The sequence below is a fragment of the Rana temporaria genome, chromosome 11, assembly GCF_905171775.1.
Source record: "Rana temporaria chromosome 11, aRanTem1.1, whole genome shotgun sequence".
Taxonomy (NCBI): Eukaryota; Metazoa; Chordata; class Amphibia; order Anura; family Ranidae; genus Rana; species Rana temporaria.
In genome coordinates, this window is record NC_053499.1 from 19,294,028 (window position 1) to 19,366,116 (window position 72,089).

General features: G+C 47.0%; 1 protein-coding gene across 1 annotated transcript; it reads left to right on the forward strand.

The window, feature by feature from the left end:
* The first annotated feature begins 34,900 nt into the window (after positions 1 to 34,900).
* Positions 34,901 to 46,668, forward strand: LMO2 (LIM domain only 2). The gene is made up of 3 exons (XM_040328105.1): positions 34,901 to 35,353; positions 41,873 to 42,088; positions 45,909 to 46,668. Exons 1-3 carry the CDS (start codon positions 35,226 to 35,228, stop codon positions 46,126 to 46,128), a joined length of 564 nt encoding a protein of 187 aa, XP_040184039.1. The 5' UTR covers positions 34,901 to 35,225; the 3' UTR covers positions 46,129 to 46,668.
* Positions 46,669 to 72,089: the final 25,421 nt, after the last annotated feature.

Here is a 72,089-nt window from a genome sequence, read left to right on the forward strand (position 1 = left end):
CCGAGCGGACATGTCCGGTAAGTCGTACAGACGACCGAACATGTCCGACGGACAGGCTTCCAGCGGACATGTTTCTTAGCATGCTAAGAAACATTTGTCTGCTGGAAACCTGTCCGATCCGCCGGACATTTGTCCAGTCGGCCGTACACACGACCGAACATGTCTGCTGAAACTGGTCCGCAGACCAGTTTCAGCAGACATGTTCGGTCGTGTGTACGGGGCCTCAGGGGAAAGATTTTTAAACTCTTTTCACATTGATGAGCTACTGCTGTAGAGTTTCCACTGCGATAACGACGGCATGATGACCTCACAAGGTCCATTCACAGGAGGTTAAAGCATATCTTATTCCATTGTCTATGACTTATACAAGTGGTATGAAAGCCAGAGCCATAGTTTGGCAGCTTCATGAAACGTCCTCTGCCTTTCACTGCTGTCCTTAATGTGTGAGTTTTGTAAAGCTGCCAGAACATTTTTACTAGGATGTTTAAGCCCACAAAGAATTTTCAGTAAAAACAGGAAACAAGGCATCGATTACCCTGGTGTCAACTCCTCAACAAGGCCACATTTCAACATCGCATTTGTAATTTCCTGCCTGTCATTGGCAGGGGGCACTTTAAAAGCTAATGGAGGGGACGGTGTACACGGAATGTTATGTAACTCTTCTCTTCCTGAGTACAGAGACAGACAGAGGTGCTGTGTACTGGAACCAACCAACCATTACCAAACTGTTGTGTCTGTGACAAAGAGATAGACTCGACAAGGTGACATTAATCTTCCATTACGAAGATTGTGCCACTCTTCTTAGAAATAACGGCCTTTGTTTCTTTACACTTGTAGCGCCCACGTACTCTGCAGTACTAGTGCTAGTCAAATTTAAATGTAGATCAGAGTATAGTTAGACTCTGATCCTCATTGTTAGTGGCAAATTGCGGTCTCTGTCTCAGCTTGGCTGTGCTGTGTGCCATTCTGCTGTGCTGGGGTGTTCTTCCAACCCTGGTACTGTAGGTGGCAGCAGTGGAGTTGAGGTTTGGGTGCTCTTCCCAGCAGCCAATGGCGAGGGTTTGTCCTCGTTGTGCATGCTGGGAGGGGGTATTTATGGGACAGACGCCTTTGTACTGGGTCTTCTTCGTCCAGTGTGGCACCCACCTTTAGGGTGGCCACATCACGGCGCCCCGGCGCTATGGCCTACGTGGCTGGGGCATGCGTGCTACGCGGTGTTCTTGGTTCCGGGACCATGTTGCCCCGGAGCATCTGAACCAGCGATAGGGATCCAGTGAGTGGCTGGGTTCCCCTTTTTGAAGATCCCAAGCTGTGTGCTGTTCGGTGGGGGAGTTGGTCTGAGGAGCGCCATTGAGAGGCTGGCGGTCCAATAGGGCTTGGACGAAACCACCAGGTATCACAGGTAACCCGGACACTGCGGGACTGGTCACCTGTCAGTCGGTACCTGGGCGACAAGTTTAAGGCGATCCAGACGTAACTTATCCAAGATGGCACATCTCCAAGAATTCCACCCAGAGAGTGGTCTGTGGCAGAGACTTTCTCCTAAGTTCAAGTTCACCAAGGAGGGTCTGTGGCAGAGACTTATTCCTATAATTTTCTGAGTGATACTCTGGATGCCAGGTCAGTGAGAGAGGCCTGTCCGGGTACACTGAACCCACTCCGGCGGGAGTGGTGAACAAAAGTGTTACGTTTGGGAGCAGGACTGTTTCCTATCATTACGCCTAAATCTGCTATTCTCCATTCTATGCATTAAGATGAAAAACCTGTGCTGCAGCTGCCCCCCAGAGCTCTTGTCACGTACCTGGTTGGCGAGCCCGACGTGCAAGGAGTGGCTGCCCTTGCTCCTCTGACCACGAGACCCCTGATAGAGCAGACAGGGGGCTCGGGGGTACAGAGTTGCACGAGTGCCGGTTGCAGCGCTGGTGCTGAGCTGAGAAGAGCTCCAGAGGTCCCGGACAGCGTAGGGAAGCAGGTGCAGGCTGGCAGACCCAATAGGCAGGTGAAGATGCAGGAAGCAGATGAGGCAGCAACAGCGGGGAAGGTGTATTGTAGTCCAGTGGGGACAAGTCCCAGCAGAGGGATCCGCTGATGGGTATTGGATCCGGTACAGGTGCGGAAGTTCAGCAGAGTCAAGTCCAGGCAGAGTCGGCAACAGGCGGGCAGCAGAAGTACAGTGGGTCAGGCAGGAGAATGGTCAGGCGATCCGTAGTCAGGGCAGGCAGCAGGCAGGGAGAGACAGGTACAAGCCGGGTGATCAGGAATCAGGTATAACAGGAACAAGGGTACAAGGGTCACAGGGGGCGCTGTAGACAGGTCAGCAAGGAGTGCAGGGGTCAGGATCCTTTTGAACCCGAGTTTGGCGCCAAAACGGCGTCCTCACGTGCACGCGCGCTGCCGCCGCTGGTGCGTGCGCCCGTGCGCATTACGGTGCGCGAGTGTGCCGCGATTGCGCCGCGATTGCGAGTGCGCGCGCCCGCGCGCGCCAAAGTGCCGCTGCTGCCATCTAGTGGCCGAGATTGTTCATGACAGCTCTCTTAATTTCCTTAAATGTCCCCATCTGATCCAGCGATGTGCACAAGCACAGCGGCTCTTGCTGCTGTCTCTCTCCTCATTGGACAGATTGATAGCAGTATTAGCAATTGGCTCCCTCTGCTGTCAATTAAGTCTGGTGACACGGGAGCGGGGGCAGGGCCATTGCCACTGTCTGTGCCAATGGAACGTAGCAGCTGGACTTGGGAACGGTGAAGAAGAGGGGCCTGGAGTGTGCCGGCGTGGGACATCGGGGCTGCTCTGTGCAAAACCATTGCACAGAGCAGGTAAGTATTGTATAACATGTTTGTTATATATATATATATATATATATATATATATATATATATATATATATATATATATATAAAGGGCTTTATAACCACTGGAATATAACCCAAATTGTAAAACCATTAAAGAAAATCTGTACAAAAAGAATACTGTATAAAGGAAGACATTGCTGGCCTCTCTAACAATGCCAGTTGCATGGGTGTAATGCCTGTTCAATGCTGTCTGCACCTGTATGAGAAGCTTGAGATGGCCTCTTAAGTAATTCCCATCCAGGCACCGCTGGAAATTGAGACAGGGACTGCTATGACCAGGGCTGTCTTAATGAGAGGGCACACCTAGGCACTGCCCAGGGGCCCCAGCTGCATGGGGGGCCCTTGCACTTTCCCCAAAGCAGCTGGTCCTTGAGCCAATGCTGCCCCAAAATTGGGGGCCCCATGATGGCACTGAGAGTGATAGATACACAGGGGAGGCAGTCTGCCTCCTACCTACTTGATGTCGGTTTACCTGCACTGTCATCGTTGTAGGGGCCCCAGAGCATTACTTTGCCCAGGGGCCCATGATGCTATTAAGATGGCCCTGGCTAAGACAGCTGAAGGGCGCAGGTGTCAGAAAGCTCCCGCTGCTGTCAATTACAGCAAGTGGGGGGGAGGGGATGATGTCCAAGCCCCGCTCTGTGCAAGAAGCTAGCTATGAGGGCACGTGTTGGGGTGGCAGGAGCGCCTATGGGGGACCACAGAAAAGGAGGATCTGGGCTGCTCTGTGCGAAACCATTACACAGAGCAGGTAAGTATAACATGTTTGTTATTTAAATAAAAAAAGATCCTTTACAATCACTTTAACCCTGATATTGGCTATGCACACAGCAATTTGATAGAGCAATCACTATACTGATTACATTCTTTGTTGAAATTTCAAAGCAATCAAAAAACATAAATTTGTTTATTTGATCGACTGTAAGGAGATTGAATTGAAATTGCCCCAGCCAAAAAAAAAAATGAATTTTTGATGAAATTGCTGTTTTTGTTATTTTTGACATCTTTTTCTTCATAAATTGTAATGAAGCTGTCAGCCTATTTCCCAGTTTTGACTTTACAATCAACTGTATTCTGGCAGCCAAATGAATTTGTGGGTGATGAATTGCTTAGTGTCTGGTGATTACTTGTAATCGTATGCGTGGTTCCCAGTGGATGGAAAGAGGTTAAAATTTACTGCAAATTTCCATAGGTATGGGCAGTTTCAAGCCTAAATTAACCTCCCTGTATGATTATTTCAGAAAAAAGGTGCTGAAAGCGGTACCATGATTTGCAAGGAAATTTGGCGTTTTATACTGTAGGCCTGTAATTCTTAGGAATAACTCACTTAAATCTGTCCAAACAAGAGTCTAGTAGGAATCCCGTGTATGACATTTTTTTAAAAACAAAATTATAAATTATAATATAATAAATAATTATAAATAATTATAACAAATAATAATATAATTATAATAACAATTATTCAATAATGTAATCAACTCAAAATCACTGAAATGTGCTCAGTTACAGAATTGTCGCTGTCATTACTTTTATTTTTTTATGACAAATTTCCCCACAAATCGCTATCGCACAATTCTGCAAGTGATTATAATTTATTATCGCTGTTTTCTAGCTACTCTAAAACCATTTTTGACATAAAGGGACACTTTTGGTTGCTATGGACAATCTACAGTTTGCAGGCAGAAAGAACAGTTTTTATTATATAAAAGAACATGCAGAACACTGGGCAGACCACTAGGGACAAAGGGGGGTGTGTATTTTCTACATACAGTACTGTAATCTATAAGATTACAGTATACTGTATGTAATGTGTTTGTTTACTTTTTGAATTTGGCGCCGTTCTCCGCCCCCGTGCGTCGTAACGTCACAGGAAACGGAGATCGGCGGCACACAGAGGCACTGTGTGAATCGAGCGAGGTCCCGCTCGCTCACACAGCACGGTGGCATCGCTGGATCCAGGGACAAGGTAAGTAAACACTGCCTGTGGAGTCAGCGAGGCGAGCCAGAGTCTGACTCGGGGTTACCGATCGCAGCAGAAAAATTTAACCCCGAGTCAGACTCTGGAATACCGCCAGGGGGGGTTAAACCCTCTTCAATACAAACTCTTAAGCCCTGTACACGCGATCGGTTTGTCTGATGAAAATGGACCGATGGACCGTTTTCATCGGACGAACCGATCGTGTGTGGGCCCCATCGTTTTTTTTTTATCGGTGGAAAAAAATAGAACCTGTTTTAAATTTTTCCTATGGTTAAAAAAACGATAGAAAAAAAACGATCGTCTGTGTGGAAGTCCATCGGCGCAAACAAACTGAAAAAAAAAAAACATCAATTGCAGCTACTGTGCCCATCAATTGCCACAACTGTGCCCATCAAACTAAGTCACTGTGCCCATCAATTGTCGCCACTGTGCCACCAAACGCAGCCACTGTGCCCATCAATTGCCGCCTGTTTGCCCCATCAATTGCCGCCAGTTTGCCCCATCAAATGATGCCAGTTTGCCCCATCAAATGCCACCAGTTTGCCCCAAATGATGGCAGTTTTCCCCATTAAATGATGCCAGTTTGCCCAATCAAATTCCACCAGTTTGCCCCATCAAATGATGCCAGTTTGCAACATCAAATGATGCAAGTTTGCCCGATCAAATGATGCCAGTTTGCCCCATTAAATGCCACTAGTTTGCCCAATCAAATGCCGCCAGTTTTCCCCATCAAATGATGCCAGTTTGCAACATCAAATGATGCAAGTTTGCCCGATCAAATGATGCCAGTTTGCCCCATTAAATGCCACTAGTTTGCCCAATCAAATGCCGCCAGTTTTCCCCATCAAATGATGCCAGTTTGCAACATCAAATGATGCAAGTTTGCCCCATCAAACGCCGTCAGTTTGCCCCATCAAATGATGGCAGCTTTTTTACAGTGGGAACATGGGGGAACGCAGTTCTGATACCTCTAACACTGCATGTATGTAATGGCAAGGGGTGCTAGGATATGCTGGAGGATCTATTGATGCTAGCTGCTTATTGTCACTGAAAGGGTCTATAGTTGGGAGGGTTGTTGCTGGTGAGGGGTCTACCGTTGCTGGGGGGTCTACTGTTGAGGAAGGTGTCTATTGTTGCTGAATGGGGGTCTACAGTTCAGTGAGAGGGTCTATTGTTGCTGGTTGCTGAAGGGTCTATTCATGCTAGCTGCTTAGGGATCTATTGTCGCTGAAAGGGTCCATTGTTGCTGGTGGGGGTTCTACTGTTGCTTGGGGGTCTACTGTTGAGGAAGGTGCTGGATGGTGATCAACGGTTGAGTGAGAGGGTCTATTGTTGCTGGCTGCTGAAGGGTCTATTGATGTTGGCTGCTAGAAGTTATATTTTTGCTGGAGGAGGTCATTTGCTGCTTAAGTGGATCTATTGTTGGTGTTGGGGTCTGTAATTGCTGGAGATATTTATTTTACTGCTCTTCTTGTTCTAATTAACAAACTCCATAGAAATTACTTACAAAAAAAAATGATACATGTTCTGTATTCTCTAAAAGAGGCAGTACTGCAAGGTGGGTGGCTAGGGGGTGGTACCAGGGAACATCTTCAAAGGTGGGTAGGAAGCGGAAACAAGAGATGACTTGGAAGAGGGGAGTACCTGCACCCTTTCTATGAGAAAAAAGCTCTGAATAGGGTCATATTGTTAGTGTCAGTAGGAGTAATAGTGCCCCATTGTTGGTATCAATGGGAGGAATAGTGCCTCATCATTGGTGTCTGTGGGAGGAATAGTGTCCCATCATTGGTGTCTGTGGTAGGAATAGTGTCCCATTATTGGTGTTTGTGGGAGGAATAGTGCCCCATTGTTGGTATCAATGGGACAAAAAGTGTCCCATCATTGGTGTCTGTGGGAGGATCAGTGTCCCATCATTGGTGTCTGTGGGAGGAATAGTGTCCCATCATTGGTGTCTGTGGGAGTAATAGTGTCCCATCATTGGTGTCTGTGGGAGGAAAAGTGTCCCGTCATTGGTGTCTGTGGGAGGAATAGTGCCCCATCATTGGTGTCTGTGGGAGGAATAATGCCCCATCATTGGTGTCTGTGGGAGGAAAAGTGTCCCGTCATTGGTGTCTGTGGGAGGAATAGTGTCCCATCATTGGTGTCTGTGGGAGGAATAGTGTCCCATCATTTGTGTCAATGAGAGAAATAGTGCCCCACTGTCAGCAACAGTGGGGCATAGTTCCTGCCACTGCCACTGCCACTTTGGGAGTAATGATCCAAGGGCCGGATAAAATCAAACCCCTGGGCTGCAGTTTGGAGACCCCTGACCTAAAAACTGAACTGCATCAGATCATCTCCTTACAATTATTACCCTTTGCATCACTTGTCCTTCCAAATTTGGATTGTAAGCTCTCAGAATCAGGGCCCTGCTAACCCCTCTCCTTTTTAATTCTATTGTAACTGTAATGTCTCTCTTTATATTGTAAGGCACTGCGAAAACAGTTGGCGCCATAAAAAAAAAAAAACTGTATTATAATATTAATAATATAATAAGAAAAGCTTCATGGTAATGCTGCGTCATGCTCGTAGCATTTCAATCCCTAGCACTGTTTGGAAGTTGGATAGCAATGGTGGGTGAAGGGTGTAGTAGTAGGCTTTGTAGGCCTTGCTCCATGTTCGTGTTTCCTCACACAATGGTGGGTGAAGGTTGTAGTAGGCTTTGTAGGCCTTGCTCCATGTTCGTGTTTCCTCACACAATGGTGGGTGAAGGCTGTAGTAGTAGGCTTTGTAGGCCTTGCTCCATGTTCGTGTTTCCTCACACAATGGTGGGTGAAGGCTGTAGTAGGCTTTGTAGGCCTTGCTCCATGTTCGTGTTTCCTCACACAATGGTGGGTGAAGGTTGTAGTAGTAGGCTTTGTAGGCCTTGCTCCATGTTCGTGTTTTCTCACACAATGGTGGGTGAAGGTTGTAGTAGTAGGCTTTGTAGGCCTTGCTCCATGTTCGTGTTTCCTCACACAATGGTGGGTGAAGGTTGTAGTAGTAGGCTTTGTAGGCCTTGCTCCATGTTCGTGTTTCCTCAGACAATGGTGGGTGAAGGTTGTAGTAGGCTTTGTAGGCCTTGCTCCATGTTCGTGTTTCCTCACACAATGGTGGGTGAAGGCTGTAGTAGTAGGCTTTGTAGGCCTTGCTCCATGTTCGTGTTTCCTCACACAATGGTGGGTGAAGGCTGTAGTAGGCTTTGTAGGCCTTGCTCCATGTTCGTGTTTCCTCACACAATGGTGGGTGAAGGTTGTAGTAGTAGGCTTTGTAGGCCTTGCTCCATGTTCGTGTTTTCTCACACAATGGTGGGTGAAGGTTGTAGTAGTAGGCTTTGTAGGCCTTGCTCCATGTTCGTGTTTCCTCACACAATGGTGGGTGAAGGTTGTAGTAGTAGGCTTTGTAGGCCTTGCTCCATGTTCGTGTTTCCTCACACAATGGTGGGTGAAGGTTGTAGTAGTAGGCTTTGTAGGCCTTGCTCCATGTTCGTGTTTCCTCAGACAATGGTGGGTGAAGGTTGTAGTAGGCTTTGTAGGCCTTGCTCCATGTTCGTGTTTCCTCACACAATGGTGGGTGAAGGTTGTAGTAGTAGGCTTTGTAGGCCTTGCTCCATGTTCGTGTTTCCTCACACAATGGTGGGTGAAGGTTGTAGCAGTAGGCTTTGTAGGCCTTGCTCCATGTTCGTGTTTCCTCACACAATGGTGGGTGAAGGTTGTAGCAGTAGGCTTTGTAGGCCTTGCTCCATGTTTGTGTTTCCTCACACAATGGTGGGTGAAGGTTGTAGCAGTAGGCTTTGTAGGCCTTGCTCCATGTTCGTGTTTCCTCACACATAGGGGAAGGGTGGAATCTCTCTGTGGATCTTCACTAATTGCCTTTGCATGGATGACGAAAACAGCTCATTAAAATGTAAACAAAATCTGCTCATCTACTCAGCAGCGATTTGCCAGACCGGCCCGCTGATTAGAATGAACTCTGTGTCCCGGCCTATTATTAGGCCCCAGAGTAAACAAACACCATTAATTGCTAAAGAGAGACAGTAGCAAAGCACACAGCCTTAACCTCTACTGCGCCGCACATTCCTGAAAACACAATGAAGCGCAACATGCCTGCTTTTCAGTGAAGCAGCAAACTGGACAAATCAAATAAATAAGTAAAAAAGAAAAGAGAAAAAAAGGTTACGCTAGCAGAAAATATGTGTGCTGCCATTGCTAAGCTCACTTATGAGGATTCTCGTTGCCTGGCTGTCATGACTTTTACCACTTAACCACTTCAGCCCCAGACCATTTGGCTGGCCAAAGAAGAAAGCACTTTTTGCGATTAGGCACTGCTTTGCTTTAACCGACAATTGCGCGGACGTGCGACGTGGCTCCCAAACAAAATAGACGTTCCCCCCCCCCCCCCCCCCCACAAATAGAGCTTTCTTTTGGTGGTATTTGATCACCTCTGTGTTTTTTTTTTTTTTGCGCTATAAACAAAAATAGAGCGACAATTTTGAAAAAAAGCAATATTTTTTGCTATAATAAATACCCCCCAAAAATATATATATAAAAAAATATTTTCCTCAGTTTAGGCCGATACGTATTCTACGTATTTTTGGTAAAAAAAATTGCAATAAGCGTTTATTGACTGCTTTGAGCAAAAGTTATAGCGTCTACAAAATAGGGGATAGTTTTATGGCATTTTTATTAATAATATTTTTTTTACTAGTAATGGCGGCATTCAGCGATTTTAATCGTGATTGCAACATTATGGCAGACACATCGGACACTTTTGGCACTATTTTGGGACCATTCACATTTATACAGCGAACAGTGCTATAAAAATGCACTGATTACTGTGTAAATGTGACTGGCAGTGAATGGGTTAACCACTAGGGGGCTAGGAAGGTGTTAAGTGTGTCCTAGGAAGTGATTCTAACTGGGGCATGGCTACGAGTGACACGTCACTGATCGCTGCTCCGGATGAGAGGGAGCAGACGATCAGTGTCCTGACACTAGGCAGAACGGGGAGATGCCTGTTTACACAGGCATCCCCCGTTCTGCAGCTCCGTGACACATGATCGCGGGACACCGGCAGACATAGAGTCCGCAGGTCCCGCGGGCACTATCGCGGAGCTCTCGGCAGGGGCACGTGCACGCCGCTGCCGGCGCGCGCACGCCCACACGGCGGCAAATTTAAAGGAACGTACCTGTACGCCCATTTGCCTGTCCAAGCCATTCTGCCGATGAAAAAGTGCGTGCGCTGGTCGGCAAGTGGCCGAGCCTCTTTCTGAGATTTGTTGTTCAGGTTTTTTTGCTAGAAAATTACTTAGAACCCCCAAACATTATACGTTTTTTTTAACACCCTTGAGAATAAAATGGCGGCCGTTTCAATACTTCCTGTCACATCGTATTTGCGCAGCGGTCTTACAAGCACACTTTTCTTTAAAAAAAATAAAATGGTGTCACTTTTATTCCTATTACAAGGAATGTAAACATCCAAGTGTTTCTGAGTGATTCAGAGTATTTCCCAACGGCTCCGAACCATTCCGAGTGTCACCGGCACCCCCACACCTCTGGCCAAATGCGGTACTGCACAACCATAAGCTTGAATTCTGCTAGTTTTGTGAGACAACACTCGCAAACCGAGTCAGGAAAAAAAAAGTGTCTCGTCTTTCAAAACAGTCGTTAACCACGTTACTCATAAACCGAGGTTCCACTGTTTTCGTTTACCTTTTAGGATATGGTGAATATCTCGCGATGAGCCGCAAGACCATATTCATTCTGTACTTCATCTTTCAGCTGCACAAAATTACATCTCCAAAGCAATATTACAAGTTTCGTCTGTGAAGCACAACTTACAAAAAAAAAAAAAAAAATGATGGATCGTTCCCATACCAGGAAACAGGATGCTGATTTGGTGAGCTCTTTCAATGAGATGAAATAAAAATTCCTACAAAGGTCACCGGCCACGGTTAAAAAGCAAAAAAAAAAAAAGTTATTCAATATCTTCCTGTGGAGACGTCCAAGTGCGGCGAGACTGCAGAGCTACAGATAGGACTGAAAAAATAGTTGGGATGTATGAAAAGTTGGCATTTCTGACAGACTTCTAGGATAAAGTGTGATGTGAGGGTGCTAATGGGAACTATCACAGGAAGCCATCTGCTGCGCGCTGTACTATCAACAGGCTATGTGCAGCTGTGGACGGCAGGAAGTTGGCCATACAGGAATCGGAGCTATGCACAACATGGCAGACAGCTGCACTAAGGCACGGTTCAGAAAGCGACAGTAATGAAGCTATAAACTCTTACTGAAGCCTAATCATTCTCCATCTGGCACTTTAACCACTTCAATGCCGGGCACTTTCACCCCCTTCCTGCCCAGGCCAATTTTCAGCATTCACACTTGGAATGACAATTGCACGGTCATGCAACGCTGTACCCAAACAACATTTTTATCATTTTTTTGTTGGTATTTAATCACCACTGGGTTTTTCATTTTTAGCTAAATAAATGAAAAAAATACCCCCCCAAAAAAAAAAAAATTCTTTAATTTTTCTTTGTTGTTTGTATACAATTTTTAGCGGGACTGTGACATTGCGGCGGACAGATCGGACACTTTTTACACATTTTTGAGACTATTGGCATTTATACAGAGATCAGTGCTATAAAAATGCACTGATTACTGTGTAAATGTCACTGGCATAGAGGGGGTTAACACTAGGTGGCGATTAAGGGGTTAAATGTGTGTTCCCCTGATGTGTTCTAACTGTATGGGGATGTGACTGACTGGAGGAGGAGATATATTATTGTTCCTACTTAGTAGGAGCAAACGATATGTCTCCTCTCCCCTGATAGAAGAGTTGAGGCTGCTATAGCTGCAAAGGGTGGGCCAACTCAACATTGAACCCTAAGGACTAAAGCCTCGTACACACGATCGGACTTCCAACAAACTTTTCCGTGGACTTTTGTCCGAAGCGAGTTGGCTGGGCACACCCATAGCATACACACAGCAGGGCTTTTCTGCAAACTTTCCCAACATCATGTGGTTTTTCTGCTCTTTACCGCCACCCTTTGGTCAACTTCTGCTATTGTTGGTTGATTTTAACATTGGTTCTGGGCAATGGGCATGTGTGTTTGTACTTCGGACAAAAGTCCGATGGATTTCTGTACACGCGGTCGGTCTTTGCACCATCGGACTTTTGTTGCCGAAAAGTTTGTCTGTTTGCAGAGCGAACTTTTGTCCGATGAAAACCGAAAATTTTTGTCCGAAGGAGCGTACACACGGTCGGATATTTTGGAAAACTTGCTCATTGTGAAGTTTGTTGGCAAAAAGTCTGATCGTGTGTACGGGCCTTTAGACTGGGATGCCAATAAAGTTCATTAGCCAGATTCAGTAAGATTTACGATGGCGTATCAGTAGATACGCCGTCGTAAGTCCGAATCTGCGCCGTTGTATCTTTAAGCATATTCTCAAACTGAGATACACTTAAATGTTCCTAAGATACGACCGGCGTAAGTCTCCTACGCCGTCGTATGTTAGCTGCATATTTACGCTGGCCGCTAGGGGCGTGTACATAGATTTACGCCTAAAATATGCAAATGAGCAAGATACGCCTATTCACGAACGTACTTGCGCCCGATACGCTGTTTACGTAAGGCGTTTTTCAGGCGTAAAGATAAACCACCAAAAAGATGGCGCAGCCAATGTTAAGTATGGACGTCGGAACAGCCGTCGAATTTCACGTCGTTTACGTCGTTTGCGTAAGTCGTACGTGAATGGGGCTGGGCGTAGGTTACGTTCACGTCGAAAGCATTGACTATTTGCAACGTGATTTTGAGCATGCACACTGGGATACGTCCATGCGCCATTTGTTAGGCGCGTCATTTACATGGGGTCACGATTCATTACCCTACAACACGCCCACTACCAGCCTACTTTGAATTACGTGGGCTTACGCCAGCCCATTTACACTACGCCGCCGTAACTTAGGACGCAAGTTCTTTGTGAATACGGTACCTGCCTCTCTAAGTTACGGCGGCGTAGTGTATCTGAGACCATAGAGTTTTCAATCCAGTATTCAGAATTTAGTTGCAGCAATCCCATTCTAACATCATCTATAATTTACCACAATCAAGTATTACTTATAGATATTTTATAGTAATGTAATCCATATGTAATAACATAGGAGTACATTTGCATCAGAAATGCTTGTTATGGCTCGCCAACATACTGGAAAATCTCATTGAGTGGGAAATGACAAGAGAACAGTATTTTCACATTTCAGTATTATATCGTCTACTGAGTTGTGTAGAAAATCTGCAGAGGGTTTGGTATGACCTATTTTTTTTTTTTTTTGGCAATCAAAACTCCTAAGTGGGTCACACTGCTAGTAATTATTGAGTTGTTCATATCCAACCCAAGTCAATAGGAAAAACAATTACTTTAGGCAATTAAAGTGATTGTTAAAGGGGTTGTAAAGATTTGTTTTTATTTTCTAAATAGGTTCCTATAAGCTAGTGTATTGTTGGGTCACTTACCTTTTCCTTCCATTTCCCTTCTAATTGTTTTTTTTCTTTGTTCTGAATTTCTCACTTCCTGTTTCTCCTCAGTAAGCTTGTCCCCATCATCCGAGCCGTGGTTAGTCAGCCAGAACAACTTACTGAACAGCTTACTGAGGAGTAATAGGAAATGAGAAATTCAGACAAAGAAAACAAAGAAAAAAAAACATTTAGAAGGGAAATCGAATGAAAAGGTAAGTGTAATATATGCACTAGCTTAAAGGAGCCTATTTAGAAAATAAAAAACAAACCTTTACAACCCCTTTAAGGTTCAAATAATAATAATAAAAAAATAAAAAAAATAACAAACATGTCATACTTATCTCTGCTGTGCAGCTCGTTTTGCACAGAGTGGCCCCGAACCTCGTCTTCTTGGGTCCCTCGGCGGCTGTTTCGGCTATTCCCCGCATCAGATAACCCCCTCTGGGAAGCGTTTTCCCAAGGGGGTTACCTTGCAGGCACGCTCCTGAATCCTGCATTTGCGTCCATAGACACAAATGCCGGACTCGGCCCCGCCCCCCTGGCACCCATATCATTGGATTTGATTGACAGCAGCAGGAGCCAATGGCTGCGCTGCTATCAATCTATCCAACGAAGAGCCGAGATCAAGCATGTGCTCGACGCGGGACTTTCGAGGGCTCAGGTAAGTAAACGGAGGGGCTGGAAATTATCGGATGTTTTTTCACCTTAATGCGTAGGATGGATTAAGGTGAAAAAAACGGGAAGGTTTTACAACCCCTTTAAGCTGCTCAGACCCACGCTTATTTCCTGTTATGTTATATGTGACAAAATGTAACGAATGATGAATGGATGACATTATTTATGATTTTGGATCCTGACATGTGGTTAGGAGTGATACATTCTCATGTCAGAGGTTAGCGACCATTAAGGATCACTTTCAATGTAATGTCACAGGTGACTAAACCACAGGACGTCCTTGCAAGGAAAAGGAGCCCACTTCCTGCCTCCTTCCATCAATAGTCTTTATTACATGTATGGCCTACTTCCTGTTTAAGGGCTTTTATTCATACAAGAGACAGCATGCAATTTAATAAGATTAGCCAATTGGTAAAAAAAAAATTCAAATACAGTAAAGTCTAAACCTCAATTTTTCTTTGAAGGCTAAAATAGATAGATAGATAGCTAGATGATGCCAGGGGCTAGGTCCTTGTAAAAGCTACTGTGATAAGAGCTGGACCAAATTAGAAGTCTTGAACTGTAATGAGAACTGATGTACTGTAAGGCTCCATTCACATCTATGCGACAAAACGCCCGACGCCGGACGCTTCTGCCGCTAGAGGGGAGAATTCCCATTGCTGTCTATGGAGATGGTTCACATCTCATAGACGCCGAACGCTTGTCGCCTGAAAAAAAGGCCCGGACCCTTTTTTTCAGGCGACATTGGCATTCGCCCATTGACAGCAATGGGAAGAATCTTAAAAAAAAAAAAAAAAAAGATACACACTCGCGGCAAAATACGCCGCATACGCCGTACGCCGCTGTCGCATAGATGTGAATGCAGCCTTAAAGCGGAGGTGCACCCAAATGTTTTCTTTTAAAAGCCAGCAGCTACTAATAGTGCAGCTGCTGACTTTAAAAAAATGGACACTTACCTGTCCAACGTGCCCACGATGTCGGCAGCAGAGGCCTAGCAATCGCTCGTCCCTCGGATGGTGCCGCCGCCATCCTCAGTGAGGGAATCAGGAAGTGAAGCATTGCGGCTTCACTGCCCGGTTCCCTACTGCGCATTGCGCGGCGCATCATAATTGGTCCCCGCTCTCTCCTGGGAACAGTGTGTTTCCCAGAAGACAGCGTGGGGGGGGGGGGGGGAGGGCGGTTTGAAGTGGCGTGACTCCCATGGGAGTCTATGCCCCAAAGTAGGTGCAAATACTTGTCTTAGACAGGTATCTGCACCCCCCTCCCCCTGAAAGGTGCCAAATGTGACACCGGAGGGGGGGGGGGGGGGCGGTTCCGAAAAGCGGAAGTTCTATTTTTGGGTGGAACTCCGCTTTAAGATGTTCTGGAATATGAGTAAACTTGACTGATCTCCCATTCTTGCTGTGAGGTTATCAATACCATCTGGGGAGTGTGAACTTTACAACCAGTTCTGTTTGGGAATTAGTGGTTGCCTAGTGGAGGAGGGTCTGCCTGCTTAATTGTGGTAGGAAAGGTTCCCTTGAGTGCTCATGCCTGGGAACCTGGGCCGCCATACAGTATCTCATGGGCCTCAGGTGTTCGGTGCGCCCCCCTCTGCAGACTAGGTCTGGAACCATTGATCAGGAAAGGTCTTTCGTAAGTGTGTAAGTGTATGATTTCTGACATAGGGGCCAAACCTGGAAATATAGTGAACCAGGGGGATGGTTACTAGTGTCAGTGGACCCACCATTACCAAAAATGTTGTTTTGTACCTTGGCATGGGAACTGGCTTATCATTCCACAGAAAATTGCCACTACAGTCTTGTTACTGTATATATTTCTGTGGAGGCAGCCATCTTGGTAGAGGCAGGGCTTTGTTTCCTCACATCAAAGCTGCCCGATGACTGTTGATCTGATTACTGGTAGGGGATATTTAAGAAGCAGAAAAGAGGTACAGAAAACGCAGATCAACAGAAAATTTAGAGTAAAAGCAGGGAGATCTTGCACTGGAGCTTATATATACTTCGTCTCCCGCAAGCAACTGTAGTGACAAAGGGAGAACTGACATCACCAAATCTCACTCCTGTAAAGGAAATTTGTAAATTCTGTAAAAAACTGTATTCAATTTTTGTATACCGTATTTATCGGCGTATACCGTGCACTTTTTTGCCCTGAAAATCAGGGCAAAATCGTGGGTGCGCGATATACTCCGATACCCGCTTCCCGCGCTCAGTTTGAAGCCTCCGCCGACATATACCGAGCGCAGTACACTCGGGTACATTCGGCCAGGCTCGGCTTCGCTTGTGGTCACGCTCTGTGATGTTTATGCGTGAGAAGCGTGGCCGAACGTGATCGAGTGTACTGCGCTCGGTATATGTCGGCGGAGGCTTCAAACTGAGCGCGGGAAGAAGCCGGGAGGACACCACCGAGGCCGCGGACGGACGCCGGGCAAGACACCAAAACTGTAAGTAATAAAATGTTTTTTTTTTACAGGTTGTCGGGTCAACATTAGGGGTGCGTGCTATACGCCCGAGCGCGCAATACCCCGATAAATATGGTAGTTTGCCTATGTATTGCACACTGTACTTATTATTCACACGGCACTAGTATTGTTTTCATTACATGTTGCATTCTTTCGAGTCCTGATTAGAATTGGGCCTGCCTATGTCACGCCCCTTGTTGCCATAAAAGTACAATTGTAATATTAATGTGATACCTATGTAATCATGTGTATAATGAACCTCAATTGCGCAGAATAAACAGAACAGTTATTTTGAAAAGACGCTGAGTGTATCTTGTGTGTCTATTCCCTACTGCAGTAGTTATTAATTTGAAACCACTAATCAATATGAGGACAGGAGTTGCTTATCTATTAAATGTCAAGAACAAGGGTGATAGGAGGTATGATTAGTGATCAAAATTTAAAATATTGATCAAAAGAGGGGATATTGCAAAGGAAATGAGAAAATTCTGTATAAAACTGTATTCTGTTTTTGTATGGTTTGCCTATTGTGCACACGGCACTAATAATATTTTCATTATATGTTAAATTCTTTTGAGTCCTGATTAGAAATTGGCCTGCCTATGTTATGCCCCTTGTTACCATAAAAGTACAATTGTAATATTAATGCGATACCTACGTACTCATGTGTATAAAAAAAGAGTTGCGCAGAATAAACAGTTTTTTTGGAAAGACGATGGAATTTATCTTGTGTGTCTGTTCCCTACTGCAGTAAATATTAATTTGGAACCACTAACCAATACGAGGACAGGAGTTGCCTATCTATAAAGTTTCTAGAACACTCCAAATCTGGTGAGACTGGCAGTCAGAGGTACAATGTCTTAGTTGTTTTCACCTCGCAGATATAGGGCCAGATCCACGTAGCAGTTACGCTGGCGTATCTATTGATACGCCACGTAACTGCTAGGTTGCTCCGGCGTATCTTTGTTTTGTATCCACAAAACACGATACGCCTGAAGGCTAGATCCAACTGGCGTACGTCGTAGTACGCCGTCGGATCTAAGGTGCACATTTACGCTGGCCGCTAGGTGGCGATTCCGTCGATTTCTGCGTCGAGTATGCAAATTAGCTAGATACGCAAATCCACAAACGTACGTCCGGCCGGCGTATTTTTTACGTAGTTTCCGTAAGGCTTTTTTCGGCGTAACGTTACCCCTGCTATATGAGGCGTAGCCAATGTTAAGTATGGACGTCGGGCCAGCGTCGATTTTTCCGCTGTTTGCGTAAAACGTTCGCGAATAGGGCTTTGCATAGAATGACGTTCACGTCGAAAGCATTGGCTTGTTGCGGGTTAATTTGGAGCATGCGCACTGGGATACCCCCACGGACGGCGCATGCGCCGTTCAGAAAAAACTTCATTTACGTCAGGTCAAGACGTATTGACATAAAACACGCCCCCATCTCATCCATTTGAATTGCGTGCCCTTACGCCGACACAGTTACACTACGTCGCCGTAACTTACGGCACAAATTCTTTGAGAATACGGGTAATACGCTGTAAGTTACGGCGGCGTAGTGTATCTGAGATACACTACGCCGGACGTAAAGAAGCGCGGCGCTACGTGGATCTGGCCCATAGTATATAAAGCCCAAGACACCGGCATACCTCTGCAGAGGAAATGCACTATTGTTCTTCATGAGGAATTCAGGACAAACTGTACATTTTTCGGGGTGCTGGTTAAAGCGGGGGTTCACCCGTACATGACACTTTTTCCCCTTAGATGGATGCTCGTTTTGTCTAGGGGAATCGGCTAGTTGTTTTAAAATATGAGCTGTACTTACCGTTTACGAGATGCATCTTCTCTGCCGCTTCCGGGTATGGGCGTTCCTATTTTGATTGACAGTCTTCCGAGAGGCTTCCGACGGTCGCATCCATCGCGTCACGATTTTCCGAAAGAAGCCGAATGTCGGTGCGCAGGCGCAGTATAGAGCCGCACCGACGTTCGGCTTCTTTCGGCTACTAGTGACGCGATGGATGCGACCGTCGGAAGCCTCTCGGAAGACTGTCAATCAAGAAGGAACGCCCAGTCCCGCAGCCCATACCCGGAAGCGACGGAGAAGATGCATCTCGAAAACGGTAAGTACGGCTCATATTTTAAAACAACTAGCCGATTCCCCTAGACAAAACGAGCATCCATCTAGCATCCATCTAAGGGGAAAAATTGTTTTATGGGTGAACTCCCTCTTTAAGCAATAATAACATTTCCAGCACAATTAAATTCCATAAAAGAGCAAATGTAAAATTTTTAAGTTCTGGTTTGGTTTAACATAATGATAATATTAGAAGGCAGTCTAAGCTTGGCCACCCTAGACCCGCGCTACCTTTCCACAGGTCTAGGTCTGGGCCTAGACCTGCTTCATTGAAGAAACCACAGCAACTAATATTTTTTAAGCAGGCAGAGTTCTGCATGTGTTTGAAGCTTACAACTCAGTAGCATATCATGATTATGTATTGTGTAAGCAGTTTTTAACTCCTACATTAGGGGTTAGATCTAGAATTAACGCTCCCTGGGAAGTAATAAAGGCTGGGTTCATTAGGGAACTGCTGAGGAAGGAAATATGTATTGATTCTAGGAGTGATCTCTCATGCATATACAAAGAGCTGCACTGGGGACTTATTACTTTAGACAGATGTAATTAAAGTTTACCGGATTCTGTTGGAGCAAACTGCACCTTTAAAGGACCACTAAGATAGGTGATCTGCCACAAAAAGGCACCCTGTCGCAATAAAAACTAGGCTTGTAATGATTCACGCTTCGTGAAATAACTTATTAGCAACTGTGTAAGAAAAACAGCTTGTGTTAAGGCTTGACCTCGTGTTAAATGGTTTTGGTAAATCTAAAGGAAAATTGTACAAGAAAAATGTATAATATATGGTCAGGCTTAACCAAGAACCTCTTCTGATCTTTATGCTTTTGACATAAAAGGGTCAACTCCATTGCCCACTAAGATAGTCCTAATTAATTAGGCTGTCACACTGGGCCATCAAATTAGCGGTGGGACTGCACTGTTTATGATCAACCCATATTAAAGCAGACTTCCGCAAAAAATAAATAAAATAAATGTCAGCAGCTACAAATATTGCAGCTACTGACTTTTAATATGAATGAATGAATGAAAAACTTATATAGCGCGGCACATGCGAACTGAATCGCCTCTGGGCGCTTGATGTTTCGTGTCTCATGACATCAAAAGAGCAGAGTTTTGATCCGTCTTCTGAAAGTCAGGTGGTTTTCCTCCAACCGAATGCTGGTTGGTAAAGCGTTCCATAGTCTCGGACCTTGAAAAGCAAACCTTCTTTCTCCTTTGGACTTGTATTTGGTTTTTGGCACCTTGACCAGATTTTGGTCAGTGGATCGCAGAACGCGATTAGAATTGTGAGGTTCTATCTTGTCGCAAAGATATTGCGGCGCCTTCCCATGGATGCACTTATGTGTCAGGCAGAGTGCTTTAAATACAATTCTGTCTTTTACTGGCAACCAGTGAAGGGTTCTCAGCGAAGGTGAGATTGATTCCCATGTTTTTTTTCCAGTCACCAGTCTGGCGGCCGTATTCTGTACGACTTGCAGACGAGCGATTTGGTACTTTGGGAGCCCGAGGTAAAGGGCATTTGCATAGTCCAGTCTGGAATTCACGATTGTTCCCACCACGACTGCTACGTCTTCTTTGGGGATAAATGGAATAAGTCTGCGTAGTAGGCGCAACAAATGGTGCGATCCGCTGACTACTGATCCTATTTGTGCATCCATTGTCATGAAGGTGTCAAAAATGACTCCTAGACTTTTGACTTTGGAGCTAGGGGTGATGATTTGGCCCAGAATGGGCGGGGGTGTCCAGGTTGTTGCCAGTTGACTCTTTCGGCTGGCGTGAAACATAAGAAGTTCTGTTTTGGAACTGTTGAGTTTAAGATAACTCTTAGTCATCCAGTTTTCTATCGAAGAGAGACATTTCTCTAAACTGAGATGATGATCCTTTTTGTTGCAGATGCGAAAATACAATTGCGTATCGTCTGCATAAGAGTGATAGAGTAGTTCTTGGCTACTGATAATATCAAAGAGAGGGCGAAGATAGATGTTGAACAGTACCGGTGACAGGGGGGATCCTTGGGGGACTCCACATGGCACCGTGCGTTTTTCCGACGTGAAAGATCCCAGTTTCACTGTTTGTGATCGGTTTTCAAGAAAGGAGGAAAACCATGGTAAATCACCTTCTGCGATTCTGGCTACCTCGGCCAGTCGCATCAGTAACATTTTGTGGTCTACTGTGTCAAAGGCTGCGCTTAGGTCCAGCAGAACCAGGAGACAGGATTCTCCCTCGTCTGCGGCCTCGAGGGCATCGTCCCATATTTTGAGTAAGGCCGTTTCTGTCCCGTGTCCGGGACGGAAACCTGATTGAAATGGATCGAGTAGATTGTGGGTATCCAGATGCTGTTGCAGCTGTTGTACCACTATTTTCTCCATTATCTTGGAGAGAATATTTAGGCCTGTTATGGGGCGGCGGTGAGTTGGGTCCTTGGGATCCAAGTTAGGTTTTTTCAAGATGGGCTGGATTGTGCCCTCTTTCAGCAGGGATGGCACTATGCCTTCCTTAAATGACTGATTTATAAGCTGTGTGATGGGAGGCGCCAGAATGTCGGCGCATTCCTTCAGCAGCTTGGTGGGAATGATGTCATTGGGTGCTGTGCTGTTCCGCAACGCACCAATGATATTTTTGGTGGTATCGATGGAGATGGGTTCCAGAGTGAACTTAGTTGATTGTAGAAGGTTTCTGTTGGTGTTTTGTAGTTGATTGAAGAGGGGGCTGAGGGGGGTATTATTTTGCAGAATACTTACCCGGATTCTTTCGATTTTGTCGATGAAGAAATCCGATAGTTCATTACAGAACTCTTGGGTGTCTGAGTTGGGGACTTCAAGACATCCTGGATTCATGGTCTGGGTGACCATCTTGAAGAGTTGGCCACTTACCTGTCCAGGGCGCCCGCGATGTCAGCACCCAAAGCCGATCTGTCCCTCGGCTCTCGGGTGGAGGCGCTGCCATCATCGGTAAGGGAACTGTAAAGTAAAGACATTTGGCTTCACTTCCTGGTTCCCTACTGCGCACACGCGAGTTGCGCTGCGCGATCCCTGCTGTCCTCTAGGACCTGTGTGTCTCCCAGAAGACAGCGGGGGGGACGGAGTAGGCGCTGGAAGTGGCGTAGGTCGCCGCAGTGACCTATGCCCGGAAGTGGGTGCAAATACCTGGATTACACAGGTATCTGCTCCCTCCTCCTCCCTGAAAGGTGGCAAATGTGACACTCTGGGGGGGGGGATTCCGAAAAACGGAAGTTAAATTTTTGGGTGGAACTCTGCTTTAACAATCACTTCTAATCTCTTTGCTCTTACTGCACATGGTTGAAAATTAGTCAAATATCTGCAGACATTGCCCAGTTCTGGTGAAGTCCAAATTGTTTAACTGCTTGCCGACCAGCCGCCGCAGTTTTACGGCGGCAGGTCGGCTCTGCTGGGCGAGAGCACGTAGATCTTCGTCATCTCTTTCAGCAGCCAATAGGGGCGCGCGCGGCCCGCTCGCTCCTGACTCCCGCGCGCGTGCCCGGCGTTCGCGATCACCGCTGTGCACACGCGATCGCTCGTTACAGAGCGAGAACCGGGAGCTGTGTGTGTAAACACACAGCTCCCGGTCCTGTCAGGGGAGAAATGCCTGACCGTCTTTTCATACAATGTATGAACAGAAGATCAGTCATTTCCCCTAGTGAGGCCACCCCCCCTACAGTTAGAACACACCCAGGGAACATACTTAACCCCTTCCCCGCCCCCTAGTGTTAACCCCTTCCCTGCCAGTGTCATTTTTATAGTAATCAATGCATTTTTATAGGACTGATCGCTATAAAAATGCCAATGGTCCCAAAAATGTGTCAAAAGTGTCCGAAGTGTCCGCCATAATGTCGCAGTACCGAAAAAAAAATCGCTGATCGCCGCCATTACTAGTAAAAAAAAAATATTAATAAAAATGCCATAAAACTACCCCCTATTTTGTAAACGCTATAACTTTTGCGCAAACCAATCAATAAACACTTATTGCGATTTTTTTTACGAAACATATGTAGAAGAATACGTATCGGCCTAAACTGAGGAAAAAAATTGTTTTGTTATATATTTTTGGGGGATATTTATTATGGTAAAAAGTAAAAAATATTATTTTTTTTCAAAATTGTCGCTCTATTTTTGTTTCTAGGGCAAAAACTAAAAACCGCAGAGGTGATCAAATACCACCAAAAGAAAGCTCTATTTGTGGGAAAAAAGGACGGCAATTTTGTTTGGGAGCCACGTCGCACGACCGCGCAATTGTCAGTTAAAGCGACGCAGTGCCGAATCGCAAAAAGTGCTCTGGTCTTTGACCAGCAATATGGTCCGGGGGGCTTAAGTGGTTAAACTGTTCGTATTGAGTGATCCTTTCTATGGAAACCTTAAAAAGGACCACATTTTCAAGTGAATGACCCCTGAGAATGTTGAGCTAGGTCCAGCCAAGTGACCTTGACACATTTGCCCTCTGAGACTATAGCCGAGCAGCAGACAGACAGTAGTCAGTGACCAGGCTGGACAGGCAGATAAGTCATTACATCAGGGGGTCGCTGTGTCTGGGCTAGGGGCCTGGTGTCTGTACATTATCTGTGATGCAAAAGATAGAGCAAGATCAGGTAAAGTACTTATCTGTCTTTCATAAACAATGGTCAGCCCATCACAAAGCATAGACATATACAGATAATATTCACTGGTCAGAAGTCTGAGAAAGCCAGATCTGTTTCTAAAATGCAGAGCTATATCTGTGCGATGCAAATCCAGATTGTATAGCTGAATTTGCATCGCATTCGCACCAAAGTGGTAAAGGGACCCTTTTATCAGTCCGCACTGGAATCGGATCGCATGGGTGTTCACACCCATGCAATTCGCTTCCTGCACCATTTGAGTTTCCACTGCGATATGCAAACTGATCTGGTGGTGTCATAAACTTTCTATTGACGCCCGCAGCGGCTTGCAAAGGGCAGAGGGGAATCGTCTGGGGGTTATTAGCGATGCGGGAGCTGGCACTGGAATCACGCTGGTTCCCACATCGTGCCTTAGGCCTCGTACACACGGACGGACTGTCCGATGAAAACGGTCCGCCGGACCGTTTTCATCGGACATGTCCGCTGCCGGATTTTGGTCTGATGGCTGTACACACCACCAGACCAAAATCAAACGCGGTGACGTGGTCGCGACGTGGCCGCGACGATGACGCGGCGACGTGCGCGACCCTGGAAGGTCAATGCTTCCACGCATGTGTCGAATCACTTCGACGCATGCGAGGGCTTTCGGCCGAGCGGACATGTCCGGTGAGTCGTACAGACGACCGAACATGTCCGACGGACAGGCTTCCAGCGGACATGTTTCTTAGCATGCTAAGAAACATTTGTCCGCTGGAAATCTGTCCGCTCGGACGGGAGTCCGCTCCGCTCGCCCATACACACGACCGAACATGTCCGCTGAAACTGGTCCGTGTTCGGTCGTGTGTACGAGGCCTTAGGCTGGGTTCACACTAGCTTCGTATGCGGCTCACAGCAGGTGTCTGGTGCGTCCCAGTTCACCTTTTCATCCGATTTCAGCCCAAATTTTTGGCTGAATTTGGACTTGAAACAGACCAAAAGACGCACCTTGGACTACAGGAGAGTCAGGATGCCCACTAAGGCCCCTTTCACATGTCCGTTCCGCTCATCCGTTATTACAAGTCTGTTAACGGACTTGTAATACATCCCTATGGGATCGCGTCCGTTAGCGGATGGAGCATCCGCTAGCGTCCGTCGGGATCCGCTTTTCCGAACGGGAGAAACCCTATTTTTCTTCCGTTCGGCGGAGCGGAACTGATGCAGACGGACAGACGGTCTGTCTGCATCAGGTTCCCCATAGGGGACAGCGGAGCAGAGACAGGGCGGTCCCTGCACTGTGTGCGGGGACCGCCCTATCCGCCGACAGCTGAGCGGGGATCCCCGCTGAGCCGACGGAGACACACGGAGCGGACCCGGAAACGGTCCGCTCCGTGTGAAAGAGCCCTTACACACAGCTCCTTTCTCTATCTGCAACGTAGAGAGCGTCCTGACTCTCCTGCTCGCCCCCTCCCCCTTCAAGAGGCTTTCTCCACACCAGGGACGGTGTGTAGTTACAGACAGAAGAACAGGAAGTGAGGATTTCTCAGAAGAAATAAGGACATTTAAAAGCAAAATGGAAGGATGAGGTAAGTGAAGGAGGACTGCACTAAGGTAAAGGAAACTATTTAGGGAAAACATTTTTTTTACTTTACAAAAAGGTAAGTTGGTTCACTTACCTTATCCTTCGATTTCCCTTCTAAATGTTTATTTTCTTTGTCTGAATTTTTCACTTCCTGTTTCTCCTCAGTAAACTTCACACCATCATCCGAGTGGTGTTTAGTCAGCCAGACAGAACAGCTTACTGGAGGAGGAACAGGAAGTGAGAAATTCAGACAAAGAAAAAAAACATTTAAAAGGGAAATGGAAGGAAAAGGTAAGTGAACCAACAATGCACTAGCTTAAAGGAACCTATTTAGAAAATAAAAAACGAACCTTTACAACCCCTTTAAGCACTCACCACCGAAGCGCAGTGGTGTGAACTGAACAAATAGGACATAATTCGCCTTGCCCATGCATTGGGACTGCACTTGCAGTCCCTGATATGAATGCACCCGATATGAATATACCCTAAAGCTGCCTACACACATTAGATGGTGGTCAATTTTCTATATACACATCGCTGAACAATCTTTTATGGCTGTGCTGGGAGAACAGCCTGCCTGTCCTCCATTGGGCAGACATGTTTCTGCACCCCTCAGCGCAGCCATTCCCTAGGGAGATTAGTGTGCTGCTGTTTCTCTCTCCACCCCTTAAGCAGCTCTGAACAGAGGGTATGTGATCAGTTATAAAAAAGAAAAAAGGTATGAATAATGTTTATAGATGTAGCTAAAGACTAAGGCTGCATTCACACCTAGGCGTAGGCTATTTGCGGCGTTTTTTACCGCGATTTGCCGTGACAAATTGCAACGTTTTTTACCGCGACAAAACGCGTCGTTTTTAAACCGCGCTTTTGTACAGGCTATTGTCGGCTATGGGAAACGCTGAAGCCGCCCGATATGCGCGTCGAAAAAGGGTCCGGGACTTGTTTGAAATTCCGGCGTTCTTTCGACGTACGACGTTTCGCGTTGGAGATGTGAACCATCTCCACAGAGAACAATGTTATTTCGACCCTCCAGCGTATTGTAGCGTCGCGCTTCAGGCGACAAAACGCCTAGGTGTGAATGGAGCCTAAGGAAGTTTGGACTTTTAGAAGCACACGGGTAGATATTGTAAAACACTAGGGCCCGGATTCACATACCTTGGCGCATAGTTATGCCGGCGTAGCGTTTCAAATATACGATACGCCGACGTAGCGCAGAGCGGCGAGCACAGTATTCACAAAGTACTTGCTCCCTAATCTACGCTGGGTTCCCTCGGCGTAACTCGTCGTAAGTGGCAGTGGGCGTGAGCCATGCTAATGAGGCGTGACCCCATGTAAATGATAGGCCGAGCGCCATCAAGATACGAATAACGTTGATGCGAAACCAGAAGGAGACATGGTGGGCAAATGAATGGCGGGAAAGCCTCGCCACCTTCCCCCGGTAAATGGTTATGTCTGAAGTGGAAAAAAAGCAAAAAAAAAAAAGATACGAATAACGAACGGCGCATGCGCCGTCCCATGGACGCTTCCCAGTGCGCATGCTCAGAATCACGTCGAAACAACTGCCTAAGTTACGTCGAATCACTGCCTACGACTTGAACGTAACCTACGACTAGCCCTATTCACGTACTACGTAAACGCCGTAAAAAACAACGGCTGTGTTCCCCGGTGCAGCCATTTGCATTGATGCTGCTGACTTACACCTGCTTTAGGAGGAATAACTTTACGCCGGACGTACGACTTACGTAAACCGCGTATATTGATGCGCCGGGCGCAAGTACATTCGTGGATCGGCGTATCTCACTCATTTGCATATTAGAATCGTAAATCAATGGGAGCGCCCCTTGCGGCCAGCGTAAATATGCGCCCAAGATACGACAGCGTAGAAAACTTACGCCGGTCGGATGAACCCTTTTTTCAGGCATATCTTGCTTTCAGAGTCAGGCGCATAGATACGACGGCGCATATGTGCACTTACGCGGCGTATCTCGAGATACGTCGGCGTAAGTGCTACGTGAATCTGGGCCTAGGGGTTTTTATTATAGAAATGTTGTAAATGTTTATATATATATATATATATATATATATATATAAATAAATATTCTGCCTTGCATTCCTCTTTTAACCACTTGAGACCCGCGCTATTGACAAAAGACGTCAACAGCGCGGCTCTCAGGTGCCAACTGGACGTCTTTGGACGTCATTTGAAAGCATTACCCGCGGGCGCCACTGGGGGGCGCGCAGCGGGTAAACACTGTCCCGGCGCATAGCTGGGGACCCGATGCGTGTACCTGGCGGCCGCGTGCTGTCAGAGGAGAGGAGACTGATCTGTCTCTTGTACATAGGGACACAGCATCGGTCACCTCCCCCAGTCACCCCCCTCCCCCCACACAGTTAGAACACACCCAGGTTACACATTTAACCCCTTCCTCACCCCCTAGTGTTAACCCCTTCACTGCCAGTCACATTTATACAGTAATTAGTGCATTTTTATAGCACTGATCGCTGTATAAATGTGAATGGCGCCAAATTTGTGTCAAAAATGTCCGATACGTCCGTCGCAATATCGCAGTCCCAATAAAAATCGCAGATCGCCGCCATTACTAGTAAAAAAAAAAAAAATAATAAAAAAAAAATCATAATTCTGTCCCCTATTTTGTAGGCGCTATAACTTTTGCGCAAACCAGTCACTTATTGCGATTTTTTTTTTTTTTTTTTACAAAAATATGTCGAAAAATGCGTATCGGCCTTAACTGAGAAAAAAAAATAGTTTTTTTTTAAAAAAAATTGGGATATTTATTATAGCAACAAGTAAAAAATATATATATTTTTTTTAAATTGTCGCTCTTTTTTTGTTTATAGCGCAAAAAATAAAAACCGCAAAGGTGATCAAATACCACCAAAATAAAGCTCTATTTGTGGGGAAAAAAGGACGTCAATTTTGTTTGGGAGCCACGTCGCACGACCGCGCAAATGTCAGTTAAAGCGACGCAGTGCCGTAAGCTGAAAATTTGCCTGGGAACGAAGGGGGTTTATGTGCCCAGTAAGCAAGTGGTTAAACTGAGTGTGTTTTTTTCAAAGGTAAGGGATCAGATATACTTTAAGTATTGGATGTGTATGGATTATTTTTGCCAAAAAAAAGATATCATTTAGTGTCACTTTAAGCCGTTTCCCGTGGCTGTGCACTCTCAGAACAGATTATATAGATTTCTGGGGGTTTCGTTTTATTTTCCATGTGGTCATCCAGCGGAGGCGTTATTTCCACAGGGACATCTGTAGTCCAGACACTGTGAGCAGCAGGAGAACGCGTATTATCACTGCTGATGGTGCTGAAACCATGAAAGTGACAGTTGTCAGCACCACACCCAGCTCAGGTTATCAGCCAGAGTCAGACATGGGAGATGGAGCCTCTCCCTGTACTGATCCATCCCTGGGAAAAATGATAAATACAGTGAGAATATTACTGGACTTTATATCCACAAGTGCACCGGGTCATTCACACCAGTAGCATTGCACTGCATTGGCCAACACAGTCCGAAAAGAAGAACTATGATTCAGTTCACACCAACATTACTGTGTTGGTGTGCACTGAAAAAAAATAGGACATGTGGTATTTTCCTGCAGCACATTCTGATGCACGATATCAAGGGTCAGACTCATGCTGGCCACATATGCAGTTATTTTTTTTAACAAACCTTATTTAACCACTTGCTTACATATACCCCCTCCTGCCCAGGTGAAATTTCAGCTTCCGGCACTGCGTCGCTTTAACTAACAATTGCGCGGTCGTGCGACGTGGCTCCCAAACAAAATTGACGTCCTTTTTCCCCCACAAATAGAGCTTTCTTTTGGTGGTATTTGATCGCCTGTGCGTTTTTTATTTTTTGCGCTATAAACAAAAAAGAGCGACAATTTTGAAAAAAATACAATATTTTTTACTTGTTGCTATAATAAATATCCCAATTTAAAAACGTTTAGGCCGATACGTATTCTTTTACATGTTTGGTAAAAAAAAAAAAAATCGCAATAAGCGACTGGTTTGCGCAAAAGTTATAGCGCCTACAAAATAGGGGACAGAATTATTATTTATTATTTTCTTTTTTTACTAGAAATGGCGGCGATCTGCGATTTTTATTGGGACTGCGACGTTATGGCGGACACTTTTGACACATTTTTGGTGCCATTCACATTTATACTGCGATCAGTGCTATAAATATGCACTAATTACAGTATAAATGTGACTGGCATTGAAGGGGTTAACACTGGGGGGTGAGGAAGGGGTTAAATATGTTTCCTATAAAGTGTTCTAACTGTAGGTGGAGGGGGGGTGACCGATCTGTGTCCCTATGTACAAGGGACACAGATCGGTCTCCTCTCCAGAGACAGCACCGCTAGTGTAAAACGGCAATGAGAGATGATCTCATATGTTTACATATGAGATCATCTCTCATTGGCCGCACAGATCGCATCGCAAACGGCCACTCTGATTGGCCGTATGCGGCGATCTGTAATTGGCTGTGACCAAGGGACACGGCCAACACAGATTTTCCCCGCTGCTCGCTCTGGAGCGCGCGCGGGGAACGCCCAAAGGGGCGGACGTCTATTGACGTCCTGTTGGATTTTGGGATCCGCGCTGTAGCCGTCATTCGACTATAGCGCGGGTCCCAGGAGGTTAAAAAAAATTGCAAAACCAATGATGAGGCACTATTCCTCCCACTGATACCAATGATGGGGCACTATTCCTTCCACTGACACCAATAATGGGTCACTATTCCTCCCACTCACACCAATGATGAGGCGCTATTCCTCCCACTGATACCAATGATGGGGCACTATTCCTTCCACTGACACCAATAATGGGGCACTATTCCTTCCACTGACACCAATAATGGGTCACTATTCCTCCCACTCACACCAATGATGAGGCGCTATTCCTCCCACTGATGGGGCACTATTCCTTCCACTAACACCAATGATTGGATACTATTCCTCCCACTCACACCAATGGTGGGGCACTATGCCTCCCACCGATACCAATGATGGAGGCCGGATTGTGATGCAGGGCAGCAGGCACGGCAGGCTGGTAGAGAGTCAGCAGGCACTTGGGAGCCTGGCAGGTCACAGGCAGCAGGAGCTTGGCAAGCTGGTAGGTCACAGATGGGCAGCAGCACTGGCAGGCTGGCAGGTGACAGGTGGCAGGCACTCGGCAGGCTGGGGAGGTGGCAGACAGCAGGTTGACAGGTCGCAGGCAGCAGGCACTTGGCAGGTGGCAGACAGCGGGTATTTGACAGGCTGCAAGACTAGGGATGGCCACCATAGGCTGGATACAGAGCAGAGTCAGGCAAGTCGGGTCGGTCACTAGCAGGCAAGTCAGGAACAGAGCGGCAGGCATAAGAGTAGTCAGGTTCAGGTAGGAGTTGGCAATGGTAAGCAGACAGGCAGAAGGATCAGGCAGAGATGAGGTTGAAGAACAAGCCAGGGGTCGGTTCAGGCAGAGTTCAAGCGTGGTCAGACGCAACAGTATGACAACAGGAGATCAAGCACAGAAACAGGTAGCAGAATGCTGTAGACCATTTGGCAGTGCAGCAGAGGTGTGTCAATAGCCCAGTAGGTGCCCATCAAGTGGCGGGCGTGCGCACCGGTTCACACACGTGTGCGTGCATGTGCACGAGCACAGGTCTGGCTAACAGGAATTCTCTGTCTGCGAATAACTATGTGCCTGGTCACATTTCGTCTTTTCTGACAAGGGGTCTGGCTAACAGGAATTTCCCGTCTGTGCATAACTGTGCGCCTGGTCACATTTTGTCTTTCCTGACACCTACGGTCCACAAGTGCTATGTTATTTTTTACTTCCACTGACCACCAAGCCTGAAGCATTGTTTACTCCGAGTGATCCCGGGAATTTTCTACTCCCACTGGCCACAGTCCGTCACCCCCTAAAGGACAGTAAATTGGCACTTTATTTAGAAAGTAAAGTGCCATAGATGATAATAATGTTTCATCTCTTATAAGGGTTTAAGAGCAGTCTGTCCCAACCTTTTTACCCCTGAGGAATCCTTGAAATAAATAGTTGAACTCGGGGAACCTCTAATGAAATTGCAGATCAAGGTACATTAGCGGGATCAGCAAGTTGCTGAAAACAAAGGGAATGGCATACATAGATTATCTGGCTCCTACAGCGGATCATTTATCAACCCCCTCCTGCTCTATACCCCTAAAAGCTATATTCATTAACAATCATGAAGTTAAAGTGGAGGTTCACCCAAAAAACTTTTTTTTTAACATTAGATTGAGGCTCGTTTTGTGAAGGGGAATCGGGTGTTTTTTTTACAATCAAAGCAGTACTTACCGTTTTAGAGATACATCTTCTCCGCCGCTTCCGGGTATGGGCTGCGGGACTGGGCGTTCCTACTTGATTGACAGGCTTCCGACGGTCGCATACATCGCGTCACGATTTTCCGAAAGTACCCGAACGTCGGTGCGCAGGCGCCGTATAGAGCTGCACCCACGTTCGGCTTCTTTCGGCTACTCGTGACGCGATGTATGCGACCGTCGGAAGCCTGTCGGAAGCCTGTCAATCAAATAGGAACGCCCAGTCCCAAAGACCATACCCGGAAGCGGCGGAGAAGATCGCCCTCTACAACGGTAAGGACTGCTTCGCTTTTTAAAAAACTACCCGATTCCCCTTGACAAAATTAGCATCAATCTAATGTTAAAAAAAATTTTTCGGTGAACTCCCGCTTTAAAGAACAGCAAAAATAAAGAATAGAATAGAAACAGACAATAAAAATGTTTTAGTAGACAGTATTTCCCTACACTAGTGATTAGAAATGTCCTCTTACCTTGGAGGTCAGTATAAAAATGTTCAGCAATAGTGCTGGCCAGTGGAGAAATGCCTTTTAACATTGATGGTCAGTAAGAGAGAAGTCCATTACATTGGTGGTCAGAGGAGGTGTTCCCTTTTAAATTGGGAATCAATGGAAAGTGCCCCCTTGCATTGGAGGTCAGTAGAAAATGCCCATCACAGTGGCAGTCAGTGTGGAAATGCCCTCTAGCATTGATGGACAGTAAAGAAAGAGTCCAGTACATTGATGGGCCAGTGATAATGCCCCCCCCTTAAATTGGGGATCAGTGAACAGTTCCCCTTTACATTATACGTTAATAGGAAAATGCCCAATTACAATAGTGGTCAGTGGAGAAAACCCCTCTACCATTAATGGTCAATAGGAGAAAAGTCCATTAGTATCCAGTGGAGATGTTCTCCTAAAAATTGGGATCAGTGGAAAAGTCCCCCCTAGCATTGGAGGTCAGTAGAAAAATGCTCAGATACAACAGTGGTCAATGGGGATGCCCCCCTTAAATTGGGGATCAGTGGAAAAGTGTCCATTTACATTGGATGTCAGTAGAAAAATGCTCAGTTATAGTGGTGGCCAGTGGAGGAATACCCTTTAGCATTGATGGTCAGTAAGGGATGAATCGATTGCATTAGTGGTCAGTGAAGGTTTTCCATTTTATTTTGTCAGTGGAAAAGTGTCCCCTTGCATTGGAGGTCAGTAGACATTTGCTCAGTCACAGTGGTGGTCAGTGGGGAAATGCCCTATAACATTAATGATCACTCAGTAGGAAAGAAGTCCATTACATTGGAGGCCAGTGGAGATCCCCTCTAATATTAGGGATCAGTGGACAAGTGTCCCCTTGCATTGGAAGTCAGTAAACATTTGCTCAGTCACAGGGGAGGTCAGTGGAGGAAAGACCTCTAACATTAATGGTCAGTATGGGAGGAGTTCATTACATTGGAGGCCAGCTGAGATCCCCTCTTATATTAGGGATCGGTGGACAAGTGTCCCCTTACATTGGAGGTCAGTAGACATTTGCTCAGTCACAGTGGTGGTCAGTGGAGTAATGACCTCTAACATTAATGGTCAGTAGGGGAGGGGTTCATTACATTGGAGGCCAGTGGAGATCCCCTCTTATATTAGGGATCAGTGGACAAGTGTCCCCTTGCATTGGAGATCAGTAGACATTTGCTCAGTCACAGTGGAGGTCAGTGGAGGAAAGACCTCTAACCATAATGGTCAGTATGGGAGGAGTTCATTACATTGGAGGCCAGCTGAGATCCCCTCTTATATTAGGGATCAGTGGACAAGTGTCCCCTTGCATTGGAAGTCAGTAGACATTTGCTCAGTCACAGTGGAGGTCAGTGGAGGAAAGACCTCTAACATTAATGGTCAGTAGGGGAGGAGTTCATTACATTGGAGGCCAGCGGAGATCCCCTCTTATATTGGGGATCAGTGGAAAAGTGTCCCCTTGCATTGGAGGTCAGTAGAAAAATGCCCAGTTACAGTGGGGGAATTCCATCTAACATTGGCCAGTAGGGGAAGAGTCCAGTAAATTGGTGGCCAGTGGGGATGTTCCCCCTTAAACTGGGGATTAGTGGAAAAGTGCCCCCTTGCATTGGTGGTCACTGTAGAAATGACCACTACCGTTGGACGTCAGTGGAAAATTCTGCCCTTAATGGGTGTAGGTGCGAGATCAATGTGCCCCTTGCTCGAGGAACCCCCCTAGAAACCTCTGGAGGAAATCTGGGGTTCCAAGTAACATTGGTTAAGAGCGTCTTGTCCAGATAAAATCATTTATGAAATTAGGGAAAGAGCGGACAAAATTTGCAACCCTTGCTAGATCTTTACCAACCCTATACCTTGACACGTGCGGCGCCAGCAGGACGGAAAGTCAGGGGAAAGTTTACTAATGGAGACACACAGCAATAAAACCCTACTCAATAAAAAAGAAAAATAATTGAACCTTTTATGGCACAAAATATATATTTTGCCTCTCTAATGCCGCGTACACACGATCGGAATTTCCGACAACAAATGTTCGATGTGAGCTTTTGGTCGGATTTCCCGACCGTGTGTAGGCTCCATCGGACATTTGCTGTCGGAATTTCCAACAACAAATGTTTGAGAGCTGTTTTTTCCCCGATGGCAAAAGTACCTGTTGGAAATTCTGATCATCTGTATGCAATTCCGACGCACACAAAAATCCTACGCATGCTCCGAATCAATTCGACACATGCTCGGAATCATCAAACTTAAAGCGGGAGTTCACCCATAAGACAATTTTTTCACAAAATCCCCTTAGATGGATGCTCATTTTGTCTAGGGGAATCGGCTAGTTGTTTTAAAATATGAGCTGTACTTACCGTTTTCGAGATGCATCTTCTCCGTCGCTTCCCGGTATGGGTCTTCGGGAGCGGGCGTTCCTTCTTGATTGACAGTCTTCCGAGAGGCTTCCGACGGTCGCATCCATCGCGTCACGATTTTCCGAAAGAAGCCGAACGTCGGTGCGGCTCTATACTGCGCCTGCGCACCGACGTTCGGCTTCTTTCGGAAAATCGTGACGCGATGGATGCGACCGTCGGAAGCCTCTCGGAAGACTGTCAATCAAAATAGGAACGCCCAGTCCCGCAGCCCATACCCGGAAGCGGCGGAGAAGATGCATCTCGTAAACGGTAAGTACAGCTTTTAAAGTATTTTAAAACAACTAGCCGATTCCCCTAGACAAAACGAGCAGGAATCTAAGGGGAAGAAGTTTTATGTACGGGTGAACCACCGCTTTAATTTTTTCTCAGCTCGTCGTAGTGTTGTACATGACGGCATTCTTGGCGAATTTCCAACAACATTTATGTGACCGTGTGTATGCAAGGCAAGTTTGAGCCAACATTCCTGTTGGAAAAAAAATCCACAGTTTTGTTGTCGGAATGTCCGATCGTGTGTACGCGGCATAAGACAACTAACGCCTGCTTCCATTTGAAGCTTTTCACACAGGTATTTTACTTACAGTCTGCGTAGCCCTTGGATATACTAGAAGCAAAAAATAATTTGAATACATAGAAGCTTCTCAGTAGGCTCCCTGTTAACTGTAAATTAATCCTTCAATTAACCTGTTTACCTCAAACCCCCCCCCCCCCCCCAACCTCATCAGAGGAGAATTAACCTGTGCAGCACTGTCAGATCAATGCCGCTGTCTGCAACGCAAGGCTGACCTCCCCAGAGACGCAGGGGGTTAATGAGTTAGACAGCTGCAGTGTAGCTGTGTTGTAATCCCAGTGCCCAGGAGGGCCAGAGAGAGAGAGAAGTGAGCAGCTGTGCCTTTAAATGCCATTTCCTTCTATTGTATTTGAATGGTGATCAGGAAAAAGGAAATGAAAGCAGAGGGGCTGAGCTAAAATAGTCAATGCTGCAAAGGAGACAGCAATTGCCTATATAAGTGACAGTGACACAGGCTTCTCTCTCAGACCTTCCTTCTTGGCCAGAGGACTCAGGCAGCTGCCAGGAATACAGATGTGGCAGCACGGTGATGGAGAGCGGGCAGTTGGCATCTGACGTTGGGGGTAGATCTGCAACAGAGAGGATAGCATTGCATGGACCTGCGTTTGTATGAATTAGCCAGGACCTACAAGAGCCAAGACAACACAACTGTACAGAGGACAATACACAGGAGCAAGCAAATGTCAGCACCCATCGAGAGGAAGAGCCTGGACCCTGCAGAGTAAGCGTGGCTGGGGTCTTATTGTTGCAGCAATTGGAGGTGGCGGAGGGGGGGCTAATGAAAATAGGGGCAATCGCTAACCATTTAGGCAAGCGATTAAAGGAGGGGCACACATTGTATTGAAATAGGCAAGGGCTGACGGCTGGCATAGGTACCGGCTGTCCTTGATTTCCAAGAACACACCTGGATTATAGAGGCGTGCAGCTGGAATTTCTTCTTCCTTAAAAATGCCCTGAGATGGAACATCTTTTTTTTTTTTTTACACTCGGTCCTTTCTATTCGACCTTATTTTAAAAGAAGTATTTAAAATAGTAATAGATGTATTTGTGTAGTCCATGTGCAAAAATGGGAATAAAGTGCATCGCGGTGGTGTTGGCATTGTAACTACAGCAAGGACATCATTTTCAGTAGAAATGTGGTCCTGGGAGTTATTTATTTTTTTATTTATTTTTTCGTATCCTGGAAGTTATTTATTTTAAATCAGCCTTTCTTAACCTTTCAACTTTCAGTTCTTTCTATCCAACCTTATTAAAAAATATTAGTATTTAAAATGCTAATAAATGTATTTGTGTTGTCCAGCATAAGCCATAATGGCAATAAAGTGCACCGCGGCGGCGGTGGTGGTTGCCTTGTAACTACAGCAAGGACTTAATTTTCAGTAGAAATGTGGTCCTGGAAGTGATTTATTTATTTTCGTATTTTTCTATTTATTTTTTCGTGAAAGTTATTTTAAATCAGCCTTTCTTAACCTTTCAACTTTCAGTTCTTTCTATCCAACCTTATTTAAAAATATTAGTATTTAAAATGCTAATAGATGTATTTGTGGTGTCCAGCATAAGCCATAATGGCAATAAAGTGCATCGCGGCGGCGGTGGTGGTTGCCTTGTAGCAAGGACTTCATTTTCCAGCAGCAATGTGGTCCTGGAAGTTATTTAAAATCAGCCTTTCTCAACCTATCAACTTTAGTTCTTTCTGTCTAACATTGTTTTAAAATAAGGGATTTAAAATGCTTATAGATGTATTTCTGTAACCCATATGCCATAACGGGAATAATGGGCCAGATTCACAGTGGAGATACAACGGCGTATCTGCTGATACTCCGTCGTATCTCTGTTTCTATCAATGCGACTGATTCATAGAATCAGTTACGCATAGATATCCATAAGATCCGACAGGTGTAATTGTTTTACACTGTCGGATCTTAGGATGCAGTACCGCGGCTGCCGCTGGGGGGAGTTTGCGTCGTAAACCAGCGTCGGGTATGCAAATTAGGAGTTACGGCGATTCCCGACGGATTTTCGCGTTCGCTACGTCGCCGCTAGTCTAGTTTCCCGTCGCAAAGTTAGTCGTCGTTTTAGGTGCCCTAACTTTAGTCAGCAAGCGTATTGCTGTCTAAAGTATGGCCGTCGTTCCCGCGTCGAAATTTAAAAATCAACGTCGTTTGCGTAAGCCGTCCGGGAATACGGAATTACGCTACGCGCGTCGCCGTTCGGAAAAATTACGTCACGGCGCGCAATGCACGACGGGAGTTCGGAAACGAGGCATGCACGGTAGGTCCGGCGCGGGAGCGCGCCTAATTTAAGTGGCATGTACACATATTCGCCAGCACACCAAGGATCATTGAAAAAACGTCCAAAAATTTAATGCATAATAGCGATCCAAAAAGCAACGTTTCGAGGTCACGCAGGACCTCTTCGTCAGGCAAAAGAAGAGGTCCTGCGTGACCTCGAAACGTTGCTTTTTGGATCGCTATTATGCATTAAATTTTTGGACGTTTTTTCAATGATCCTTGGTGTGCTGGCGAATATGTGTACATGATTTGCTTTCCGGTTCCCAGCTGGTGATCGTTTCAGCACCCTTTTACTTATTGGCCATTTTCCTGGAAGGTGTGCAGTTGGAATATTTTGTAATTTAAATGGCACACGCCCATTTAAATTGGCCCGCCTTGCGCCGTAGGCCGCCGGCGTAGGTTTTCATCGCAAGTGCTTGGTGAATCAGGCACTTGCGATGAAAAATTGCGGCGGTGTAACGTATCTAAGATACGTTACGCCGCCGCTCTTGTATGTGAATCTGGCCCAAAGTGCGTTGTGGTAAAGGTGGTGGTGGTGGCATTGTAACTATAGCAAGGACATCATTTTTCAGCAGCAATGTGGTCCTGGAGGTTATTTAAAATCATCTTTTCTTAACCTTTCAGTTCTTTCTATGTAACTGTTTTAAAATAAGTATTTAAAATGCTAGTAGCTATATTTGAGTAGTCTATTCAGGGCTTTGAAGACCCCTGGTGTAGTGCATATGCCATAATGGGAATAAAGCGCATCACACTGGTGGTAGCATATCTCCCAAATGTCCCTGATTTCAAGGGACTGTCCCTGATTTGGAGCAAAGTCCCTCTTTCCTTCTCATTTGTCCCTCATTTTGGTCTGATCTATAAAGCTGTATATAAAATGCACTTTTTATATTTCGAAAAGGGTCTCCCAGTGCTAAACCTTTCATCCATATTCTAAATTGCAACATTTATAAATTTAAAAAGCCAATATAAAGAAATAGTAGTGGTAAAAAAAAAGCCCTTTGTGGATTTAATTAACCTTTTTTGGGGTTAATTCTCCTTTAAGGGGGTGTGGCAGGGGGCGTGTCCCATGCCTACATACATTTGCTAGTAGGTGTCCCTCATTCCCATTTGACACCCTGGGTATTTTTTCCAACCCTCCTGCTCTGTACAAGAGCATTTTTTGTGATAATCTTCTTGATACTACATAAATTATAATAACAGAAAAGAAGTACAGTCAGTATAAAGTTGTGGTATCCCCTAATATTATTGGTCATTGTAGATGTGCCCCTTTCATTGGTGCTCAGTGTAGGTAGGAGGAGATATTTACAAGTGATCCCCTGTGTCAGTGAGCAGTGGCTGCAGGGGAGAAGAGGAATAGCTCTACAAAGGCTGGGAATTCCAGGAGCCATGACGTCATAGGCTTCCATATCCAAGCCGTTGTCAGCGCTCCCTCATATCTCTTGCAGCTCACTAAGGCCCCTTTCACACTGGGGCGGGAGGCACGGTGGCGGTATAGCGCCGCTAAAAATAGTGGCGCTATACCGTCGAAAAGCACCGCTAAAACGCAGCTAAAGCACGGCAAAAACGACTGGCGCTTTAGCGGTGCTGTAGTACGAAAGGTGTTTTAGCTGCGCTTTTTGGGTGCTAGCGGAGGACTTTTTTTAACGCACCGCCCCACTGTGAAAGCACACACTGCATAGAATGGGAGGAAGTTTTCAGGCGCTTTTTAGAGGCTATTTCTATCGCTAAAATGCTTGAAGACTGCCACAGTGTAAAAGGGGTCTAAAGGTAATAACTGTGAAGCCCTGTACACACGGCGGGAATCCCGTCAGGATTCGATGCCGTTGCCGCCATCTTGCTACACCCTACACTACCCTTGTATGCTACCGCGCATGCGTCGAAGTCTCATTGAGCGTGCGCGGGTTTACCTGGGGACAGGTAAGCATACTGACGAACGTTTTTCTCGCCCAGGAAACACTCTGCCGAGAATCCCGACGAGAAAATAGAGAGCAGGTTCTCTATTTTTCTCGTCGGGATTCCCGGCAGTTTTCTCAACGAGAAAGCATACACACACGTGGTTTTCACGGCAAAAAGCTCTCCCAGCAGCTTTTTTGACGAGAAAACCGGTCGTGTGTACGAGGCTTCAGGGATGAGTTGATGTAGAAAGTAAAAGTTCAGCTGTTAGTTAGAGGTGTACTTGGCTTCCCTGAAGAGATTCATTTTCTGAGATTCCCTAAAGGTGGACAGAGTACCCATACAGGTTGAGGTAGAGCTTTCCAGAGGATGAAAGAAGCTCTGGAGAAGTCTTGAAGGCAAGCATGGGAGGAATTAACGAGGGGTCTAGAGGGAAGGAGGTCCTGAGAGGAGTAAAGTGGTTGGTTTGGGTGATATTTTGAGATGAGTTTGGTGATGTACCTCAAGGCAGAGTTGTGAATTAATTTGTATGCTGTTATTGATATTTTGATTTCTATTCATTGGGCAAGTGGAAGCCAATGGAGGGATTGGAAGAGCAGGGTGATGGACACTGAGCAATTGGTAAGGTGAATGAGTGTGTCAGTAGCATTCATGATAGACATAAGGGGGGGGGGTAGACTCTGTAAAGGTAGGTCAACAGAGAGGGAGCCGCAATAGTCAATACGAGAGATAACAAGGGAGTGAATTAGCTACAAGTTATGTGATGTCATCCAGGTTGGTATTCTTGGATCAGTGGCTGTATGCACTGGCACTGTTATGTTTGGCTGCAGGAGGGTGAAGACTTGGTTCCAATGTTCCTGATGCAGGACAACATGTTGATCAGCTAAAGAAGATGGTACTCTAATGTTAGGTTTGGGTGATATTTAAAGGGGAGGTAAACCTTCTGTAGTGCAGCAGCCCCCCCCCCAGAGCCCCTCTTTTACTTACCTAAACCCGATCATTCCAGTGACAGGGACGAGCACAGCAGCTCCAGCCGCTGTCTCAGGTCCTCACTGGATAGATTAATAGCAGCGGGAGCCATTGACCAAATCCAGTGACAAGGGAGCCGGGGGCGGAGCCGAGGCCTGCTGGCTGTGTCAATGGACGCAGCAGCAGGACTCGGGAGCGCGCCCGCACGAGAGCCTCCATGGAATGCGGCTCTCCCTGGGGGCACTCAAGAAGAGGAGGATCGGGGCCTCCCTGTATAAAACCCTTGCACAGGGAAGGTAAGTATGACATGTTTGTTTTTTAAACAAGCCTTTACAACGGCAAAGTTGTGGATGGCTTTGTATGTTAAGTATTGTGAATGTTATTCATGAGGTGAGAGGAAGCTGATGGGGGGATTGGCAGAGAAGGGTGGCTAACATTGAACGGTTGGTAAGGTAGATGAATCTGGCTGCACCATTCATGGTAGACTGGAGGGAAGTCTGTGTAGAGGTAGGCCTACAAGGACGGAGTTGCAACAGTCAAGGCAAGAGATAACCAGGGTGTAAGATAGTAGCTCTGTGATGTCATTGGTTAAGATGGGAGGTATACTAAAGAATTCTTGCTCTTGCTCTACATCAGGATTTCTCAAACCAGGGTTCCGTGGAACTCTAAAATATCTTTAGAGGTTGCTACAGGTTCCTTGAGCAATTTCTGCCTTTCAGATAAGTTTCCACAGAGACCATTAATCTTTTTTGCCATCTGTAAGGGGGTATTTCTTCCCAATGAACACAAGTGTAAGGAGCATTTTTCCTACCATCACACTAATGTATCATGCTGTGTGTGTATATATATATATATATATATATATATATATATATATATATAGTCATTTTTAGAAGGGGTTTCCTGAGACCAGAAAGTTATTTCAAGGGTTCCTCTGTATTGAAAAGGTTGAGAAATGCTGCTCTATACTCTGAGCTCATCTTAACATGGGATAGCATGACAAAAAAAAAAAAAAAACAGTGCTTAGTTATGCACTTCTTTAGAAATAAACCAATTGATTGCAAATTTAAATACTTGTTGAATTCACCTGTGCTGTATGTTTCTTTTTCAATATTTTATTGGATTTTCAAAAATTATAACAAGCCATGGTTTGCCCACGCAGGGGCGACATAGAACAAAAAAATAAGAAATAGCGCATGAACACATAATAAACACCTAGACAAATTATAACCCAGGCCATGGAGGACCAGGTAGAAAATTAGGCCTGTGTCATAGACACAAATGTCCTTCTGTACCCAGGAGTACAGAAGCTTACATTGTTGGCCTTCATATCGAAAAGCAATGACAGGAAAAGAAAACAGGGAAAAAAGAGAGAGTAAAAAAAAAGAGTAGAGAAAAAGAGGAGCCCCAGAAGAGGGCGAGTATCACGGACACGGGACCCGCCGATGCAAGATTTCTTAAAGCTGACCATAACTGGTTGGGGGCTGTGCTGTATGTTTCAACACAAATTTGTCTCAAATGAGGAGAGTCACACAATTCAGGGTCCAGACCATCCCGATGTTATGGTTTTCCCCAGATTGAAAAAATATCAGTTCACAGGTAAACCAAATACAATTTTTTTCAGGCTGCCCAAAGGTATTTAAGCAACTTCACCTGTAAAAAAAAAAAAGATGCTCAAGAAAATATTAGCTTGAACATCTTTTTTTTTTTTACGAATGAAGTGAATTAAATATCTTTGGGATAAATGAAAATGTGTATTTGGTTTACCTGTGAATTGATTTTTTCATCCTATATCTCTCTACTGAGCCATTATTCTGCTCTGGGCACCAAGGAGCTCTTGGCAGATATCATTAATGCATGCCAAATTCCCATTGTGATGCCTGTGGGCATGATGTAGCTTGTGGGCATGATGTAACCTAAAATAGTTGCATATCATAGAGGAGTGCTAAAAGAAACTAGCCCTGACTGCAGAAGAAAAAAAATAAGTTTCTCTTCAAAAATGTTTGTCTTATAACTAAAGCTTGTGTTCTACGTTTTAACATTGTTGAATTAAATTTTGAATTCTGCAACTCATTTTCTTCCCATAGTGAGCCAGTGGACGAGGTTCTGCAGATTCCACCCTCACTACTAACATGTGGGGGCTGCCAACAAAACATTGGGGACCGCTACTTCTTAAAGGCCATAGATCAATATTGGCACGAGGACTGCCTGAGCTGCGACTTGTGTGGCTGCCGCTTAGGAGAGGTCGGGAGGAGACTCTACTACAAACTGGGGCGCAAGCTGTGCCGAAGAGATTATCTCAGGTAAGGCCTTCATTTCCATAGAGGAATAAATATTAGTTAGAAATCATATGTGGGCATTTACCATGCTATGCACTTAAGAGTGGTGACTGCACTATAAGCACATCAACTTGTACACCTCTTTTATTTACATGGTGTAAAACATTTATGTGGTCCCAAATAAGGGTTGAATAAAAAAGGGATGCATGAAGTAAATCTTGCCTTAAGGACTGGACAGTTATTACAGTACATGGTGTGGTCTCTTAAAGTGGAGGTTCACCCGGAAATTACAATTTTTAACCTTAGATTGATGCTCATTTTGTCAAGGGGAATCGGCTAGTGTTTTTAAAATCGAACCTGTACTTACCGTTTTAGAGAGCGATCTTCTCCGCCGCTTCCGGGTATGGGCTGCGGGACTGGGCGTTCCTATTTTGATTGACAGGCTTCCGACGGTCGCATCCATCGCGTCACGATTTTCCGAAAGTAGCCGAACGTCGGTGCGCAGGCTCCGTATAGAGCCGCACCGACGTTCGGCTTCTTTCGGCTACTCGTGACGCGATGGATGCGACCGTCGGAAGCCTTTCGGAAGACTGTCAATCAAAATAGGAACGCCCAGTCCCGAAGACCATACCCGGAAGTGGCGGAGAAGATCGCTTTCTAAAACGGTAAGTACAGGTTCGATTTTAAAAAACTAGCCGATTCCCCTAGACAAAATGAGCCTCAATCCAAGGTTAATTTTTTTTTTTTTACGGTGAACTCCCGCTTTAAAGAGGTCCAGGGAAAAAAAAGAATCAATAAAAGCCAGCAGCTACACATACTGCAACTGCTGGCTTTTAATAAATGGACACTTACCTTTCCTGCTGTCCCTCGATGTCGGCACCGCAGCCGATGTTTCCATCAGCTAGTGGGTGCTGCCGCCATTGTGCGTAAGGGAACCCGGCAGTGTAGCCTTTCGGCTATACGCCGGGAACCCTACTGCACATGCGCAAGGCCCGCTCCTCTCTCCTATTAGCCCGGGGGCCAGGGGAGGAGGAGAGAGCCCCGCGGCGACGTCACTGCTGTGGCCAAACTCCCGGAAGTGGGAGTATCCTGTCCCCCCTCCCCCCAAAAGGTGCCAATTGTGGCACCGGAGGGGGGGAGGAATCCGATGAGCGGACATTCCACTTTAGGGTGGAGCTCCGCTTTAAGAGAGTTTAGGACCCACCCATACAGGCATATGCAGTTGTAATAAATCTTGCCACCTCCCCACTGTAAAGATGTCAGTGGTACATTTCTCACTGATTTATGGGTATATAAATGAACAGAGAGCAAAGTAAACTTCCATAGCCTACTCTACTCTGATCAATCCTGACCACCCTTTCCAGTGCACTTTCTCCAGCGACAGGCAAATTCCATAAGCCAGGTAACCAAGATAATGGTTCCTGAAGTTTAATGTGTTATAATCAAATAACATGTTTTTGAACCTACTGAATCAAAGATTGGACAGAACGTCTTCTAAATTGTCCATTATTTTGTCTATCCTTGCCCTCATCTGTACTGTTATGTCTGTTAAAAGAAGGCTGTCATGGAGAATGCCAATGCCGACATCTCCTTTTAAAAATGCTAGCTGCCATGCTGACCTGTATGCTTCAATATTTTTAGCCGCTGACTTGGAACAAGTAAGCAAATAAGGATCTTAATTTTTTTTTAATCTGCATGTTTGTCCTAGATTACTAACTATTAAAAACAGCAGGTCAGCATATGTAGCAGCCCTTGTATGTCTCCCATGTCAGGTTCACTTTCTGCATCAAACAAGACAAAACAAAAAGGGCACAAACACCTAGTACATTTTCCACAGCACTTTAATGAAAGATGTAAAAAAAAATAGTATATACTCATAAAGGGAATAGGAATGACATTGTTATAAAAAAAAAGTCCAGAAACCCAAAGGTAGGCTCTGCAAAGGAACACCTCTGGTTCGACTAGATGTCTTGCTGCAAGCTGACGCGTTTCAGGAGACTTGGCCCCTTCTTCAGAGCAAGGCTCAGCGTCAGCTGGCTGCAGGACATCCAGTCAAACCAGAGGAGTTCCATTGCAGAGCCTACCTTTGGGTTTCTGGACTTTTTAGAACACTCATTCCTATTCCATTTGTGTGTGTATATACTATCATTTTAACCACTTCTAAACCGCCGTACGTCTTTATACGGCCTAACTTTAAAGATTGATATCTCGGTAACGGCAGCAGCTGCTGCCACAATCGAGGTGTCAATCTTTAGTGTCAGCGGTTCTGTTAACGATAACGGCGGTCTCCGCGGCGGATTCGCCGCGAGATCGCCCTTATCGGCGGCGGGAGAGGGGCCCCCCCTCCCGCCGCTCTCCCGCGCCTTCCGCCGCTTACCGTAGCCATCGGTAGCGGCAGAGGCAGAGGCGGCAGAGGCGATCGGGACCGTTCGGCTGCTGACTGGGGACGAGACTGAAGGAAAAATCTCCTTTGCCCGTCCCCATAGCTCTGCTGGGCGGAAGTGACGTCAAAACGTCAGTCCCGCCCAGCCTCTTAAAGAAACATTTTTTTTTGGCATTTGAAAAAATGACAGTTTCAAATTTTTTTTTTTTTTTGCATTTTAGTCTAACTATGAGATCTGAGGTCTTTTTGACCCCAGATCTCATATTTAAGAGGACCTGTCATGCTTTTTTCTATTACAAGGGATGTTTACATTTTTTTTTTTTCCAGTGTAAGAAATAATAAAATAAATAAAAATAAATAAGAAAAAAAAAAAAAAATTTTTAAAGCGCCCCGTCCCGACGAGCTCATGCACAGAAGCGAACGCATACGCGAGTAACGCCCGCATATGAAAACGGTGTTCAAACGACACAAGTGAGGTATCGCCGCGATCGTTAGAGCGAGAGCAATAATTATAGCCCTAGACCTACTCTGTAACTCAAAAAATGCAACCTATAGAATTTTTTAAACGTCGCCTATCGAGATTTTTAAGGGTAAAAGTTTGACGCCATGCCACGAGCGGGCGCAATTTGTAAGCGTGACATGTTGGGTACAATTTTACTCGGCGTAACATTATCTTTCACATTATATAAAAAAATTGGGCCAAATTTATTGCTGTCTTATTTTTTAATTCAAAAAAGTGATTTTTTTCCAAAAAAAGTGCGCTTGTAGGACCGCTGCGCAAATATGGTGTGACAAAAAGTATTGCAATGATCGCCATTTTATTCTCTAGTGTGTTCGAAAAAAATAAATATATAATGTTTGTGGGTTTTAAGTAATTTTCTAGCAAAAAAAACTGTTTTAGTCTTGTAAACACCAAATCTGAAAAACACCCAAAGTAGAGAAGTGATTAAATCTTACAATGAAGTGATGAAAAAAATGCACTAGGCGTTTGTACCCTGTTTTGTCTTTTTTTTGTACAGTTTGTTTTCTACAGTTTGAAGATTCCCTAGTCTCAGTTCACAGTGGGGCGACTTGTCAGCCTGACAAGTTGCGCCGCATTCAGTGCAATGGAACCATTCTAATCAGAGCGGCTCAAGTTACTCCGACTTAGAAAAAGGTTCCTGCACTACTTTGGAGCGACTTGCATTGACTTCTATTAAATAAGTCGTTTGCAAGCCGCACTGTGCGGGGTGGATTCAGAGTCGGGTGACTTTGAGTCCCCCCTAGTGTGAACCAAGCCTGAAAAGGGCAGCATCGTCTACATTATATAAAGTCCAGATTGCACTGTGGCTATTTGATTTGAAGACTTTTGTTCAGTTTTTCTCTTGAGTTCTTAGTGCTACAGTGTAAAGTTTATTTTTCTTTCCCTTTTGATCGATCACTTTCCCCATCCTAAAATATGTTTTGTGGTTTCTGTTGCAGACTTTTTGGTCAGGATGGTCTTTGTGCATCCTGCGACAAGCGGATCAGGGCGTACGAGATGACCATGCGGGTGAAGGACAAAGTCTATCATCTGGAGTGCTTCAAGTGTGCAGCATGTCAGAAGCACTTCTGTGTGGGTGACCGCTACCTTCTTATAAACTCAGACATTGTCTGTGAGCAGGACATTTATGAATGGACAAAACTTAATGGAATGATGTAGCTATGGGACAATGCCCCAGGAGTTTCCTGGAATGGACCTAAATGACTCTAAAGTATCAAGCGATGGACTTACACTGTAGCAATAACAACTGACAGTGCATTATCTCTTCAACAGAAGAATTGGTGACAGACTGGGCATCTACATTGGAATCAGCTGGCAGACACATCTATGGGTTCTAAGGCTCCTAATCATCAGCTACTCCTACCAACCAATAATGGTGCTTTTGGATTTACACAATTATTACTGACATGAGTACTGGGCCCTTCTAAATATAGATCTACTGCCAGCAACTGAAGATCTATATGTGGGACCGTGGATCCTTCCTGAAGTCTCCAAAGCCATGTCCTAATTTGATCCATATTTGGGCAAAATTGCTCCTCCCATGTTGAAAAGACCTGACCCGAAACCAGGGTTGGCTTGTAAAGATAGGGTCATGTGAATGTTTACCTGCTGACTTACAGACTAAGGGCTGGATTCAGATACAATGGTGTATCTATCCGCCCGGCGTAACGTATCTCAGATACGTTACGCCGCCGTAATTATGGGCGCAAGTTCTGTATTCAGAAACAACTTGCGCCCTTAGTTACGGCGGCGTAACGTATCTGTGTCGGCGTAAGCCCGCCTAATTCAAATGTGGATGATGTGGGCGTGTTTTATGTATATTAACTGTGAACCTGCGTATTTGACATTTTTTATGAACGGCGCTTGCGAAAAAATCCCAGTGAGCATGCTCGAAATTCCGCCGCAAATCGTCATTGCTTTCGAGTCCAGCTTTTTTTGCGAACGACTTACGCAAACGACCTAAAACTTTCAAAACTCGACGCGGGAACGACGGCCATACTTAACATAGGATACGCCTCATATAGCAGGGGTAACTATACGCCGAAAAAAGCCTTACGTAAACGATGTAAAAAAATGCGTCGGCCGGACGTACGTTTCTGAATCGGCGTATCTAGCTCATTTGCATATTCCTCGCATAAATATACGGAAGCGCCACCTAGCGGCCAGCGTAAATATGCAGCCCAAGATACGACGGTGTAAGACACTTACGCCGGTCAGATCTTAGGGAAATCTATGCGTAACTGATTCTATGAATCAGGCGCATACATACGACCCCGCACACTTAAAGATACGACGGCGTATCTCGAGATACGCCGTCGTATCTTCTCTGTGAATCTACCCCTAAGAATTCCAGGGCCTTAATTAACCTTTCAAAAAGTCTACCCAAAAGTAATAGTTAAATGGAACCTGTCAAGCTAGTAATATTGGCGCTAACACTACTACAAGCGTAGGATTGTCATTACAGGTTGGCTTTATGTTCTGGGTGGCCTGTAGAATCGCACACTGGCTACTTACATATCTTGAGTTAAAAAGATCGCCTACCATGCCTGGCCATTATACCAAGACCTCATTTCTATTGTTCGACCCCATGGAGAATGAAGTGGAAAGAAACTTTTTGAGATCTCACCAAAGGAAACTCCAAGAGATTCGAATCAGGGGGTGGGTTCTCTGCAGCAGTGCCCACCCAAAATAAAATTCCAATTTTGGGTTTCTAAATATCTGGATAATTGTCATATTGCTACACTGCAACAAATGGATACATGTACTGTATGTGTATATATCTTGGCCATTGCCGGATAATCTATGCAATACTGGCAGTTTTGTTTGTAGTTTACATTTTTACTAGAAAAGGTTAATAAATAAAATGTAAATATAACTGACATCATTCTGCTTGTGAAGGAGCGATTTGCAGAGTGTGCCCTATAATGCTAAGGGTTGAAAACATAACCAAATAAATTTATTGGAAAGACTGTGTGAAATAAACATATAAATAATTTGTTGTCACTTTTTTTACTCATTCGGAAAGTCGGCCATTGTTGTGCTGTCTTTGTACATTGTCATGGCAGAAGCCTCCAACACTGGATGGGACCCTCAGCTGTGCCAGGTAACAACTGTACTCACAGTAGAATATCAGCCTAAACCCAACTAGCCCTAAAAATGTCATCTCCCCCCTCCTAACACCTCTGCTGGCTAACTGGAAAAAAAAATACAATGTATATACAGTGGAACCTCGGATTAGGAGTAACGCGGTTAACGAGCGTTTCGCAATACAAGCGCTGTATTTTTAAAAATCCCGACTCGGTTTGCGAGTGTGTTGTCTCGCAAAATGAGCAGGATTCAAGCCACAGTGGTGTGCAGTACTGCATTTGGTCTGAGGTGGGGGGGTGCCGGAGCCGTTTGGAAATGCTCGGAAATACGACGTTCCCAAGCCTAAACTAGGTCAGCCGAGCTTTCCTCTGGGCTTTCCGTGTGTTTCCCCCGGGCTCACTGTCGCCCCCACATGGCCACATGCGGTATTGCATGCCATTGAAGTCAATGCGGAACAAATTATTTTAATTTCCTTTGACTTCAATGGGGAAACTCGCTTTGATATGCGAGTACTTTGGATTACAAGCATTCTCCTGGAACGGATTATGCTCGTAATACGAGGTTCCACTGTACTTACCTATTTTCAACCCACTCCGGTCTGGTCACGTGATCCGGCCGTGGCTGCAGGGAGGAGGAGGGAGTGCCAACAATGGATGGGAAATGGGAGCCTATGGGGTATGTCACCACTCCCAGACATTACCAGCCATTGCTGAGCGCTCTCTCCTCTCCCTTGCAGCGGCTGCTGGCTGACACAGGGGATCATGTACATCTTTTTACATTGGTTTGTCAGCATAGGTGTTATGGTCAGGCTCAGGCACCAGTATCTATAGCAGTAGTGTAACTCCTACCAACCAACAGGATTGCTATACAAGCAGGTCATCCTGGAGAATGATGTGGGCTCACCTGAGTAGCGGAGTCTAAGTACTAAGCAGAGTTCACCAGAGCTGGTTTAGCTGCCGGTTAGTACCAGGTCACAATCACCAGGATCTCCCCACCAGGAGGTGAGCAAGCTGGGGTCCAGTAGCGAATATAGCAGGTAAGGTTTAAACAGAAGTGTAGTCCGGAAACAAGCCAAAAGTTCAGTAACAATTATTTCCATGTTGGGATCAGGCAAAAACATAGTTGAGGAACAAGCCAAAGGTTGGCAACGAGTGGTAGCAAAGATATGGACGGCAATAGGGAAGAGCAAGATGTTGGCTGACGAGAGCACAATAATCTGGCAAACAGGAAGTGCAGAGACATGACTTAAAGGGGTTGTAAAGTTAAAAGTTTCTTTACCTTAATGCATCCTATGCATTAAGGTAAAAAAACATCTGACAGCACCGCCCCCACCCCCGAGCCCCCGTTTTACTTACCTCACCGTTCAAAAGTCCCGGGCGCGTGCTTGTCATCTTGTTCGGTTCCCAGCATGGCCGTTGATTGGCTAGGCTGGGCGGATTGATAGCAGCGCAACCATTGGCTGGCGCTGCTGTCAATCACAGCGGATGACGCGGGGGCAGAGTGATACAGTCGGCGGCTATGGCCGCCGGCTGTATCACGGGAGCGCGCTCGCAAAAGCTTTCCACCATGCGAGCTCGCTCGCATGAAGGTAGAAAGCTTTTGAGAGGAGGAGCCGAGACAGACGCCGAGGGACCCCAGAAGACACGGATCTGGGTCACTCTGTGCAAAACGAGCTGCACAGTGGAGGTAAGTATAACATATATGTTATTTAAAAAAAATTAAATAAAAATTGTGCCTTTAGTGTTCCTTTAAAGGGGTTAAAGGGGAATACAGCGTGGTGCGGCGTCAATACTTCACACAGTCAAGTGCAATGGAAAGCTTGTATTGCGATAGTACAGCAACAGTTTACCACAAACCCAGTGGGAAGGCTGCCCAGCCAGGTACACTCACAGTTTCCAGTAATGTCAAGAGAGCAGATATCAGCCGGACTGACAGTGTTTGCTAAGAGTGCAGAATGTGGCCTGGCCCTCTTATGCCCAAGCGGGGTGAGATCCAAAGAAGTCGTGACCCTACGCTTTCCTTCTTCGTTGGGAACCTCCCCCTGCCGCTAGTGCTGTACCCAACAGACATGGTATCTGTCCCTAGTCTACCAACTTGCAAAAGCACTCAAGCCTGGGAGCCAGGGCCTTAAATAGCCCTTGCCTGACCCAAGATGGCTACCAGAGTCACATGGTTCGGCAGCATCAAACCGGATTGCTTCCCGAGTGACCATAGAGGGAATGTGCTAAGTGGCATGCTTGTAGGTGGGGGTGCAGCGACAATAATTGACACAGTCAGGTGCAATGGAAAACTTGAATTGGCCATCTCATGCCCAAGCGGGATGAAGCCAAGAGGAGTTGCGCCCCAATGCTTTACATCCTCATCAGGAACCTCTTCCCTACCGCTTGTGTTAACAGACAGGGTACCTACTCCCAGTCTACCAACTTGCAAAAAGGGCAGCACAGTGGTGCAGTGAGTAGCACTTTCGCCTAGCAGCAAAAGGTTCGCTGGCTCAAATCCCGACCACGACACCATCTGCCTGGAGTTTGCATGTTCTCCCTGTGTCTGCCTGGGTTTCCTCCGGGTACTCCGGTTTCCTCCCACACTCCAAAGACATGCTGGTAGGTAAATTGGATCTCGTCCAAATTGGCCCAGTTTATGTGTATGACTGTGTGTCCCTAGCGTGTCATGATCCTACGGGGTAAAAATTACCGCACCAGCCAAGCAGATACTGGCTGGGAAAAAGCGCCCAGAGGCGATTCAGTTCGCATGCGTTGCGCTATTACAAGTCATTCATTCAAAAGCACTTAAGCCTGGGAGCCAGGGCCTTAAAAAGTCTCTGCCTGACCCAAGATGGCTACCAGAGTCACATAGTTTGTCAGCATTCAACCGGATTGCTTCGTGAGTAACTCAGGAAACTATAGAGGAACTGCGTTCCTTTTGTTTTACCTTTCCAGAGTTGATTGGAGGGAAGGAACAACCCCCCCCTTCACACAGGAACAGAACTGATCCTATCAAGCTGCTGGAGCTCCCTCCCCTGTCACCATTTTTCTCTTGGTGTCAGTAAAACTTGTCGGAAGTGATTCAACGAAGCAGTAGATAGAAATTACACTTAGTACTCTTAATTGAGACAATGTGTATTTTGTTCATATTTCATGTCTGAGGTTTACAATCACTTTAAAGGACAGGATCACAATTGTGCAGCTCTCTGCAAGTCCAAACAGAGAACTATGGTCTTCTGCATGCCCTGCTCACACTTCTTCACAGCTGTCAGCTGCAGGGCAGAGCGCAAAAATATGACACTGCTGCTTTATTCCACAGCCGCTCTGCAAGTGCCCCGCAACTGCATGCAATGCATGGCACACTAGTGTGGAGTCCAAGGGGTTAAAGCAGGCGATAGGGCGGCGATACACCACCTCCTCGCAGCCTTTTAAAATGCTCTCTGAGGAACGATCCAAAACGTGGATCACTCTTCAGAGAACAAAGCTAGTGTGACCCCTTGTGTGTTGCTATTGAATCACCATCAGTAGTCGGCATTGCATATAATGCATGCTAGAGCATTGCCCAAATAATCTGTGTTACAATGCTGCCATCTTGTGGTCATATTCGAATGCTATCTTTTTTTTCCCATTCTTTATAAGTATTCAACCACTTGCTTACTGGGCACTTAAAGGGGAGGTTCACCCTAAAAACGACTTTCTAGTATTACATTGGCCCCCCACATTACAATACAGTTATGCCCATTATGTTTTTTTTTATGCTGTACATACCTTGGTACAGCTAATTCACCTGTGGCTTCTGGGTTGCGAGTCCCGCGGGAGTGGGCGTTCCTAACATGCTGGTGATTGACGTGATGACCAAAAACGAGCTCCCCCCCGTCGCGTAAGCTGCGTCACGATTGCCGAAAGGAGCCGAACGGCGGTGCGCAGGCGCAGTATAGCGCCGACTCGCCGTTCGGCTCCTTTCGCCAATCGTGACGGGCAGAGCTGTTAAGATGGGGGCGGAATTTGTCACAAAACTCAAACGCATCTCCTAAACAAATATATCTCTGCTATTCTTCCTACACGTTTTGCCCTTAAAGCGGATGTTCCGCCCCAAAAAAATATTAAAAGCCAGCAGCTACAAATACTGCAGCTGCTGACTTTTAATATTAGGACACTTACCTGTCCTGGAGTGTAGCGGCGTCCGCAGCAGAGCACGAGCGATCACTCGTCACCCTGCTGCTCCCCCCTCCATTCACGCTGAGGGAACCAGGAAGTTAAGCGCTGTGGCTTCACTGCCCGGTTCCCTACGGCGCATGCGCGAGTCGCGCCCGCCGATTGGCTCCCGCTGTGTGCTGGGAGCCGAGTGTTCCCAGCACACAACGGGGGGGCGACGGGATGTGACGCAATGCCCGTCTTTTGCCCGGCATTTTGCCCGGCATTGAATGCCGGGCCGGAAGTGGGTGCAAATACCTGTCTTTAGACAGGTATCTGCACCCCCCTCCCCCTGAAAGGTGTCAAATGTGACACCGGAGGGGGGGGTTTCCGATCAGCGGGACTTCACTTTAGGGTGGAGAACCGCTTTAACACATGTAGCAGAGATATATTTGTTTAGGAGATGTGTTTAAGTTTCGTGACAAATTCCGCCATCAACAGCAACAGCGCTGCCCATCATTACAAAATACGCCCTCTTCTGTTGCCATCCACCCCTCATGTATAAGTCCGCCCCTTGCACGAGCATCAGGAGCGTATTCCAATGTTCGGCGGCTTTCGGCAGCTAATTACTGCGCAAGCGCAGTACAGGGCGGTCATTATTCGACTGGGGGCCTTTCTCGTCAGAACACCCAGGTCATCCTGACAGGAACACACAAAATCACAAATTTGGGCAAAGCACAGGTGGGAACAGCCGCCATTATCAACCACACAAGGATTGCTACCTGCAAACGTTTACAGAGTTCCAGATACAGGATGAGACATGTTCTCTAATTGGTCATGATAAAAATCTCAGGAAATAAATAAATATACCAGATACAATAAAAAGGATTAAAAAATATATATATTTATTTATTATGATTAATATTATTATTACCTGAATGCTGCATAAAATAGGCCACATAAAACAGACATTGATACAACAATGATGTCCATCAGCTCCTCCTTATTGCCCAATATGGTTTCCTGGCTCCTCGGGAGTAATTGTCCGCCCTCTGCATAGGCTTGGTTTGCCAATCAGTTCAATATATCCAGCGACCTTCCTGTTCAAAACAAGATCATTGGCCCAGAAATTTTAGTTGGCAAATCAGTTTTTCATATACTGTACATTGTATTGGCAGAAAGATGATCACAGTGTCCCTTCATTCAATGTGCTGTCTTTAACCACTTCCATACTGGGCCTATTCTGGCGCTCCTCTCCTACATGTAAAAATCATAATTTTTTTGCTGGAAAATTACTCAGAACCCCCAAACATTATATACGTTTTTTTTAGCAGACTCCCTAGGAAATAAAATGGTGGTCATTGCAAATTTTTTTCTTTCACAGTATTTGCGCAATAGTTTAATGAATTAAAAAAATAACAAAACAGTAAAGTTAGCCCAATTTTTTGTATAATGTGAAAGAGGAGGTTACGCTGAGTAAATAGATACCCAACACGTCACCCTTTAAAATTGCGCACAGTCATGGAATGGCGCCAAACTTCAGTACTTAAAAATCTCCATAGGCGACGTTTCAAAATATTTTACAGGTTACCGGTTTACAGTTACAGAGGAGGTCCAGTGTTAGAATTGTTGCTCTTGCTCCAACGTACGCGGCGATACCTCACATGTGTGGTTTGAACGGCGTTTACATATGTGGGCGGGACTTACCTGTGTGTTCGCTTCTGAGCGTGAGCTGACAGGGGTGTTTTAATTTTTTATTTTACTTTATTTATTTGTTTTTTTACACTTTCTTTTACATAAAAAAAAAATTGTGATCACTTTTATTCACTTTTACAAGGAATGTAAACATCCCTTGTAACAGTATTCTATCGTGACAGATCCTCTTTATGGAGAGATGCGGGGTCAATACGTTTTTCTTTTTTATCAGCCCTGTTGGGGGGGTCTTTGGTGGGATATCAGGGGTCTTAACAGACCCCTGACATCTCCCCTTTGAGACAGAGGAAGGGACACAGATTCCCCAGTCCCTTTCTCTGCAGCCTCAGCTAAAATGAAGATTTAGCGGCTCCTACCTCCGCTCTCCATCCTGACAGATAAAGGGGGTGGAGGAGGCCATTGAGGAAGGGGACAGCACAGAGCACGGCGGGGGACAGCACAGAGCAGTCAGCGGTGATGATCGGTGAAGCTTTGAGGGGAGTTACAAGCACCGATCATCACTGTATAACTAACTAAAGCAGCTGAAAGGGGTGCAGATCAGTGCTTGCAACTCCCCTGGCGCACCGATCACCCTGACTGCCCAGGTATCGGGTGAAGCATCGGAGCATTTCCCCCAGTACAAGTACTGGGGGAAATGCTCGGTATCGGGACATCCCTAGTTGTCAAGGTGTTTATTTTTTCGAAGTCTATTCACAAAAAAATAAATAAAAAAAAATTGGAGTTAAAGTGTAAGTAAACCCCCCCTGTTGTTTTCAGCAAAGGAAGCTGCTATCTTTGCCTCTGTTTAATCTACAGCTGCCATGATGCTGCTCATGTGATCAGTTATGACACCAGCGATTGGATGGTTTGAAAGTTTGTTTGAGAGCACAACCAATGCACGTGCCGGAAATTAAAGGGGAGTTCCAGCCATTTGTATGTTTATTAAAAGTCAGCAGCAACAAACAGTGTAGCTGCTGGCTTTTAATAAACAGGCACTTACCTGCTCCAGCGACGCGCCGGCCGGGGGTCCGCTCCTCTCCCCCCCTCCCCGGCCAGGGTCTTCATTTTCAGTGTGGGCACCCGGCCGTGACAGCTTTCGGCTTCACGGCCGGGCACCCACTGCGCATGCGCGAGCGGCGCGGCCCCGCGTAATTGGCCAGGAGATCGCCTAGGACCTGTGACGTGTCCTAGGCGATCGCCTACAGCAGCCCCTTCCTGAAGGCGATTAAGCTTAGTCACCTACAGGAAGGAGGAAGTGGGACAGGAAGTCCCACTCGTGCTGAAGCCCCCACTCCCCCCCCAAAAAAATTACATGCCAAATGTGGCATGTAAGGGGGAGAGGAGTGGGTTAAGAGGAAGTTCCAAATTTGGGTGGAACTCCTCTTTAAATTGTTTTATTGATGGGTTTACTTCCGCTTTAAGAACCAGGAGGTATCAACACAATAAAATAATCTTTGATTCCCACCTTTCATACAAAAGGTGGGAAAGGGACTCAGATCTGTCGTTTACTGATCCACGGAGAGAAGAAATCTTGTACTTTGCACATTGCTCCCCAATAGACTCCCAAGAATCGGGGTATAAAGTGCCAACCCACTGGTACAGGATACCTACTCATTTTACACAGGAACTACCTTACCAAGATAATGGAACCATGCTACATACCCCTTCTGGGACTCGATCTGGGACCTTATCTTCAAATTTATTTTTGTTAAAAAAAATTTAGGGGGGCTTTAGTGAAATATCAGAGAGGAAGAGAAGCATAATTTCAGCTTCTACAGGAGGAAAATACAGATCAGATCCACCCCTCCTCTCCAGGTTTCAGGAATTGGCAAGAAAGGATTGCAGTCTACTGGTCAGCTGCTCGTGATCTACAGGTAGATTGTGAGCTATACGGGTTGTAACCAACATACAGAGCTAACAGGCTAAGGCCCCTTTCACACTGGGGCGGTTTGCAGGCGCTACTGCGCTAAAAATAGCGCCTGCAAACCGACCTGAAAAAGCGGCTGCTGTTTCTCCAATGTGAAAGCCTGGAGGAGAGATGTGGGGTCTTATTGACCCCACATCTCTCCATAAAGAGGACCTGTCACAGTGATTCATATTACAAGGGATGTTTAAATTCCTTGTAATAGGAATAAAAGTGATAAAAAAAAAAAAAAAAAAAAGTGTAAAACTAAAAAAATTAAGTAAAATAAAAATAATTTTTTTTTTTTTTAAAAACGCCCCTGTCCCCGGTAGCTCACGCGCAGAAGCAAACGCGCATGCAAGTCCCGCCCACATATGTAAATGCCGTTCAAATCCCACGTGAGGTATCGTCGCGTGCGTTAGAGCGTGTGCAACAATTTTAGCACTAGACCTCCTCTGTGACTCGAAAATAGTAACCTGTAAAAAAAAAAAAAATAATCGCCGCCTATGGAGATTTTTAAGTACCGAAGTTTGGCGCCATTCCATGAGTGTGCGCAATTTTAAAGGGTGACACGTTAGGTATCTATTTACTCTGCGTAACATCATCTTTCACATTATACAAAAAAATTGGACCAACTTTACTGTTTTGTTATTTTTTAATTCATGAAATCGTTTTTTTTTCCCAAAAAAATCGTTTGAAAAATATTATAGCGCAAATACCGTGCGAGAAAAAAGTTGGAATGACTGCCATTTTATTCCCTAGGGTGTCTGCTAAAAATATATATATAATGTTTGGGGGGGTTCTGATTAATTTTCTAGCAAAAAAAATTGTGATTTTTACATGAAGGAGAGGAGTGCCAGAATAGGCGCGGTGGTCAAGTGGTGAAACAATAATCTAGAATGATTGCAGTCACTCCGATGTTTGTGGCGACACCTAACGTGTGAAGAAATCATCGTTTATGTACACACGCTTATTCACATGCAGATATCGGGGTCGGTGAGGGTGGTTTTAGTTTTTATTTTGTTTATTTCTTCACTTAAACAAGCTCCGCCCCCTATGTGATAGTTTGTTGAAGTGACAGGTTCTCTTTATTGCTTCTGGGGTCTGTTATATAGGAGTATAGGATTGTGCTCAGTAACCTGGGTAGCAGGTGTTCTGTCAGATCACGCAATCTATAGGATCAGCCAATATTGCCACTTACCGTGACGCACAAACTGCCGTGTAAACGAGAAGCGGCTTTTTGTGCATGTGACCTGCATTCTGATTGGCCCACTTCACAGTTAGGATGGCTAGCCATCAGATTTGTCTGTAGTCTTTACAGTGCATAATGAGGCCCCTTTCACACTTGTCCTGCGACTTGGGACTACAAAGTCGCAGGACAAGTGGTACCCCATGATTTTCAATGAGTACCGTCCATATCTGTGCGCCTTCAACTCGCAGCGACTTTAAAGTAGTCACTGCACTTGTTTGGTCCGATTTTGATGCGACTTGAAGCAGAGACCTCAAGATTACATAGGTATTGCTTCAAGTCGCATCAAAACTGCATTAAAGTCACAGCAAAAATCGTGGCAAAAATTTCAAGTCGCACAAGTGTGACCGTGGGTAAAATCCGATAATTTTTCCTGTGCATGCGCTGTGAAGACTACGGAGAAATATGATGGCTAGCAATGTTAATGTTTGGAGAAAGAAATGGGGGGGGGGGGGAGGTGAGGAAGAAGGGAGGGGGGGGGGATGGTGAGGAAGAAAAGGGGGGGGGGGGTGGTGAGGAATAAAGGGGGGGGGGAGGTGAGGAAGAAAGGGGGGGGGGGGAGGGGTGGTGAGGAAGAAAAGGGGGGGGGAGGAGGTGAGGAATAAAAGGGGGGGGGAGGTGGTGAGGAAGAAGAGGGTGGGGTGGTGAGGAAGAAAAGGGGGGGGGGAGGTGGTGAGGAAGAAAAGGGGGGGAGGTGGTGAGGAAGAAAAGGGGGGGGTGGTGAGGAAGAAAGGGGGGGGAGGTGGTGAGGAAGAAATGGGGGGGGGGGTGAGGAAGAAAGGGGGGGGTGGTGAGGAAGAAAGGGGGGGAGGTGGTGAGGAAGAAATGGGGGGGGAGGTGAGGAAGAAAGGGGGGGAGGTGGTGAGGAAGAAATGGGGGGGGGAGGTGAGGAAGAAAGGGGGGGTGGTGGGGAGGAAGGGGAGGAGGGTGAGGGGGAAAAGGGGGGCTGTGTGAGGAGTAGGTCTGAGGAAAGGTCTGTGGTAAGTTGTCCCCCCTCCCCCTTTGTACTTGCAGACACACTCACACTGAGAAGCGTCTTCTTCCTCCCTCCAGTCATGTGACAAGAGGGGAGAGAGAACGGGCAGCCTTCCCCCACTGCACAGCGGCTCTCTCTATTGCCACCTGCAGGCTGGAGGGAGAAGAAAGCCGAATCCTCCCTCCACCCCGCTGTCTTCCCTGTCCTTGTACATGGGCCTTACGGCTAAGCAGCCTGCGCGCGCCCGGTGGGGAGGGGGGGCTGCGGGGATACGCACTTCCGGGGGATGAGTCATACCTAGATCGTCGATCGGCGCCATTTTGTGAGTGTACTCGGAAGAAGCTGCTCTTGTCACAGCGCCCTCCAGTGTATTCTTCGTAGACTACAATCACAGTTTTCTCATCGTAGAGATTGAGAAAGTAAGTGAGGGAGAGGAGGAGGAGGGGGAGGGGACAATCGTGATGGGAAATTCGGCTCTTTTGACTGAATCGGTTCATTTCGAATCACTCACTGAAATGAACCGATTCAACGAATGGATTCTTCGGTTCACTTGCTGAGTCTACTGACAAGCAAGGGAACCAAAACTCTCACTCATCCATCTTAAATGATTAGAATCGGAAGAACGAATCTTCACAGAAGGCTGGCAGGTCCTGGGGACGTTTACTTGTATTTCGTTTTGTGCAGACCCCCCCCCTCTCTCAGTACAGACACCCCCCCTCTCAGTACAGACACCCCCCCTCTCTCAGTACAGACACCCCCCCCTCTCTCAGTACAGACACCCCCCCCTCTCTCAGTACAGACACCCCCCCCTCTCTCAGTACAGACCCCCCCCCCCCTCTCTCAGTACAGACACCCCCCTCTCTCAGTACAGACACCCCCCCCCCTCTCTCAGTACAACCCCCCCTCTCTCAGTACAGACACCCCTCTCTCAGTACAGACACCCCCCCTCTCTCAGTACAGACACCCCCTCTCTCAGTACAGACACCCCCCCCTCTCAGTACAGACCACCCCCCCCCTCTCTCAGTACAGACACCCCCCCCCCTCTCAGTACAGACACCCCCCCCCCTCTCTCAGTACAGACACCCCCCCTCTCTCAGTACAGACACCCCCCCTCTCTCAGTACAGCCCCCCCCCCCTCAGTACAGCCCCCCCCCCCCTCTCTCAGTACAGACACCCCCCTCTCTCAGTACAGACCCCCCCTCTCTCAGTACAGACCCCCCCCTCCTCTCTCAGTACAGACCCCCCCCTCTCTCAGTACAGACCCCCCCTCTCTCAGTACAGACCCCCCCCTCCTCTCTCAGTACAGACCCCCCCTCCTCTCTCAGTACAGACCCCCCCCTCTCTCTCAGTACAGACCCCCCCCTCTCTCAGTACAGACCCCCCTCTCTCAGTACAGACCCCCCCCTCCTCTCCAGTACAGACACCCCCCCCCCTCTCAGTACAGACACCCCCCCCCCTCTCAGTACAGACCCCCCCCCCTCTCAGTACAGACAAACAAAGAGGAGGGCTGCCGCTGGGTGTACCAAGATGGCCGTGGCTCTGGAGCTAGGCCGAAGCCGCGGCCTTTCCTAATGCTATGGCCGCGGCGGCAATCCGCGGATCACATAGCGTGCCGATTCGAAGGGGGTGACCCGTTCTGATCGCGGATCAACGGTGATCTGTTGCACCACTAGTACCACTTGTCATACGACTTTGAAGTCCCAAGTCACAGGACAAGTCGCAGGACAAGTGTGAAAGGGGCCTCATTATGCACTGTAAAGACTACGGACAAATCTGATGACTAGCCATCCTAACTGTGAAGTGGGCCAATCAGAATGCAGGTCACATGCACAAAAAGCCGCTTCTCGTTTACACAGCAGTTTGTGCGTCACGGTAAGTGGCAATATTGGCTGATCCTATAGATTGCGTGATCTGACAGAACACCTGCTACCCAGGTTACTGAGCACAATCCTATACTCCTATATAACAGACCCCAGAAGCAATAAAGAGAACCTGTCACTTCAACAAACTATCACATAGGGGGAGGAGCTTGTTTAAGTGAAAAAATAAACAAAATAACTAACTAAAACCACCCTCACCGACCCCGATATCTGCATGTGAATAAATGTGCGTAGGACCTGCGTGTGTACATAAACGATGATTGCTTCACACGTTAGGTGTCACCACAAACGTCGGAGTGACTGCAATCATTCTAGATTATTGTTTAACCACTTCCTGCCCGGTCAATAGACAATTGACGTCCGGGAAGTGGTTCTGTTATCCTGACTGGACGTCTATTGACGTCCAGCAGGATAAAATGCCGGCGCCCGCCCGTGGGGGCGCGCAGCGCGGCGATCGGTGATGCGGGGTGTCAGTCTGACACCCTGCATCTCCGATCTCGGTAAAGAGCCTCCAGCGGAGGTTCTTTACCACGTGATCAGCCGTGTCCAATCACGGCTGATCACGATTTAAACAGGAAGAGCCGTTGATCGGCTCTTACTCACTCGCGTCTGACGGGGGGGGGGGGGTGGAATATACGCTGATTGTTTATCAGCGAACCCCCCCCTGCGGGTGCCCACACTGGACCACCAGGGAAGAAAGGGGGGGTGCTGTGGAAGAGATGGAAGGGGAGGCGGGTGAGGGGGAAAAGGGAGGCTGTGTGAGGAAAGGTCTGTGGTAAGTTGTCCCCCCTCCCCCTTTGTACTTACAGACACACTGAGAAGCGTCTTCTTCCTCCCTCCAGTCATGTGACAAGAGAGGAGAGAGAGAACGGGCAGCCTTCCCCCTCCTGCCCCAGTGTGAAAGGGGCCTGAAACATAGCTCTCTGAATGAAAGGTTCAACAAAAGTCTAGAGTTACAGATATTTTTCCAGATATTGAATTTATAAGAGAGATACCATTACACTTGGTGAGAAGTTTTATGCATGTCTTTATTTTTTGTTTTTATTTGTCATATCATTTTTTAATTCTTCATTCAGTACATTGTATAACACACTTTAAGCCATGAGCTTAAAAAAAAAAAAGAAACCCTTACACCTGAACATATGGGTAAAATCCAATCATTTTTCCTGTGCATGCGCTGTGAAGACTACGGAAAAATATGATGGCTAGTAATGTTAATGCTTGGAGGAAGAAAGGGGGGGGGGGGGGGGTGAGGAAGAAAGGAAGGGGGGGGGGGGGGGGGAGGAAGAAAGGGAGGGGGGGGGGGGGGGGGAAGAAAGGGAGGGGGGGGGAGGTGAGGAAGAAAGGGAGGGGGGGGGGGGGGAGGTGAGGAAGAAAGGGAGGGGGGGGGGGGGGAGGAAGAAAGGAGGGGGGGGGGAGGTGAGGAAGAAAGGGAGGGGGGGGGGGAGGTGAGGAAGAAAGGAAGGGGGGGGGGTGAGGAAGAAAGGAGGGGGGGGGGGGAGGAAGAAAAGGGAGGGGGTGGGGGGGGGGGGGGTGGGAGAAGGGAGGGGGGGGGGGGGGTGGGAGGGGGGGGGGGGGTGAGGAGATGGGGGGGGGGGGGGGGGGGGGTGAGGAAGAAGGGAGGGGGGGGGAGTGTGGGGAGAAGGGGGGGGGGGGGTGGAGAGGGGGGGGGGGGGGGGGGGGGGGGAGGGGGGGGGGGAGGGGGAGGAAAGAGGGGGGGGGGGGGAGGTGAGGAAGGAAGGGGGTGAGGAAGAAAGGGAGGGGGGGAGGTGAGGAAGAAAGGAAGGGGGGGGAGGTGAGGAAGAAAGGGAGGGGGGGGGAGGTGAGGAAGAAAGGGAGGGGGGGGGGGGGGGGGGGAGGAAGGGGGGGGGGGGGGGGGAGGTGAGGAAGAAAGGGAGGGGGGGGGGAGGTGAGGAAGAAAGGGAGGGGGGGGGGTGTGAGGAAGAAAGGGAGGGGGGGGGGAGGTGAGGAAGAAAGGGAGGGGGGGGAGGTGAGGAAGAAAGGAAGGGGGGGAGGTGAGGAAGAAAGGAAGGGGGGGGGGAGAATGAGGAAGAAAGGAAGGGGGGGGAGGTGAGGAAGAAAGGAAGGGGGGGGGGGGAGGTGAGGAAGAAGGGGTGGGGTGAGGAAGAAAGGGAGGGGGGGAGGTGAGGAAGAAAGGAAGGGGGGGGAGGTGAGGAAGAAAGGGAGGGGGGGGGGAGGTGAGGAAGAAAGGGAGGGGGGGGGGAGGTGAGGAAGAAAGGGAGGGGGGGGGAGGTGAGGAAGAAAGGGAGGGGGGGGGGGGAGGTGAGGAAGAAAGGGAGGGGGGGGGGGTGAGGAAGAAAGGAAGGGGGGGAGGTGAGGAAGAAAGGAAGGGGGGGGGGGAGGTGAGGAAGAAAGGAAGGGGGGGGGGGGTGAGGAAGAAAGGAAGGGGGGGGGGGAGGTGAGGAAGAAAGGAAGGGGGGGGGAGGGGAGGAAGAAAGGAAGGGGGGGGGGGGAGGAAGAAAGGAAGGGGGGGGGGGGGGGTGAGGAAGAAAGGGAGGGGGGGGGAGGTGAGGAAGAAAGGGAGGGGGGGGAGGTGAGGAAGAAAGGGAGGGGGGGTGAGGAAGAAAGGGAGGGGGGGGGTGAGGAAGAAAGGGAGGGGAGGGGGGGGGAAGAAAGGGAGGGAGAGGAAGAAAGGGAGGGGGAGAAAGAAAGGGGGGGGGAGTTGGTGAGGAAGAAAGGGGGGGGGGAGTTGGTGAGGAAGAAATGGGGGGGAGGTGAGGAAGAAATGGGGGGGAGGTGGTGAAGAAGAAATGGGGGGGGGGGAGGTGGTGAAGAAGAAAGGGGGGGGGAGGGAGGTGGGGAGGAAGAAAGGGGGGGTGGTGAGGAAGAAAGGGGGGTGCTGTGGAAGAGATGTGAGGGGGAAAAGGGGGGCTGTGTGAGGAGTAGGTCTGAGGAAAGGTCTGTGGTAAGTTGTCCCCCCTCCCCCTTTGTACTTACAGACACACTGAGAAGCGTCTTCTTCCTCCCTCCAGTCATGTGACAAGAGGGGAGAGAGAACGGGCAGCCTTCCCCCACTGCACAGCGGCTCTCTCTATTGCCACCTGCAGGCTGGAGGGAGAAGAAAGCCGAATCCTCCCTCCACCCCGCTGTCTTCCCTGTCCTTGTACATGGGGCTTACGGCTAAGCAGCCTGCGCGCGCCCGGTAGAGGGGGGGGGCGGGGATACGCACTTCCGGGGGATGAGTCATACCTAGCGCGCGATCGTCGATCGGCGCCATTTTGTGAGTGTACTCGGAAGAAGCTGCTCTTGTCACAGCGCCCTCCAGTGTATTCTTCGTAGACTACAATCACAGTTTTCTCATAGTAGAGATTGAGAAAGTAAGTGAGGGAGAGGAGGAGGAGGAGGGGGAGGGGACAAGTGATGGGAAATTCGGCTCTTTTGACTGAATCGGTTCATTTCGAATCACTCACTGAAATGAACCGATTCAACGAATGGATTCTTCGGTTCACTTGCTGAGTCTACTGACAAGCAAGGGAACCAAAACTCTCACTCAACCATCTTAAATCATTAGAATCGGAAGAACGAATCTTCACAGAAGGCTGGCAGGTCCTGGGGACGTTTACTTGTATTTAGTTTTGTGCAGACCCCCCCCCTCTCTCAGTACAGACCCCCCTCTCAGTACAGACACCCCCCCCCCTCTCTCAGTACAGACCCCCCCCCTCTCTCACTACAGACCCCCCCCTCTCTCAGTACAGACACCCCCCCCCTCTCTCAGTACAGACCCCCCCTCTCAGTACAGACACCCCCCCTCTCTCAGTACAGACACCCCCCCCTCTCTCAGTACACACCCCCCCTCTCTCAGTACAGACCCCCCCTCTCTCAGTACAGACCCCCCCTCTCTCAGTACAGACCCCCCCTCTCTCAGTACAGACCCCCCCTCTCTGTACAGACAACCCCCCCCTCTCTCTGTATAGACAACCCCCCCCCTCTCTCTGTACAGACAACCCCCCCCCCTCTCTGTACAGACAACCCCCCCCCTCTCTGTACAGACAACCCCCCCTCTCTCTGTACAGACAACCCCCCCCTCTCTCAGTACAGACACCCCCCCTCTCTGTACAGACAACCCCCCCCCCCCTCTCTGTACAGACAACCCCCCCCTCTCTCTGTACAGACAACCCCCCCCTCTCTCAGTACAGACACCCCCCCCCCCCCTCTCTCAGTACAGACAACCCCCCCTCTCTGTACAGACAACCCCCCCTCTCTCAGTACAGACACCCCCCCCTCTCTCAGTACAGACACCCCCCCCCCCTCTCTCAGTATGACTCCCAGCGGTGTGCGTGTCCCACAAGTGCAGGCTCCTCCTCCTCTGTGGGTGTAAACAAAGAGGAGGGCCGCCGCCGGGTGTACCAAGATGGCCGTGGCTCTGGAGCTAGGCCGAACCCGCGGCCTTTCCTAATGCTATGGCCGCGGCGGCAATCCGCGGATCACATAGTGTGCCGATCCGAACGGGGTGACCCGCTGCACCACTAGTACCACTTGTCATACGACTTTGTAGTCACAAGTCACAGGACAAGTCGCAGGACAAGTGTGAAAGGGGCCTCATTATGCACTGTAAAGACTACGGACAAATCTGATGACTAGCCATCCTAACTGTGAAGTGGGCCAATCAGAATGCAGGTCACATGCACAAAAAGCCGCTTCTCGTTTACACAGCAGTTTGTGCGTCACGGTAAGTGGCAATATTGGCTGATCCTATAGATTGCGTGATCTGACAGAACACCTGCTACCCAGGTTACTGAGCACAATCCTATACTCCTATATAACAGACCCCAGAAGCAATAAAGAGAACCTGTCACTTCAACAAACTATCACATAGGGGCTTGTTTAAGTGAAAAAATAAACAAAATAACTAACTAAAACCACCCTCACCGCCCCCGATATCTGCATGTGAATAAATGTGCGTAGGGCCTGCTTGTGTATCTGAGGGTGTCGTTAACTTTATATTGACACCCGCAGCGGTTCGAGGGGCTCACTGGGGGGGGGGGGAGAGGAGAGGGTAATATGCCCCTAGTCTAAAGGACATCACTATAGAGGCAGTATCGTAAGGTTGGACCTAGCCCTGTACCCACACAAATGTTTTTTGTAATGTGGTAATATGTAGTCTGTATATGTTATTGTTATATTGTTATATGTATGAAGAACTTGTGAATTTTATAATGATTGGTGGAAAAAAAAAATGTTTTTTTAAAAGAAAGTATGTAAAGTTTTTCTATTTTATGTGAAAACAATAAAAATAATTTAAACACGTAATTATTCCAGTACTTTAAAATAGTTTGATATTGTTTTATTAAAAACTGTTGATTTTTTTTCCTATCTTGTCTGTGTTATTTTCTACCACTGTAGAGGTCATGGTTGTAGGAATTAAAAATCCAAGGATCCAGGTGCTGTCGGATGTTTTTTCACCTTAAAGCGGATGTGCCATGAAAAAAAAAATATTAAAAGCCAGCAGCTACAAATACTGCAGCTGCTGACTTTTAATATTAGGACACTTACCTGTCCTGGAGTCCAGCGCCGTCCGCAGCAGAGGACGAGCGATCGCTCGTCACTCTGCTGCTCCCCCGCCATCCTCAGTGAGGGAATCGGGGAAGTGGAGCCGATTCCAGCGGATAGATTTCTTAGCATGCTAAGAAATTTTTATCCGCTGGAAATCGGTCGGCCCGAAATATCCGCTGGATCGTACACACCAGCGGATCTATCCGCTGAAACCGATCCACGGATCAATTTCAGCGGATCGATCCTCTCGTGTGTACGGGGCCTAAGAGTTCCCTTCACTTGAACTAAGGGGCCAACCCAACCCCTGAAAAACAGCCCCACACCTTAATCCCCCCTCCACCAAATGATTTGTACCAGTGCACAAAGCAAGGTCCATAAAGACATGTGTGAGCGAATTTGGGGTGAAGGAACTTGACTGGCCTGCACAGAGTCCTGACCTCAATCCAATAGAACACCTTTGGGATGAATTAGAGCGCAGACTACGAGCCAGGCCTTCTCGTCCAACATCAGCGCCTGATCTCACAAATGCGCTTCTGGAAGAATGGTCAAACATTCTCATAGACACACTCCTAAACCTTGTGGACGGCCTTCCGACATTGCGGCAAACAAAAAAGGACACACAACCGACACTTTTTTTTGGGGGGACCAGTGACACTAATACAGGGATCAGTGCTAAAAGTATGCACTGTCACTGTACTAATGACACTGGCAGGAGTTAACATCAGGGGCGATCAAAGGGTTAAATGTGTCCCTAGGGGGTGCTTGCTAACAGTGTGGGGTCTGCTCTGACTTGGTGAAGACAGAGATCTGTGTTCCTGCTACAAGAACTTCATCTTCTCCCCTGTCACAATGGCGATCTGCCTTGTTTACATAGGCAGATCGCCGTTCTGCCACTGACGAGAATGATCGCTGGACCCGCTGATTGGCATCCAATCAGCACACGATCGCTCCTCTGGTGGAACGCATCTATATGGTATTGTGCGCCATTCAATGGTCACACAGCTTTATTTTAAGTGATACTAAAGCTTTGAATATAAAAAAAAAAAAATAACAAACATATATATATATTTTAAATATTCAAAGCTTTAGTATCACTTAAAATAAAGCTGTGTGACCATTGAATGGAGCACAATACCATATAGACGATCGCGCGCTGATTGGACACAGAGGATGCCAATCAGCGGGTCCCGCAGACGATGTCCGCCGGCCATCCGCGATCATTCTCGTGAGTGCAGAACGGCGATCTGATTGATGAAGAAATGTTGTTTTCCAATTTTTTTATTGTATATGTATTATAGCAGAAAGTAAAAAATTATTGTTTTTTCTTTCAAATTATATCTTTTTTTTGTTTTTATAGCGCAAAAAATAAAAACTACAGAGGTGATCAAATACCACCAAAAAAAAGGTTCTATGTGTGGGGAAAAATGGACATCGATTTTATTTGGGTACAACGTCGCACGCCCGCGCAATTGTCATTTAAAGTAACGTAGCGCTGTATCACAAAAAATGGCCTGGTCATTAAGGGGGTAAAACCCTCCGGGGCTGAAGTGGTTAAGGAATAACTAAAGGCAAAACTATTTTTTTGGGATTGAGTGTTTGTATCCGGATTGGACCGGGCGGACGTCCTTATGTCGCAGAGTTTCCTGGAGGGGGTGGCCCGGCCGGCCAGTTTACCGTTGCTAGGATACAGGGGGCCGCATAGAGCATGCGCAGTCACCGTGATTATTTCTGATTGGACCAAAGGCAGCTTGCCTGTGACGTAGACTCCGCCCCCTGCAGCCTCTCACTCACCTCTGATTACTTTGAATCGGTATCTACAATATGTGTTTACCCCCCACAGTGATCACACACACTACCCAATGGGGGCACAGAGATCCCCACCAGGGGGCACACACTACACAATGGGGGCACAGAGATCCCCGCCAGGGGGGCACACATTACCCAGTGGGGGCATAGAGATCCTGCCATGGGGGCACACACTACCCAGTGGGGGCACAGAGATCCTCACCAGGGGCACACTACCCAGTGGGGGCATAGAGATCCTGCCAGGGGGGCACACATTACCCAGTGGGGGCATAGAGATCCCTGCCATAGGGGCACAGAGATCCTCACTAGGGGCACACTACCCAGTAGGGGCATAGATATCGTTGCCAGGGGGGCACACACTACCCAGTGGGGGGCACAGAGATCTCCACCAGGGGGCACATACTATCCAGTGGGAGCACAGAGATCCCCTGCCAGGGGATGCACACTACACAATGGGGGAATAGAGATCCCGGCCAGGGGGCACACATTACCCAGTGGGGGCATAGAGATCCCTGCCATGGGGGCACACACTACCCAGTGGGGGCACAGAGATCCTCACCAGGGGCCCACTACCCAGTGGGGGCATAGAGATCCTCGCCAGGGGGGCACAAACTACCCAGTGGGGGCACAGAGATCTCCACCAGGGGGCACATACTACCCAGTGGGGCACATAGATCCCCCGCCAGGGGTTGTACACTATCCAATGGGAGCACAGAGATCCCCACCAGGGGACGCACACTACTTAGTGGGGGCACATTGATCCCTGCCAGGAGGGGCACGCTACCAAATGGGGGCACAGAGATCCCCACCAGGGGCACAGAGATCCCTGCCAGGGGGGCACACATTGCCCATAGTTGGTAGTATCGTGTGTGTGTGTGTGTGTTTGGGGGAGGCGTTTAGTGGTTCTGGTGTTTTCCAAGAGTGGGGGGTATATGGGGGGGATCTGTTGTTACCTAATTATGGGAGTTATAATGGTTCTGTTGTTATCTACGAGTAGGGGGCATAGAGGGGTCTGGTGTTACCTAAGAGTGGGGGACATAACACAAATTTCCCCCCACATCCCTCATCCCAGCACAAACCCCCCAATCACTTCTTCTAGCACAGACCCCCCTCCGAGCACAAATACCCCCCCCCAGCACAAATCCACCCAATCCCTCCTTCCAGCACAAATCCACCCAATCCCTCCTTCCAGCACAAATCCACCCAATCCCTCCTCCCAACCCAAAGCGCCCCCTCCCCCTTAGCAGAAATCTTCACCCCCCCTCCTAGCACATACCTTCCCCATTCCTCCTTCTAGCAAATACCCCCCCCCCCCCCAAATCCTGATCCCACTTCTCAGCACAGATAGCTGCCCAGTCTGATGTCATCTCTCCACTCTGCCACTTCTCCTCTCACTGCTCCAGGATGCCGTTCCCTTTTCCCAGCTCTGAGTGCGGACGATGATGGGGGAGATCAGCGGCCAATCAGGCATCACATCAAAGGGAAGGTTTGCGTAGGGGGGGGTCAACTGAAATCTGGGTAAAAATTAGCACCCCCTGGATCAGGTCATGTCTGTGTCTCTCCCTCCAGCAGCTGAAATCTGGTGGGAAGGAGAGGGGGAGAAACCGGCTTTAAAGGAGAAGTACAGGCGAAGCCCGTTTTGCACTCCTATGACGCGTTGTTAGCAGAGAATTGGCTGAATCCGCTCTCTGCTGATGTCACAGAAGTCAGTCCAGGGTCTGCGTCATCACGACAATGGAAGTCAGGATCCACCAGGTCCCTAGACCGACATCCGGCTCGGAGCCGCTGAGAGCCTGAGCTCCGCCCCCTCCACAGCCCAGCGCTCCAATGAGTGAGGAGGGGGCAGAACAGAGAGCGGTGACTGACAGTCTGCAGATCTCTGCTTACAGAGCTGTGAGAACTGAGCGATCAACGCTGTTCAATCGTTCTGTTCTCAGTGTAGAAAGTGCCGGGGGGGTAGATACAGCATCCACCTAGGTAAGTATGATACTGAGAATAACACCCAGCATACAGGACAAGAGAAGTGGTACTGTGCAGAGTCCATAGATACAGAATAAGAACAGATACTGAGAATAACACCCAGCATACAGGACAAGAGAAGTAGTACTGTGCAGAGTCCATAGATACAGAATAAGAACAGATACTGAGAATAACACCCAGCATACAGGACAAGAGAAGTAGTACTGTGCAGAGTCCATACATACAGAATAAGAACAGATACTGAGAATAACACCCAGCATACAGGACAAGAGAAGTGGTACTGTGCAGAGTCCATACATATAGAATAAGAACAGATACTGAGAATAACACCCAGCATTCAGGACAAGAGAAGTAGTACTGTGCAGAGTCCATAGATACAGAATAAGAACAGATACTGAGAATAACACCCAGCATACAGGACAAGAGAAGTAGTACTGTGCAGAGTCCATAGATACAGAATAAGAACAGATACTGAGAATAACACCCAGCATACAGGACAAGAGAAGTAGTACTGTGCAGAGTCCATATATACAGAATAAGAACAGATACTGAGAATAACACTTAGCATACAGGTCAAGAGAAGTAGTACTGTGCAGAGTCCATATATACAGAATAAGAACAGATACTGAGAATAACACCCAGCATTCAGGACAAGAGAAGTAGTACTGGGCAGAGTCCATACATACAGAATAAGAACAGATACTGAGAATAACACCCAGCATACAGGACAAGAGAAGTAGTACTGTGCAGAGTCCATATATACAGAATAAGAACAGATACTGAGAATAACACCCAGCATTCAGGACAAGAGAAGTAGTACTGGGCAGAGTCCATAGATACAGAATAAGAACAGATACTGAGAATAACACCCAGCATACAGGTCAAGAGAAGCAGTACTGTGCAGAGTCCATACATACAGAATAAGAACAGATACTGAGAATAACACCCAGCATACAGGACAAGAGAAGTAGTACTGTGCAGAGTCCATACATAAATAATAACAGATACTGAGAATAACACCCAGCATACAGGACAAGAGAAGTAGTACTGTGCAGAGTCCATACATACAGAATAAGAACAGATACTGAGAATAACACCCAGCATACAGGACAAGAGAAGTAGTACTGTGCAGAGTCCATATATACAGAATAAGAACAGATACTGAGAATAACACCCAGCATACAGGACAAGAGAAGTAGTACTGTGCAGAGTCCATATATACAGAATAAGAACAGATACTGAGAATAACACCCAGCATTCAGGACAAGAGAAGTGGTACTGTGCAGTCCATATATACAGAATAAGAACAGATACTGAGAATAACACCCAGCATACAGGACAAGAGAAGTAGTACTGTGCAGAGTCCATACATACAGAATAAGAACAGATACTGAGAATAAGAACAGATACTGAGAATAACACCCAGCATACAGGACAAGAGAAGCAGTACTGTGCAGAGTCCATAGATACAGAATAAGAACAGATACTGAGAATAACACCCAGCATTCAGGACAAGAGAAGTAGTACTGTGCAGAGTCCATAGATACAGAATAAGAACAGATACCGAGAATAACACCCAGCATACAGGACAAGAGAAGTGGTACTGTGCAGAGTCCATACATAAAGAATAAGAACAGATACTGAGAATAACACCCAGCATACAGGACAAGAGAAGTAGTACTGTGCAGATGTCAGCTGGGCACCTGCGATCGCTCCTGAGAGAGACAGATCTGATGTTCATACTGATTATGAACAGCGATCAATCTCCTCCTCCAGGCGGTCCCCCCCCCCACAGTTAGAAACACTCCCTATGACACACATTTAACCCCTTAATCACCCCCTAGTGTTAAACCCTTCCCTGCCAATGACATTTATACAGTAATCAGTGGCTATTTTATTTTAGGTCTGATCGCTGTATAAATATCAATGGTCCCAAAAAGGTGTCCGATCTGTCTGCCGCAATGTCGCAGTCCCGCTAAAAAATCGCAGATCACCGCCATTACTAGTAAAAAAAAAATATAATAATAAAAATGACATCAATCTATCCCCTATTTTGCAGACGCTATAACTTTTGCGCAAACCAATCAATATACGCTTATTGCGATTTTTTTTTTTTTTTTACACCAAAAATTTGTAGAAGAATACACATCGGCCTAAACTCAGGAATAAATGTTTTTTTGTTTATTATTATATTGGGATATTTGTTCTAGCAAAAAGTAAAAAAAAAATTAGTTTTTTTGTTTACAGCGTAAAAAATTTAAAGCGCAGAGATGATCAAATTCCACCAAAAGAAAACTCTATGTGTGGGGAAAAAAAGGGCGTACATTTTGTTTGGGTGTGGCGTCGCACGACCGCGCAATTGTCAGGTAAAGCGATGCAGTGCCGTATCGAAAAAAAACGACCTGGTCATTAAGGGGGCAAATCCTTCTGGTCCTTAAGTGGTTAATGATATGTCAAATCTATAAAATGTATTTGGATACAGTGTTACATGAACGAGGGAATTCCCAGTCAAATACTCCAGGCCTAAAAAGTAGCAGCTGGTATGAGGTGTGTGATGTCATAGTGAGCTGCAAATCGGTTCAAACCGGACTGCAGTTGTTTCAAAACATTCCTGCACTGTGAGTTGACCGAGTCACTTTGTCAATCCTGCGATTATTAGCGTTTTTTTATTCAAATATATTGCTGTTGTACTATTATTGTATATATTACTATTATTATTATTATTAAAAGTACTATTTATTTATTTTTTTAGTTTTTTTTTGTATCTTTCGGATACACCTCCACCATGCCCCGAGCTTCACGACATCGGACACGCCGGGAGGGAGGAGAGGATCCAATTGCCCACAGGACGCGGGGGCAACTTCGGAGGAGAAGGGAGGAGGCAGCAAACAGAAATGCTGACCAACGCCCCCCTGCT

What these genes read in the sequence shown, in the direction of transcription:
- LMO2 (XM_040328105.1), top strand. Translation starts at nt 35,226, where the DNA reads ATGGACCTGCGTTTGTATGAATTAGCCAGGACCTACAAGAGCCAAGAC. An exon ending in AAGAGCCTGGACCCTGCAGA is followed by an intron (nt 35,354 to 41,872) that starts GTAAGCGTGGCT and finishes TTCTTCCCATAG; the next exon opens with TGAGCCAGTGGACGAGGTTC. An exon ending in TGCCGAAGAGATTATCTCAG is followed by an intron (nt 42,089 to 45,908) that starts GTAAGGCCTTCA and finishes TTTCTGTTGCAG; the next exon opens with ACTTTTTGGTCAGGATGGTC.